Source organism: Lolium perenne, chromosome 3, assembly GCF_019359855.2.
Source record: "Lolium perenne isolate Kyuss_39 chromosome 3, Kyuss_2.0, whole genome shotgun sequence".
NCBI classification, from domain to species: domain Eukaryota; kingdom Viridiplantae; phylum Streptophyta; class Magnoliopsida; order Poales; family Poaceae; genus Lolium; species Lolium perenne.
In genome coordinates, this window is record NC_067246.2 from 68,241,299 (window position 1) to 68,313,188 (window position 71,890).

General features: G+C 44.7%; 3 protein-coding genes and 1 long non-coding RNA gene across 7 annotated transcripts; 1 reads left to right on the plus strand and 3 right to left on the minus strand.

The window, feature by feature from the left end:
• Positions 1-11,582: 11,582 nt before the first annotated feature.
• Positions 11,583-14,376, minus strand: LOC127341602 (uncharacterized). The gene is made up of 5 exons (XM_051367463.2): positions 14,114-14,376; positions 13,158-13,304; positions 12,635-12,767; positions 12,434-12,551; positions 11,583-11,881 (listed from the first exon to the last, which is right to left on the minus strand). The coding sequence occupies exons 2-5, from the start codon at positions 13,165-13,167 to the stop codon at positions 11,813-11,815; spliced, it is 330 nt and encodes a 109-aa protein (XP_051223423.1). The 5' UTR covers positions 13,168-13,304; positions 14,114-14,376; the 3' UTR covers positions 11,583-11,812.
• Positions 14,377-28,911: 14,535 nt separating this feature from the next.
• On the minus strand, positions 28,912-31,000 carry LOC127341600 (putative F-box protein At4g17565). The gene is made up of 2 exons (XM_051367462.2): positions 30,958-31,000; positions 28,912-30,059 (listed from the first exon to the last, which is right to left on the minus strand). The coding sequence occupies exons 1-2, from the start codon at positions 30,975-30,977 to the stop codon at positions 29,024-29,026; spliced, it is 1,056 nt and encodes a 351-aa protein (XP_051223422.1). The 5' UTR covers positions 30,978-31,000; the 3' UTR covers positions 28,912-29,023.
• A 2,093-nt stretch (positions 31,001-33,093) lies between these two features.
• Positions 33,094-40,508, plus strand: LOC127341601 (uncharacterized). 2 transcript variants are annotated; one of them, XR_007875666.2, is made up of 7 exons: positions 33,094-33,545; positions 33,627-33,925; positions 34,052-34,174; positions 34,779-34,909; positions 35,300-35,351; positions 36,357-39,186; positions 39,358-40,508. It is a non-coding gene; the product is annotated as an uncharacterized lncRNA (long non-coding RNA). The 2 variants fall into 2 exon arrangements; XR_007875667.1 differs by lacking the exon at positions 39,358-40,508 and having other exon boundaries at positions 33,094-33,536; positions 36,357-38,304.
• A 1,410-nt stretch (positions 40,509-41,918) lies between these two features.
• Positions 41,919-45,793, minus strand: LOC127341599 (uncharacterized). Of its 3 annotated transcripts, none has more exons than XM_051367460.2 (2): positions 45,465-45,793; positions 41,919-43,724 (listed from the first exon to the last, which is right to left on the minus strand). In XM_051367460.2, exons 1-2 carry the CDS (start codon positions 45,479-45,481, stop codon positions 42,341-42,343), a joined length of 1,401 nt encoding a protein of 466 aa, XP_051223420.1. In that variant the 5' UTR covers positions 45,482-45,793; the 3' UTR covers positions 41,919-42,340. The 3 variants fall into 3 exon arrangements, with proteins under 3 accessions (XP_051223420.1, XP_071684079.1, XP_071684078.1); XM_071827978.1 differs by lacking the exon at positions 45,465-45,793 and adding an exon at positions 45,328-45,380; XM_071827977.1 differs by lacking the exon at positions 45,465-45,793 and adding an exon at positions 44,643-44,756.
• Between the last annotated feature and the right edge of the window lie 26,097 nt (positions 45,794-71,890).

Consider the following 71,890-nt stretch of genomic DNA (forward strand, 5'->3'; position numbering starts at 1 on the left):
AGTTAGTAAGAAGCAATGAGACAAGCAAAATCACAAGCAAAAGACAGAAAGAAAGAAAAACTGGAAGCTTACCCGGTAGCGGCCGGAATCTTACTCCGGTACCGCTTTGTGGTGTAGGGCTTGCCGCCGTCACCCTTCTTGGAGCGCTTGGCGGGGGGATCTTCGCTGGGGCCGGCCTCAGAGGTCGGGGCTTTGTTCTTGTGGCCCCGGGAGGTTAGGTTGTCCAGGAACTCCTGGCCAACCTCGGCCTGCAAAGGTGCAGCGTGCTCCACGACCTCGGGGTTCGTGCCGACAGGGCACAGATCTACAGAAGAACAGTTTGTAAGGAGACCGGTAAACCAAATTCATCAGGTGTACCGGATAAGAAGTTGGGAAGTTACCGCGGCGCATGGTATGCGTCGGGCCCATCTTATGTTTCTCCTTCACGTAGGGGTCTGGATCGCAATCGTCCTGGAAGCACCGGTTGGGGGCGTAGGTGGTTCGCTCCTCCTGGCGGATCCGGCGGAAGTTCTGCAACACAGAAAAAACAAATCAGTATGAGAAAGATAAACCACAAGTATTCTGGCGCAAGATCTTCCGGAGATCCCGAGATCTTACTTGGCGCGGAGGAGAATTGTTGCGGCTATAAGGAGCTAGCCCATATTTTCCGTTGGGCCTCAAAGCGTTTTTGCAGATCTGCTTGGCCTTAAGGACCAAGTCAGAGGCGCTCAGCTGATGGGTGGTAATCCGGGTTGGATCCATCCGGCCTGACATCTCGCAGATCTTATGAGCGCGGCGCTGAAGGGGCAGCACCCGGTGAGAAAGGAAGGCCATGACCAGATCGTCCGCGGAGAGGTTGGTCTCCTCCTTGTTCTTCTCGACGAAAAGGCCAATCCGTATGGACTCCTTATCATCCCTAGGATTATGGAGCCAATTCCTCATACTAGGTGGCCCGGGAACATATTCCGGAAGGTTGATGAAGTCTTCCGGTCCACCGTTCCGGACATAAAAGAAAGATTTTTGCCAGGTCCGGACAGACTCCAGACCGGAAAGTTTGTAGAAGGGGCTCCCTTGATGGGGCGAGAGAATGCACCCGCCGCACCGGACAAACGGTTTGGGGGCGGAAGATTCTTATCTTGGATAGAATTCTTCCAGAGATAATAGAAAAAAGAGAAATTATCCACCAAGGAGTCATGTCGACATACCCCTCCATGAAAGTAGCAAAGGAAGAAAGATAAAAGATGGAGTTGCCCGGAAGGTGATGGGGCTGAAGCTCATAGAAGTCGAGAAAGCTCCGGAAGAAATCTGACGCCGGAAGGCCTAATCCGCGCTCAAAATGAGCAGAAAAGACCACACGTTCACCCGGCTCAGGCTCAGGCTGGCGCTCCTCACCAGGAATGCGGCACCAGACTTCTTCCGTTATCCTCCAGGAGCGGTAGAGCTAGTCAATCTCCGCCTGGGTCACTTCGGAGCCCATCCAGGCCCCGCGTGTATAAGAATCGAGGTTGGAGGTAGAAGTTTGGGCGGCGGCACCACGGCTCGAGCTGCCGGCTTCCATCCCAGGGTCGCCGGTAGCCTGGGCGGAGCTACCGGCATCTTCTCCGGTCTGGGCGAGATCCGCCTCAAGCCCGTCGGAAGCGCGGTCGACTGAGATCTCCCCCCCCCCCCCCCCGAAGAAGCAGTGGGGGTCTTGCTATGGTGAGTGCTGGCACGAGAATCCGAGAGGTATTCTTCGGAAGACATGTTGGCCTAAAAATTCCAAGATTTCTACCTAGAAACAATTTTCCCCAAACCTAGCCTCTCGTGAAGATCTACGAGTAAGAGAAAAAGCAAAAGAAAAGATAAGGTAAATATGCTACCGGCCCGAAAGTAATGCAGTGAAGAGGGAGAGAACCAGTGAGTCCGCGAGGCTAACCTGAGGGCGGCGGTGAAGGTGAAGTTCGAGGTTCGCCGGAGTTGAGCGGGCTAGCAGGTGGTGGCGAAGAACGGTGAAGAGGGAGAGGAAGCCGTGGCAGCACTCTGGGCGGAAACTGCGAAGAGGTTGCGGTGAATCTCTGCGGGGCAGAGCCCTGCGGAGCTTCTTTGGAAGTTCGTCGGAGGGCGCAGCTTCGGCGGCGAGCGACGGCGAGGCGAGTGCAAAGGGTAGAGGCTCTATGTGCGCAGGGAGTTGTGAGTGCGGGGAAGAAGACGATGTGGAACCGCCGCGCCCTTAAATAGGGAGAGAGGTTTGTGGGCCGGCAACCGCTGGGCCACGGCGCTTCGCCTCGTGGGCCGCCACGTGGCGCGGAGATACACGCGTGAAAAATGAGATGCCACAGGGAGGCCACACGGATCCGGAACGGCCGCGAGGATCCGCTGCGGCGCATTAAATGTGAGCGCAGAAGCCGAAGGGAAGTGACCCCTAACGTTGTGGCATCAGAAACAGTGCGCATGTCTCTGAACGGCACTGTTTCCAAGATATTCTTGACTTCGCCGAGAAGAGTTTAATGACATAGCTACCGGAAAAGATCGGTACGATGAGGTGGGTTCGGCAGAGATGCCGGAAGATTTGAACTGGTTGCCGGAAGAGTTAAACCGGTACGTTAAGAAATGGGAACCTGGCATGGTCCGCCGGGTAGGATCCGCCGGACTATACCAGCATCGGGGACTAATGTTGGGGGGATGACCCCCGGTATGCCAAAGGCATGCCGAACTTGGCTAATTTAGGCTGTTGAGGTACCGGTTTAAAGATTATTCCGGATAACAAAGATAGGTGCATTGCTAAGTGAAATCATACCGGTATCCCAGGAGGGGTATGCCGGAAAAGGCTAAGAAGGTACCGGAGTACCGGTACAGGCTACACTGTAGCACGTCGGCAAGTTGGTCAAAGATTCTCTCAAGAGCTAGAGGACAAGGATGAGCGAAGCACTTCAGCTTTAATCGAAGCTCTGAGGCCAAAGCAGAAGATGACGTAAAAGGTACCGGAGGATGTCACCGTTCCTGATTAAAGGTCTACCGGCGTCACCTGCTGCCAAAGAGGCTTTGTAAAGTAGTTTGTCTAGTTAAAGATGCCATTAGGATTTCCTAGGGTTTCTTCACCTGTAAGCCACCCTCTCCCCTATATAAGGAGAGGGAGCACCCCCTTGCCCGGGTAAGCAAGTAAGGACTCAACAGCTGATAGCTTGTAACCTAGTTCGATCATGAATAGAGAGATCCAAAGTTGAGCTAGTACTTGTGTTCTTCTTCTTCTTCAACCTCTGGCCAAGGCCAAGTTCATCAAGAAAGCATCCGGTAATCCATCCGGAATCCATCCCAACCTTACCAAAACCCTCCCCCGAATTCTCTACGCACATTCGGCCCCAACTTAAGTCATCTCATGGCATCTGTCTGTTCACCACGACAACACCTCCTGTCTCTCTCTCCTCGGGCTGTTCGTGCAGCCATTCCAGTGAGCAAAAAAAAAACGATTGGACCGTCTCCACTGTCTTGCCAACCGCGAGGGGTCATGTAGTTTAGCCTTTTTTTTTCTTGCTTTTCCTTCTTTTTGGCGGATGGTTACAAGACCTTTGGTCCTGTGGTGTGGTGAACCAAGTCTTGTAAACCAACTTCCATCTCTTGCGTGTTCATGTGGGAAAAAAGTGAGATCCGAGAGGGGCACGGGACGAGAGGGTGATACTTTCTAATGTGTGAACCATATGTTGGTTAGTCATGTGTGAAGTGTGCACCTTGTCCTAATAATAGGACTGTACAGTAGACAGGAACTAAAACTACTGTGGCCGGACTCGTTGCCTGTTGATGTATGTGTGTTGGTGGACAGCATTTCTGCTGAGCCAAGTATCTAATGGAATCTTGTGTTCCATTTCAAAAGAAAAAATTACGATACAGAATATCATGATTCCACCTAGCGCTTCAGTTCACATGTGTAGAAAGGGATGCAACTCACAATATATTGATTGGATGCATATGGCGTTACATATATAGGCCACATCCTCGACTATACAAGGAAAGAGGCGGGCCCAATAATAAATACAAAAATATGTATCGTTAGACATAACTACAGAAGATACACAGGTATCTCAACACCCCTCCGCAGTCGAAGCGTCGCCTGGTCGAACGCATAGACTGGACCGGAACTCCTCAAATGATGCCGTAGAGAGACCCTTGGTCATGATATCCACAAATTGTCGGGAGGTGGGCACATGAAGTACTCGAATGTGTCCAAGGGCCACTTGTTCCCGAATAAAGTGGATGTCCAGCTCAATATGCTTGGTGCGGCGATGGTGGACCGGGTTGGCGGAGAGGTAGACGGCGGATACGTTGTCGCAATAGACCACAGTGGCTTTGGCAACAGGACATGAGAGCTCAACGAGGAGTTGCCGCAGCCAAGAGACCTCGGCAACCGCGTTAGTAACAGCCCGGTACTCCGCTTCGGCGCTGGAGCGAGAGACTGTGGGTTGTCTCTTAGACGACCAGGAGATGAGCGAAGGTCCGAAGTAGACTCAGTAGCCAGACGTGGAGCGACGCGTGTCGGGGCAGCCTGCCCAATCGGCGTCCGAGTAGGCGACGATGTCCGTGGCGGTGGAGGCGTGGAGGGAGAGGCCGAAGTCCATGGTGCCACGAATGTAGCGGAGGATCCGCTTGACCGCAGCCCAATGAGGATCTCGCGGACCATGCATGTGAAGGCACACCTGCTGGACAGCATACTGCAGCTCGGGCGGGTCAAGGTGAGGTACTGCAGGGCACCAACGATGGAGCGATAAAATGATGCGTCCGTGGCCAACGAACCATCCGTGGCGGAGAGCTTGGACTTCGTGTCGACAGGCGTGGCCACGGGTTTGCAATTAAGCATACCGGCGCGGTCCAGGAGCTCGTGGGCGTACTTGCGCTGATGAAGGAAGAAGCCGTCGGTGCGACGTACGACCTCGATGCCGAGGAAGTAGTGCAGAGGCCCCAAGTCCTTGAGGGCAAACTCAGCGCGAAGACGCACGGTGATCTGTCGCAGGAGGTCCGTCGAGCTGGCCGTCAAGATGATGCCATCGACGTAGAGCAGCAGGTACGCGGTGGTGGCGCCATTGTTGTACACAAACAGCGAGGCATCGGAGCGGGTGGAGCGGAAGCCGAGTTGGTGAAGAAACGCTGTGATGCGCTGGTACCAGGCGCGTGGGGCATGTTTGAGCCCGTATAACGAGCGCGAGAGCAGGCACACATGGTCGTGGTGGGCGCTGTCGATGAAACCCGTGGGCTGCTGGCAGAAGACCTGCTCCTCGAGATGGCCGTGAAGGAAGGCGTTGGAGACGTCCATCTGGTGCACGGGCCACGCACAGGAGACCGCGAGCTGAAGGACGGTACAGATCGTCCCGGGCTTGACAACCGGGGCGAATGTGTCGGTGAAGTCGACGCCGGCACGCTGGCGAAAGCCATGAACCATGCACCGCGCCTAGTGACGGTCGAGAGTACCGTCCGGATGGAACTTGTGCTTGAAGACCCACTTCCCGGTGATGATGTTGGCGTGAGGGGGGTCGGGGAACAAGCGTCCATGTCTGGTTCCGCTGCAGGGCGTCGAACTCGTCCTGCATGGCCGCAAGCCACTGCGGGTCGCGGAGAGCAGCCCGGGCAGAGGCGGGCAGGGGCGATGGCGTGGATGGTGAAGGCGCGGAAGTCGACGCGGTGCAGACGTACTCGTCCGAGGGTTACCGCGTGCTCGGGACGCGAATCCCTGCACGGGCGCGCGTGAGGGGCCCCGTGGCCGACGGCGAAGGAGGCGGAGGCGGAGCCGGAGGCGAGGCGGAGCCCGGTGAAGACGGCACTGCGCCCGAGCTGAGGCTCGAGGGCGACACAAGCGGCGTCGAGGCGGATGAACCCGGCGAAGGGGCGTCGCCCGGCGAAGACGGCACGGCGCCCGAGCTGAGGCTCGAGGGCGACGCAGGCGCAGATGTCGGCGCGGGTGTCGGCGTGAGGTCACCCGAGACATGGCTCGAGGGTGACCAGAGGGTGGCGAGGCAGCGCCCGAGCCAGAGCTCAAGGGCGCGGCGGAGAACGACGAGGCAGTTGAAAGTGCATGGAGCCCCCATGTGTGGTTTTGGTAATTAATGACAATCCCTATGGACTAATGTTTGCATTGAGTTATATCTGTAGGAGTTGTCCATAGGTAATTCTTGAACCATATGTTGGCTTCAAGGTTGCAATAAGAAGAATTTGATGAAGGATATCAAGTGTCAAGTATGTCTTGAAGATGAAGATGAAGTGAGCCCTCAAGTTACTTCAAGACATCAACATGTTTGTATTGGGTTGCAATAAGAAGAAATTGATGAAGGATATCAATTGTCAAGTATGTCTTGAAGATGAAGATGAAGTGAGCCCTCAAGTTACTTCAAGACATCAACATGATGAAGAATGAATAAATGAAGTGCAAGTTCAAGATGAGCCATCTCGAAGAGATCCTTTGCTTGAGTCTTGCCATCCATATGAAGAAGATCAAGTCTCAAGTATGTCTTGAAGATGAAGATGAAGTGAGCTCTCAAGGTTAACTTCAAGACATCAACGAAATGAAGTGCAAGTTCAAGATGAGCCATCTCGAAGAGATCCTTTGCTTGAGTCTTGCCATCCTTATGGTGATCATGGATATGTGAAGATGCGCCGAAGAAGAAGCTCTCCCATGGTGGATTATGGGGGAGCAATCCACAAGACTTCGTCAAGCAAGCACAATCAAGAAAGGCGTTCCATCTTGTTGAGGTCAAGATCGTCGTCATCGAGCTCAAGTGGAATGCGCAAGTATAATGTTTGCTCTTGATAGGGTTTCTTTCTCACCGGTCTCATAGTGTAGTTGGAAACCGGTTTATAGTTTAGTTGTCGTACTATCAAGAGGGCTCTCGAGTGAGTAACTCGATCGTATCGTTCGGAGAGAGCTCAAACCTTTGCATCCTTGCATCATCTTTTTTGGTTGTTATTTGGACCTTATCCATGTGATGTTTTAGAGCTTGTGCTTATTCTCATGACAAGCTCTAGTTCATCGAAAACGGATTTCGCATAGATCACTTGTTGCGTTTTCGAGTTTGGTTCATCATCTTTCTTGGTTTTATTTGGATCTTATCCATGTGATGTTTTAGAGCTTGTGCTTATTCTCATGACAAGCTCTAGTTCATTGAGAATGGTTTTTGCATGGGCAACTTGTTGCATTTTCGAGATTGGAGGTTTTACCGGTATGTCTTTTTTAGATAGGTCAAACCTTTCATCATGTGTTTCTATCATCCCTTGTTGGACTATGATGGTTTCCTGCATGATCTTGTAGAGCTTGTTCCTAGCTTCAAAACAAGCCCAATATCATCAAAATCGGAGTCCGGATGCTAAAGTTATGCCCGTTTTAGTTTTGGTGTTTCTGCAGTTTTCTGGGGGGCGGATAATCCGGCCCGAATGCCAATTCCGGGCAAATATCCAGCCAAATATCCGGCCCGAGTCCAGGGGCGATTTTCGGGGGGCGGATAATCCGGCCCGGGGGCGGATTTTCCGGCCTGGGATGTCCCAAACGGTCATATTTCATTGGGAGGGGGTATACCCCCTTCTTCCTCCTTGGGCTGGTTGGTTCACTCTCTCTCTCTCCCCTCCATTGTTGTCCTTCAAAGCTTTCCCTAGTTCCTGATTCCTCCCATGATTCTTGCATATTCTTGAGGGAAAAGAGAGAGGAGATCTACATCTACATCTTCACCAATCAAATCCCTCTCTTTGTGAGGGGAACCCACTAGATCTTGATCTTGGAGAATTTTGTGTTCTCCTCTTTGTTCTTCCTCTCTTATTCCCCCAATAGCTTTTGTAGCTTTGTTGGAATTTGAGAGAAAAGTATTTGAGCATCTTTGTGGTGTTCTTGCCATTGCATTTGGTGCATCGGTTTGAGTTCTCCACGGTGATTCGTGGTGGTGAAAACAAGAAGGTTGTTACTCTTGGGTTATTGGAACCCTAGACGGATTCTAGGCCTTTGTGGCGATTTGTTGGGAGCCTCCAATTAAGTTGTGGATGTGTGCCCCAATCTTTGTGTAAGGCCCGGTTTCCGCCTCGAAGGAAATCCCTTAGTGGAACCGTGACCTAGGCCTTTGTGGCGAGGGTCACCGGAGATTTAGGTGAGGCGCCTTCATGGCGTTCGGTGTGTGGTGTGAGTACCGCATCTTGGGGTGAGGCCTTTGTGGTGTTGGTGTGCATCGAGCAACCACACCTCAAGGTGAGCCTCTTGTGGCGTTCGGGAGCACTAAGCCACCGCACCTCTCCACCGGAGATTAGCACTCGCAAGAGTGTGAACTCCGGGATAAATCATCGTCTCCCGCGTGCCTCGGTTATCTCTATACCCGAGCTCTTTAATTATGCACTTTACCTTGTGATAGCCATCGTGCTTGAAGTTATATATATCTTTCTATCACATACTTGCTTGTATTGCTTAGCATAAGTTGTTGGTGCACATAGATGAACCATTGCTTAGAATAAGTTGTTGGTGCACATAGGTGAACCATAGTATATAGGCTTTGGGCTTGACAAAGTAAACGCTAGTTTTATTCCGCATTTGTTAAGCCCATCTCGTAAAAGTTTTAAATCGCCTATTCACCCCCCCCCCCCTCTAGGCGACATCCGTGTCCTTTCAGCAGTGCCCGAGTCCGAGCTCGAGGGCACTGCAGCCGGCGGACCTGCAAGGGGTCGACGCCGGGGACCATCAGTAGTCGAAGGAGGAGTGGCGACCACCTGTCTCTGTGCAAAAGGAAAGCAATGCTCATCAAAGTACACGTGCCGGGAGGTGATGACGCGGTGAGAAACCGGATCATAGCAGCGGTAGCCTTTGGTGTTAGCCGGTTAACCGAGGAAAACACACGGAACGGAACGAGGGGCGAGTTTATGAGGAGTGGTGGCGGCGATAATAGGATAACAACGACAACCGAAAATCCGAAGACCGTCGTAGGATGGAGGGGAACCGTAAAGGAGGTGATGAGGTGCATAGTTCCAGCGGGGACGACACGGACGAAGGTTGACAATGAGGGTGTCGGTGGCTAAGGCGTCAGGCCAAAACGTGGGGGGAACATGGTTGTGGAATAGGAGTGTGCGGACGCAGTCGTTGAGGGTGCGGAGGATACGCTCGGTGCGGCCGTTTTGTTGGGACGTGTATGGATAGGTTAGACGGAAAATAGTGACGTGGGAGCAGAGTAGGGTGCGGACGGCGACATTGTCAAACTCTTTTCCGTTGTCAGTTTGTAGGGCGTGGATGGGGCAACCGAACTGGGTGGAAACATAGGCGTAGAAGGCTGTGAGAGTGGTGGCGACATCGGACTTTTTACGGAGGGGAAACGTCCACACAAAATGAGAAAAATCATCAAGAATGATTAGGTAATAAAGAAGACCAGAATTACTCGGGATTGGAGAGGTCCATACATCACTATGAATTAACTCAAAAGGAAAATACGCAACGGTGGAAGACTGACTAAAAAGAAGACGAACGTGTTTACCAAGACGACACGCTTCGCAACTATGTGAAGACTGTTTAGTAGATGAAAACGAAAAACCCCTCATTATTTGGTGAAGCGTGTTGGCACTGGGATTTCCAAGACGAGCATGCCAAAGATCAACACCTGCGGAGAGAGCACGAGGTGCGGTGCCGGGGGTGGAAGGCGACATCACCGGATACAAATCGTCGGGGCTCTCACATCGATGGAGAACCATCCGGGTGCAGGCGTCCTTAATAGAAAAACCAAAAGCGTCAAATTCAACAGTCACAGAGTTGTCACGAGAAAGAGTTTTAACAGAGACTATATTCTGAATAAGCTGGGGAGACACAAGGACATTATTAAGAGACAGTGGTTTAGAAGTAGAAGGAAAATTAGCATAACCAATGTGAGAAATAGGAAGACCGGCGCCGTTACCGACAATGATGCGAGACTCGGTGGAAGTGGGAAAGGTTACCCGGGTGAGCGGCCATGTGAGACGAGGCGTCCGTGTCCATAAACCAGTTGCCGCCACCGGCGTAAGAGCCAGTGCGGGCGCGGCGTGGTAGGCCGGGGCATAGGACGGCGGCGTGGCGGTGAAGGCCGGGGCGTAGGGCGGGGTCGCGATGAAGTGCGCCTGGTGAGTCGGCGGGCGCGACACTGGCATGTTGTAGGTGTGGATGACCCCCGTCCATGGGTTGTAGGCGAAGGGGTTGCTGCCGTTGGAGACCGACGACATGACGACGCGCGCGCGGGGGACGACGACGGCGCGGGGTTGGGGAGGAAGGCGTGGCGGCGGCACGGCGTGAGGAGGAGCACACGCGGCGGCGGCACAAGGGCGGCGGCGCTAGGGTTGGAGGGTGCGGCGGCGCGCGCGGGGAGAGTGGGGCGCGGCGGCTAGGTTAGGAACGGTAGGTGTTTGATATCATGTAGAAAGGGATGCAACTCACAATATATTGATTGGGCGCATATGGCGTTACATATATAGGCCACGTCCTCAACTATACAAGGAAGGAGGCGGGCCCAATAATAAATACAAAGATATGTATCGCTATACATAACTAGAGAAGATACACATCCGGATATACAAGGATATGTATCTCAACAACATGGTATTGCAACGAAAAATACTGCCACACGCCACACCTGGCGAGTAGAATTGACGCGCAGATTTTACTTCCACTTGGCTCGGTTGAGGAGAAGTTATCTGTGATTGAGAAAGAATATATATCTATAGCTGTTTATCTCCTCGTGGCAGCCCCTGTCAGTCGCCGCAACTTGTTGTGTGTCGACTGCCTCTAAGAGTGAGGGCATAGAGGAGACCTTGGCTCCGGTGCTGCAGATCACGCCAGAGCGACATGAGTTGCGTGGTGATTCTCCTGCGGTGCTTTCACTGGTGTTATGCTTTTTTGAGACCTTGGAGGCGGCCAGTCGGAGTCTTGCCAGTCCCTCGCCTCTTTGGACCTTAGAGGTAGTGTTGATTCCTAGCTTAGATGCTCTTTTTGCAAAGAAGATTTGTGGTTTGCCCGCTAGTTTGGAGGCCGCTAGCCTTGGTTAAGGCAAGGAAATTGCATGCGTCTTGGTAGGTAAAGCCTCAGAGGATATTATCAAGAAGGTGGAGAAGTCTCTTAAGAAGGTATCAATCAGCAGGATAAGGAGGAGAGCCATAACAAGAGAAGTTTGAGAAGCTGCTTAAGTGATGGACTCATTTTGGGTGACTCATTTTGGATTGTCATGTCTTAGGTTGTCGGTTCTAGTTGTTTAGAGGTTGTTTTCTTTTGATATTGTTCTCTTGTGGGTGTGCTCTTGATGTGGGCTTGGCCAAATTATTGTAAGTTTTCGCTCGATTTTCTCCTAAAAACTGACGACCTTCTTTTTAATTATTGTAAGTTTTCGCTCGATTTTTTCCTAAAAACTGAAGACCTTCTTTTTAATTAATAGATGAGGCATTTTGCCTCTGTTTCAAAGATAAATACAACAAGTTCAGAGGGTACTGCTACAACGGAAGAACAACCAGGGAATGCAGAGTCTAGCGTATCTGCGTATCATTCTGTTTCCCTTGATGATGCCGACCGTAATTTCAGTCCCAGCGACCACCAACTGAATGGGCAATTTCTCTGTAATTTGTGGTATTTGACCAGTCACCAGTGGCCTCTTGATTTGCATGCTAGATGATGAAATAGTCATTTGTTCCCACCCTCTGAATAAGATTGTACAACGACACTGGTAGACAACAATCGGCAGATGAAGCCCGACGATGGATAACTTGTACATGCACGATTACAAATGGACTAAAACGATCTGCTATGCTATGTATCTCCAGCATTACAAGTCGCCTCCTGAACACCTCGTCCTCCGATAAACAACAAGGGTCCTCAGCTATGTTCTCCATGCCATAGAAATCACTCGGATGCCCGGATTATCAGAACGATGGAGATGGTAATAACAGACACAGTTGTGAAGAAGCCCGCCTGCAGGTACACAAAAAATAAAGATTTAAGAGAACTCGCTGTAACCATAGTATTTCAGCAACCTCATCAGGGCAGGAAACAAAAACTGTAAATTACTGCTGGGTCGCCAGCATGAGAAGTGTAGTAATTGAAGCATTAGGAAGAACACTCGCTATGACAAACCTATCTGAGCAAGTTTGTTAGCGGAAAAAACTGTTAATGACTGCGCAGAGTTGCAGGTTTGCAATCTAGCATTGAAGTTTCCTCAAGGAAACAATGGCAGAATAAAAACTAAAAGTGAGGCTCCTTTTCAAGTATGTGCAGTTTGATAGAGTAGGGTATCAATCTGGTTCCGCAACTGTCAACACATCTGCTATCAGGTTGCATGATGGTTCACATGCATGAACAATGGCTTTCTACAGGAAAACTCTTTTGACTCATGTAACTAGATTTTTTCAAAATGGATTCATGTAACTAGATATAAATCATCTTTACACTACTTAATACATATGAATTGTCTCTTTTCAAAAAAACATTAATTACTGTAGGGTTTACTGTGGAAGGAAAACCAACCGCAATAGCAGAGGCAGCAAGACCCGGGCGCTCTCGAGGATCCCTCTTATAGTAATTGCAGAAGTACAGAGTCGTTGCATAGTACCAAAGCAATGGACACAGGAAACCTAAAAGAAACCTGCACCCAGAAATTTTTGATACTGCCAGATCCAGGATTTAAAAATTTCAACTGAAGTCTCGTAAATGGTAAAGGATTCTTACGAGGACCATCCTATTCCACAACCAAAGCAAGGAAGCCGTCTCTCAAACTTTGCCAAGTGCGGGTTCTCTTCATCTCTGAGTAGGCTGTACTTGCCAAGGCAATCCTGACAATGGCAAATTTCATCCGAGCTTGCTGCATAATGCCAAGTGTGAATTAGATTAAGAAGTAATCTTATAAACAAAATTAAGATAACGCGCATAGGATCATGCTAAAGTCCTAAAAGACGGAGTCGGACAATAAATTCTGAATTCTAACTACGTTATATATTGCTGATGTTTATACACTAAAATGCTACCCTGCATGAGAACATCGTGTAAAAAGGAGTTGCTGGAAAATAGTTCTCTATTTTTTTTTTTTGCAATGGCATAACATAGTTTGGTACTATGCAACAATTCTGAGACTAAGGGTTTTGCGTATTTTGAGCTGCAGTTGTATATTTCCTGCATAACTTAAGCGACCTAGCGGCAGACAGAAACTTAAGTTCAACTCAGAAGATATATACAGATTTGGATAAGTATTTACCTTCTCCCATTTATCCTAGAGCTGGTCAGGAAAGATGGGACCAGCAAGCTTAACACCAAACTGCTCTAGGTTCCTCCTAGCTGGAATCAGCTCAACAAATTTGGTCCCAAGAATAGAACATAAAAGTATGCAGCTTCGCACAACAACCTGCAAGTTTGTCAGAATGGTCACCTTGCTGCATCGAGCAGAAAAATTATAACTTTTGTTCAAAGTTCAAACACACATACGAGCGTAGCGGTAGGAACAAATGTTGTGAGCAATTGAAATTATATTCTTCCGTGGCAATCAGAAAAGCTTTAATTAGCAGGTAGCACGTCTAAAATTCCAAACACCAGCTTAAAAAGTCAGGGGTGCTTCCCAGGTTCTAAACCCAGGTGGGTAGCTGGAGCACTGCGGCTTCCAGCAACAACATATCATTTCGAGCTACTTCTTGCCGTTCTGAACTCTTAATACTAGGTCTTTGAAGTTTAAAATGTACTCGTAAAAGAGTAATTGAAAGAAAAAACAGTAGTATTGGGCTATTCACAACCCTTGCATAAACACACTGAGAGGGCTTGGATCTAAACGCAGATATCTCTGCCGTGTTTCAGCTCGCACTTCTTCCCTGTTCAGAAGCGCATTGGACCCCATAAAAACCCTGCCTAACATGGGGAAACGAGATTCAGGCAGTCAAACCCCTAGAAATTCATCGAAAACCAGCTGCGGTCGCGCTTCTGGTCAGCAAAGATCGGTCTCCGCACTGAAGAAGCAGCATAGCAGCTAACCAAGACATGGACGGACTGATTAGCAGGGTACCTACCTACCTACCACGCAGCGAACAGACAAGCAAATCGGCAGCTGCCTCAACGGGGATTACTCAGCCACCGCCACACGGCAACGGAACAAGGGAATCGCGAGACGAACCCCCGCACCAACCCATCCAAATGATCCAATCAGGCTGGGATAGGGTACCTTACCGGCAAAGAAAGGAAACTGATCCGCGCCGGCAGTTCCCCGTCGCCGTAGGCGCGACGAATCGCGACGGATGGAGGGAGGGAGGGGGAGCAGAGGACGGCGACGAGACCGGCAGCGAAGGGAAGAGATTTGGGGAGGAAACCACTGGAAGAGGAAGAGAAGAAGAGTGGAGACGAGGAGGAGTCGAGGAAGGGAAACGGGAAATGGTGAGACAGACAACTAATCGTGGACACGCTACGCTACAGGCGGTGCCGGTCCCGTGCACCTGCCGCTACGGCTGCTGCTGCAAGAAAATTATGTATACTGCTTTGCTTTAGTGGACCAGAGGATTACCAAGGGGCGGGTTATGACTTAGTCTTTTCTACGTATAAAAACACATTTTATATTTTTTTAACTCTGCTTATTTTTCTTTTTAAACATGAGCTGTGTCAAACTTACGGTAGAAATTTATTGAAACTTAGGGCGAGTATTTAGGACATGTGTATCTATTCGCGAATTAATTTGACGATTTTTAAAACAGAAAAATGTTATTTTAAAATATTTTAAAAATCGGGTACTCTGTTGCACCAAATCTGCACTCCTAGGGCTAGGTAATATATGCCAAAACCGGTACGGTGTGCGTCTCCTGAACACAATGGAAAATAACTTGTATGATATTTCCAAACAGAACCATAATTGTGAAGTCCACTACCATCATAGTGAGTCTGATTCACCGACCATTGAGCTTGTGAGAAATTTACCTACTCTCTCATATTGTTAATTTGAATATATCTATACACATTTTATGTACAGATATATTCGAATTTACGACAATTAATAAATAACACATAAGGTTGGGGATACGAGAAATGAGTGAATCTACTCAGTGAACGTATCTAGATTTTTTTCAGAAAAAATCTTGAGACATTCCACAATACGAAGGGAGTATTGCATCCATTCACATGTTTGTATGCTCACCTCCATTCGATCCAATAATCCAACAATATATACATGCATGTTTCATAGGATATTTGACACTGCGTAAAAAGAATTTTAGATAATTACACCATCTGTGCTAAAATGTAAGGCATCTAAGGATTAATTAAAAGTCAAATCTTGAAATAGGCTTTCACCCTGTTATACTAATATAGCAACCACCGATACAAGATAGAGACCACCTCTGGAGCAAACAGCACAACAAGGCCCAAAAGGAAACATAAGAAGAAGAAAAAAGGAAAACAATGTCGACAACGTCGAATTGACGAAAGCGGTGATGATCCGCAACCGCTGCGCCCTCCGGAGGATTCCCACCACGATCTTAGCCTTCTGAAACGCCGCATACCAAACCAGCACCTTCAAGAAGGGATGCGACGATGACGACGTTGCTGCCCTGACAAATCCTAGGTACGGTGCGCATCTCCTGAACACAATGAAAAATAACTTGTATGATATTTCCAAACAGAACTATAATTGTGAAGTCCACTACCATCATAGTGAGTCTGATTCACCGACCATTGAGCTCGTGAGAAAAATCATATCGTTAATTTAAATATATGTAGACACATTTTATGTATAGATATATTTTAATTTACAACAATTAATATAGAACTAATCTACTGTTGCTTGAGACTTGAGAGAGAACGCGCCCAAAAAAATTAACACATAGGCTTGGGGCTCCCCTTTTAGGCTTTTAGTCGTCGGAAAATGACCGGTCCATAATTGCCAATAAGAACAACACCTTGGGTCAAAATACCACTTGTACATTTGACTTAGTCTCACACGTATATTACTTAGTGGGAGGTAACTTTTGATTACACGGATTGCACAAAATATCTGGCCATCTCCAAAAGCAAAGTGTGTGACGAGGGAAAAATAGTACACCCTACGTCCCATAAATATAATACATCTTAATTTAGATAAATTTAAGGCATTTTTTATAGAACAGAGGAAGCGGTAGGACGCACCATGTACATGGGCTCCTAAGCTAGGTTTCCATGTTTCCTAAAATTCCACAATGATTTGTCGATATACATTAACGGTGAGTCGAGAACCTGCACATTCATGCCTAATACTCCCTCTATTTACTATTATAAGATGTCTTAGATATCTTAGTGTAAATTAGATACGAGAAATGAGTGAATCTACGCAGTGAACGTATCTAGATAATTTTCAGAAAAAATCATAAGACATTCCGCAATAGGGAGGGAGTAATGCATCTATTCACTTGTTTGTATGCTCACCTCCATTCGGTCCAATAATCCAAGAATATACATGTATGTTTCTTAAAATATTTCACACTGCGTAAAAAGAATTTCAGATAATTATTCCCTTGTTCTAAAATGCAAGGCGTATAACGATTAAGTAAAGAATCAAATCTTACTAATTTTGATCAGATATTTAGGAAATAAATGTCTACATCTACAATATTAAATGAACATATTAAGAAATATAGTTTATGGTGAATCTGTTAGTATTGATTCAATATTGTAATTTTTCATATTTTTTTGGTAACTAGCTATATTATCATAACATCACACACCTAAAACAAGACGAGTCTACAAGACAACAAATGACACAATGCATTAAAGCACATACGAGTTATTACCCACTATGAAGGTATTACTCGTATAACATAAAATAGTAACATGTGTCTAGTACTACCATACGGTTTCTCCTACTATGACTAGCCTTAACAATGAATGGTTTATCTGTAATGAGTAGTGCTAAAAGTGTTGTACCTATAGCAACGTTTATTTAGTCGAATTGGAGGCAGTCGGTGCACAAAAATCCAACTTCATCCAATTCAGCTGCTGCATGAATGCTGCTCACCTCCCACCCACCTCGGCGAAGGGGTCGTCGTCTCGTTTTCTCATCTTCTACACTTCTGGCATCTATGATCGATACACTTGGTGTCCTCCTTTCCTTTTCGTCATATATTGCCTGATTGAGACACCCTGATCGTATCTGCCATTCATCATCGAGACCAGCTGATCAACGCAAAATTATGATGGATCAACGAGTGTCACGCAGTGCCAAGAAAGACCAATTTTGCTGAGTACAAGTACAAGACATGGCAGGCAGCACACGGAGTTGGGGCGGCATTTTGTATTGGAGCGTGGTTTGCGCAGGTATTGACCGCCCAAGTTTGCACGTTGAGAGCGACAGATAACAGATTATACTACTAAGCAGAAGCATACTCTCTAGGTAACAATTCAACGTTGTGCTTGGCGAACTACATACTCTCTCCGTCTCAAGAACGTTGGTTGGATTTGTCGAAATTTGAATGTATTTAGATGTTATTTAGTTTCTAGGTACAACTAAGTCTTGGAGTACAAATTTTAGACAACCTTCATGAGATGGAGAAAGTACAATAAATGGATAGTCTGCCGAAGGCAACTAACTGACTTCTTCAGAATTCAGGTATTCCTGTACTTGCCGATTCAGATTTCAGGCTCCATTTCAACGTTTTTCAAAAGAAAGAAAGAAATAAAAGGGTGTTTCTTAAGCCGAAAAAAGCACATGTACTGGACAGAATTGAGAGTGGAAAAGGCGTGCGATTGCCAGGAATCAGAAGATGAATTAGTTTGATTCTTTAAGTCGGGTCAACTAACAAAGATCCTCGTTGTCTTGACTATTTCCGATCGAGGCAATCGCTCGGGATTATATACGGTTGATAGATTCGTGATCTGATAAACACTGAAGCAAACAATGTCGTTTCAGCGTCAGGAAGAGGCTTTTTACGGACTGAGATCCAGTACCCCGTCTATTGCAAGTCACAGCGTGCCCCGAGACCTCTAATCCACCGTTCAAATCAATCCAATGGACAGCAGCAGCAAGGCACGGGTCAAAGCAGTCAATCCCTAGGCAGCAGCCAGAAATGAGCGCAGAGAAAAATCGAGGGACACGCGGGAAAAGAAGGAGACTGCGCGGGCGTTCCCGGGCAGAGCTGTGCCGCCGCTGTACGACGCTGCCGGCGCAAGGGCAGGGGAGCACGCTCCTGCCGCCGGCTCCCTCCGCCCGTCCCGGCGGGATCCTCCGCCCATCCCGGAGGGATCCTCCTCCTCGCCCGCTCCGACGGGATCTTCCTCCGCGGCGGCCTCCTCCGCTCTGGGCCGGCGACTCTCTCCGCCCTGCGACGTCCGCCCGGCGCCGACGACTTCCCTCTGCGACAAATCTTGCAGGTAATCATGGGTAATCATGGTTGCTCAATTCATAAAATGGACTGTTTTCAGTAGGTTTTTGTGTCCTGCATATGGACTATTTCCAGTAGGTTCATCAATGATATGCGTAAATAGTTTAGGCCAGATCTTGTGTTGTAATACTGCAGGTAGCCTCGTGAGGATTTGTATGATATTTGTATTGTTGTATTTGACAGGTTATTTTGCTTATTGGGGTGATGTGCGATGCAATTTGAGAAAAAATTGTTATTTTGTGCATTTGCAAGTCTTCTGTAATGGGAGAAATTGAGAAGTGGATACCTCGGGTTGGTATGAGGTTCAGAAATCCAGATGAAGCTTGGATGTTTTGGCTTGCATATGGAGGTCGTGCAGGGTTTGATGTGAGGAAGATAAACAAGCATGTAAGCAAGTTAGATGGTCAAATATCATCATGCAGATTCGTTTGTTCGAATGAAGGTATTCGAAAAAAAGGCTTAACATTGGATCATGTGCCAAAGCGTAGTAGAGCTGAAACAAGAACAAACCTGCCACTTGATGGCATCGCAAAGGAGGATTTCCGAAGTACAAGCTTTTGAAATAGAAGCCGCTGAGGATTCTGGGATCATGCCCAAAGCTGCACATGAGTTAGTTTGTCGTCGAGTTGGTGGACCATTTATGAGTTACACAGAACTCTTGACAGCTCCTCCTTATGGTGTTTATGGTGAACATGGTGAAGATATATTCTAGCATGTACAAGTTTGTTAGATAGTATTAGTAACATGGCGAAGTATCCAATGAAAACCATGATTCGGTGAAAACCTGGAAACTAACATCCTCAGTCGTCTGATCGTTGATGGTTGGCACAGATCAGTAGTGGACTCCCCCACCGGCCACTTAACCCACTTTTCAATTTAACCCCCTATGAATTACTCACGATCTGGGAGATCTTAACACCTCCTCCGTGATCATCTACTTTGATCTCACGTACGTGAACATGGTGCCGCCGGCCGTCGTCCTTGGCGATCCGGACGCGACGGAGACTCTCTGTTCAGACCTGGAAACCCGGATTGACTGGAGGAGGATGTATTTCCACATTATGGCGATCTCCATCACTACAAACACGGGTTTGAAAATCCAAATCACAGTGCTGAGGCTCCATCTGTAATGCAAACAACACAAATATGTGTTACGATGTATGATAATCAAGCAAGCACACCCAAAAAAACTCGAACTCACCCAAACTGAACTTTTTTTAATGAACCTGAATCTATTTGGACTAGTACACACAAGCAAAACTGAACTCAGCCAGCCTGAACTTTTTTTAATGAACCGCCAAACAAGAACTCATCTAACCGAATCAATTGACTAGCTAGCTAGCTAGTAGCTTAGTACTAATCTCTTCTGACACAAAATCTTATCATGACAAGGAAGTACAAGGCTAGGGCGCTAGGCAACCAAACTCGGGACTGAATATTCACACAAAGACTAGTTTACGACTGCATCTGGATAAAACGACAGTTACACGAGACTAACATATGCAAGTACAGATTGTATCAATGGACAAAGAAAAGCAAGAAAAACAAAGAGGGAAGGAATTTGTGCTCACCGGGGCAGTGCTACAATGAGGCATGGGCACTGGAGGGGATGCAGCAGCAAGCGCGTTGAGCACGACGGCTGGTGGTGACGCATGGTTTGAAGTGTGAGACGTGAGCATTGGAGGGGATGGCTCGCCACCGGCATCAAGTCTGAGGGCCGACGGCGACGGGTCTGAACAGAGAGTCTCCCTCGCGTCCGGATCGCCAGGGACGACGGCCGGCGGAACCATGTTCACGTACGCGAGATCAAAGGAGATGATCAGGGAGGACAGGTCGAGGTGTTAAGATCTTTCTGATCGTGGATAATTCATAGGGGGTTAAGTTGAAAAGTGGGTTAAGTGGCCGGTGGGGGAGTCCACTACTGATCTGTGCCAACCATGAACGATCAGACGACTGAGGACGGTAGTTTCCAGGTTTTCACCGAATCATGGTTTTTACTAGATACTTCGCCTACATACAAAAGTGTGCAAGTGCCACCAAAGATACAAACGAGTGCAAGTGCCACCATATACAAAAGAGAAAAAGCTTTTAAGCAAAGAGAGATAAGAGAAGAGAGGCCGCGTGTGAATCTTGTTGTCTCTTCCTTTGCAACCGAAGCTTTGGCTCTCCTTGTGTTAGTGTGATACCGAGCACTTATACATACACTTTTCCGCTCACTTTTGGTTGCACTAACCCCGCTTATCCCGTGTGTGTGTTCCACAACTTTCTGTGTTTATAGTGATCTTCACATTGACATTTGGATTTTTGGACCTTACCCACTTTTAACAACATACTCGATCTTGGATTTGTCTTTTGGCTTTCCACAACACTCGCCTAACACCATATTTGCTAGCTTTTGCGTGTGGTTTTGCGTGTGTCCCGATACACTTGATCTTGCTTTTAGCTTGGTGGATTGCCTCAATACTATCTTACCTTGGTAAGAGTGCGAGGTAGTCTCCTTCCACTAACATACACAACATAGTTCTTGTCTTTCCATCATGGATAGGAACGGAGATACCACAAGGGATGAAGAAATCCTCCGCAACACCGAGAGGTTGGCTACTCAACACAACCTATGGACGCAACGACAAGAGTTCAAGGAGCAACTCACTCTCTTCGAGACGCGCATCGATGAACAATACGAGGAAGTGGCTCACAACTTCTCTACCGTGAACCAAGACTTGGCTCTCCTTCGTGAAGCTACGGACAACTTGAATGGCCAAATGGCGGCCAATGATGCGAACATGGAGCGGCGCATGGATAGCCTCGAGCGCGCCATCACCAACTTGGGTCGCCATCGCCGACACCGCTCTACTTCCTCGTCATCAAGCTCGCCACAAGATTACTACTCTCATGGTGGCCTTTCGTCCTCAAGCTCTTCCTCAAGGCATGAAGACCATCATCGACCTCATCGCCCCCATGCTCGTCATGAAGACTCTCGCTCCAACTCTAGGCGTGGATAAATACATCGCCATGCTCGTCCACATGAGCGTCCTCCACAAGACCAAGGCCTACAACAAGATCGTCACCAAGCGGATCGCCATGCCCACCATGGGCGTGACGACCAACCCCAAGACCAAGGTCCTCAAGATCAACCTCGACGAGATCTCCGCCGCCACCCTCGCCATGACCAACGTGGACGAGGAGAACCACAGCATGATCAAGATGAGAGGGCCAACATTGAGCATCGTCAACAACCGCGACAAGATCTTCAACCACATCCTCACCGTGAACCAAGTGAAGCAAGTGTTCACCTTCAACGCCAACCCAATGCTATGGTTGGCCGTAGAAGACCTCCTTTTCCTCCTCAAGCCGCAAGAGATGAAGTCGCCCCTCCTCGTAGAAGAAACTTGGAGGATGAAGAAAACATGTTTGGAAGGCTCAAGTTCACCATGCCGAAGTTCAAGGGTGAAGAAGATGCCGAGGCCTACCTCTCATGGGCACTCAAGGTTGACAAGATATTTCGCATCCACAACTACTCCGGTGCCAAGAAAGTGGCTATGGCATCGCTTGAGTTTGAGGATTACGCCAACACTTGGTGGGAGCAAGTCCTCACTCTTAGGGAAGAAAAGGGTGAACCTCCAATTGACACTTGGGAAGAAATGAAGAAAGAGATGCATGCTCGCTTTGTCCCAACGCACTACATGACCGACCTCTTCAACAAGCTCCAAAAGTTGAAGCAAGGCACCAAGACCGTTGAGGAGTTCTACAAGGAGATGGAGCTCACTATGATGCGAGCCAACATCCAAGAGTCCGAGGAACAAACCATTGCTCGTTTCTTCAATGGCCTCAACTACCCCATCAAGAGAATTGTGGAGTTCCAACCATACTCCAACATGGTTGAGTTGGTCCACCAAGCATCGAAGGCCGAGCGCCAAGTGATGGAAGACATCAAGTACTCCAAGGTCAAGACCTACTTCTCCTCCAAGCTCGCTTCATCAACTCCTCCGACTACATCAACTCCTCCTACTACAAGTGCCAAGCCCGACGTGTCATCTACGACATCCAAGAAACCGACTATCCAAAGTCGCATGAAGCAAACGGTCTCCTCCACCGCCTCCTCTAAGGCATCCACGGGACCCTCTAATGTCACTTGCTTCAAGTGTGGCACCCAAGGTCACAAATCGTTTGAGTGCAAGAACACCAAGGTTATGATCACTATGGAGAATGGTGACATTGAGACGCTAGATGAAGATGAATACGAGGCCCTTGTGCAAGCCGCCGTGGAAAGTGAAGAAGCTTATGAGCAAGAAAGTGGAGAAGATTCTCTCTTATGTGAGCATGACCCAAGCCCCTCACTTGTGGTCACTAGGGTGCTAACAACACAACCTCACGCTATGGAAGAACAACGGTGCAACATCTTCCAAACCCGTGCCGGAATTGGTGGCAAGTCGATCAAGGTCATCATAGATGGTGGAAGTTGCCATAACCTTGCTAGCACCGAGTTGTGTGAGAAGCTCAACCTCACTCTCCGCAAGCATCCTCACCCTTACCATATCCAATGGTTGAGTGACAAGGGCAACGTCAAGATACAACATACCGTCACCGTCACTTTCAAGATTGGACCGTATGAGGACACTATCGAGTGTGACGTGGTACCCATGACGGTGTGCCACATGTTGCTTGGCCGCCCTTGGCAATTTGACAAGAAGGCTATACATGATGGACTCTCCAACACATACACCTTCAAGGTCAACGACAAGAAGTTCGAGTTGCGCCCGATGACTTCTAGCCAAATCATCGCGGATAATGCGAAGGCTTTAGCGAGGGCACGACTCCGCACCCATCATAGTGAGATGAGAGGAGAGGGAGCGACCCACCACAAAGATAGTGAGCGCCACAAGCCATATATGAGTGAGACCAAGAATGTTCTCCTAGCCACCAAGAGTGAGTGGAGAGAGGTCCAAGAGAACCCATCCACCATATTGCACTACGTGCTCATATGCAAGGGACCATCGTCGGCGACTAACGACTTAACCAACATTCCTCCGTCTTTGTTGTCTCTTTTGCAGGAGTTTCAAGACGTCTTCCCCGATGAGCTCCCTCATGGACTACCACCACTTCGAGGCATAGAACACCGCATCGACCTCATACCCGGCGCTCCGCTTCCAAACCGTGCCGCCTACCGCACCAACCCCGAAGATACAAAGGAGATCCAACGCCAAATTCAAGATCTCCTCGCCAAAGGGTATGTCCGCGAAAGCCTTAGCCCTTGTGCGGTTCCCGTGATTCTTGTGCCTAAACCGGATGAGACGCAACGGATGTGTATGGATTGTCGCCCCATCAATGCCATTACCGTCCGTTACCGCCATCCCATTCCGCGTTTAGATGACATGCTTGATGAGTTAAGTGGTGCCACGATTTTCTCTAAAGTCGATTTGCGTAGTGGCTACCACCAAATCCGCATGGCCATTGGTGATGAATGGAAAACGGCATTCAAGACCAAGCTCGGTCTCTATGAATGGCTCTTTATGCCTTTCGGTCTTTCCAATGCTCCATCTACTTTCATGCGCCTCATGAATCACATCTTGCGTCCTCTCATTGGCAAGAGTGTGGTTGTCTATTTCGATGATATTCTCATTTATAGCAAAAACCTCGAGGACCATGTGCAACATGTGAGAGAGGTCTTGTTCATCTTGCGTCATGAAAAGCTTTATGCTAACCTCCCCAAGTGCACCTTTGCTCAAAACAAATTGGTTTTTCTTGGCTTTGTGGTTTCCGCTAATGGGATTGAAGTTGATTCTTTCAAGGTGGAGGCCATCCACAATTGGCCTACTCCTACAAATGTTGGTCAAGTCCGAAGTTTTCATGGACTTGCCGGTTTCTACCGCTGCTTTGTGAAAGATTTTAGCACCATTGCTTGCCCTTTGAATGAGCTTACCAAGAAGAATGTTCCGTTTGTTTGGGGCAAGGCCCAACAAAATGCTTTTGATGAGTTGAAGAAACGCCTTACCGAAGCTCCCCTTCTTGTTCTTCCAAATTTTGCAAAAACTTTTGAGATTGAGTGTGATGCAAGTGGGCTTGGTATTGGTGGTGTTCTTATGGCAAGAGGGCAAACCCGTGGCATACTATAGTGAGAAGTTAGATGGCGCACGCCTCAACTATCCTATATATGACAAGGAGCTCTACGCTTTGGTTCGTGTTCTTGAAGTTTGGCAACACTATCTTTGGCCAAAAGAGTTTATCATTCATTCCGATCATGAGTCCTTGAAATATTTGAAAAGCCAACACAACTTGAACAAACGCCATGCAAAATGGGTCGAGTTCATTGAGTCCTTCCCATATGTAATCAAATACAAGAAGGGCAAGGACAATGTTGTGGCGGATGCTCTTTCCCGCAAAAACACCCTTTTGCTTACTCGTTTGGATTTTCATGTCTTGGGACTTGAAGAGATCAAAGAACTCTATCCTTCCGATCCTTTCTTTGCTCCCATATTTGAGAAGTGCTCCGTTGAACGAGGAGTTGATGATTTCTATTTGCATGATGGCTACTTGTTTAAAGCTAACAAGATTTGCATTCCCGAGTCTTCGCTTCGAAAATTGCTTTTGCAAGAGTCACATGGAGGTGGTCTTATGGGTCACTTTGGACGTGACAAGACACTAGCGATGCTATCCACTCATTACTATTGGCCAAAGATGAAGCGAGATGTGGAGCGCTTATGCAACCGTTGCACTACATGCCTTCAAGCTAAGTCCACTTCCAACCCTTATGGTCTTTACACCCCATTGCCTATTCCTTATGCACCATGGACCGATATTAGCATGGATTTCGTTCTAGGATTGCCTCGCACTAAGCATGGTCATGATTCCATATTTGTGGTAGTGGATAGATTCTCTAAGATGGCTCATTTCATACCTTGCCATAAGAGCGACGATGCTTCACACATTGCTTCATTGTTTTTCAGGGAAATTGTTCGCCTACACGGAATACCGGCAAGCATCGGGTCGGATCGAGATGTCAAGTTCATGAGTTATCTATGGAAGTCGCTCATGGCTAAGTTTGGAGTGAAGTTCTTGTTCTCATCATCCTCGCACCCGCAAACGGACGGCCAAACGGAAGTGGTCAATCGAAGCCTCTCCACTCTCCTACGCATCCTCGTCAAGAAGAACTTGAAGTCATGGGAGGAGTGCCTTCCTCACGCGGAGTTCGCCTACAACCGCGCCAAGCACAAGACAACATCAAGGAGCCCCTTCATGGTCGTCTACGGCTTCGAACCTTACACGGCACTCGACATACTTCCACTCCCACTTCATGAGCGGACCAACATGGACCTCAACAAGCGCACCGCCGCCGTCAAGAAGCTACATGAAGAAACAAGAGCGACCATACAAGAACATGTGCTTCGTCAAGCAAACCGCATCAACGCCAAGAAGAAGGAAAGAATATTCCAAGAAGGAGACCTCGTTTGGATCCACCTCCGGAAGGAAAGGTTCCCTCATGAGCGCAACTCCAAGCTCAAGCCAAGAGGCGGTGGCCCCTTCAAGGTCCTCAAACGCATCAACAACAACGCTTACGTCATCGACATCCCGACATCCAAGTACTTGGTGAGCAACACGTTCAACGTCTCGGACTTGTCACCCTATCATGGAGATGAGGAGGTGCAAGAGTCGAGGTCGACTCTTTCCCAAGGGGGGGAGATGATGTAGCCCCGCTCACCGACGTCGCTACACCAAACCAACAAGTCCCCCAAGTGGACCGATGACACGAGCCCGAGTTAAAGCTCTACATGATGAGGTGAACTCGCTCCTCACCACCCTTGATCTTGGTACCCCTTTGGACGGAATGCTACCTCATGCCGATGTGTTATGTGTCATTAGGTACAAGGCGCATCAAGACCCCGGAGAGGAGGACATGCCATGGCCAAGGGAAGGAGAGGAGCAGCTGGACATGGAGATGATCACGAAGCCGAACCCGACGTCGCTCGAAGCGCTCCACGGAAGAGAAGGACGCTGGCCGGCCCAGGACCCGGTCAGACCGGCCCCACAACCGGACGCCCCGGTCCCAGGTCCGGTCAACCGGGCGCCCAACCGGGCGCATCTCCATCGTACCGGACGAAGACCGGAAACCTCGCAGATTCCCGGTTGGCGCCCGGTCGACCGGACCCAGGACCGGACCACCCGGTCATAGGCCCGGTCAGACCGGATCCAAACCGGGTCTGACGGGAATGACCCACCAAACTGCCTAAATTATCCATCCGCGTACCTGTTCGCCCTTGCTGGCCATGTATGCCTATATAAGTAGCCTGGACCCCTCCTTTACCCTTCAGACTTGTTTTGAACTCAAACCTACCTTTGAGCTTAGTCTCCCTAGGGTTACCATCCCTCTGTAATCAAGGCATCCTGGTTGTTGATTTGGATATTGTTGAGTGAGATTCTAGTACAAGTTACTCTCTCTCCCTCATCAATCTCTTCTTCTCCAACCCCAATCTCTCTCCGGGAATTCTGCCGCGTGTCTCTTCCTCGGAGATTCTATTGGCGTGGTCCATCGAGCCACGGGGGTAAGCATCGGGTGTATCGGGTTGGTGTGTGTGCGTGAGTATCGACGTTCTTCGTGTTCTTCGTGTTCCTCGCGTTCTCCCACCTCTTCCCTTGGTCTTCGGGGTCAAATCGCGAGATCGGGCCACTCCCGGGATCTTAGATCTCATCAGTGACGAGGCGGGGAGGGATCGAGCTCGCCGTGGCGGTGTTGGGCGGGGCGGAGCCAGGGCAGGGCGAAGCGGCGCAGGGCGGGGCGTGCCTGGGCGCGAGGCCGGCGAAGCGGGGCGCGCAGTGCCGGGCGGCGCGGGGGTCGGTCGGGGCGGCGCGCGGGGCCAGGGCGGCGAAGCGCGCAGTGCCGGGGCGGCGCGAGGTCAGGTCGGGCGGCGCGGCGCAGCGGGCCAGGTGGCGGGGCGGCGCAGCGGAGCCAGGGCCGCGCGAGGCCTGGCGAGGCGTGCGGCGCGGCGGTGTTGGGCGGGGCAGGTGGGGCGTGGCGGCGCAGCGGTGTTGGGCGAGGCGTGGAGGCGCGGCCGGGGTAGGCGGGGCGCGGCAGGGGCGACCGTGGAGGTGTTGGTCATGGAGCTGTCGGTCGCGGCCGGGCGGGATTGCGGGAGCCTCCACAGGAAGAAGCAGGAAGAAGAAGATGTGAGGAACTTTTTTTTTTTTTGACAAGTGAGTCAAGTGGTATATTTAGGAAAAGATGCTTTTTTTACAGTTTTGTTTCAGGTTCTAATCTGCGCCACCATTTTTTCGACCCGTAAACACGAGTTCAGTGGCCTGAACTCGTGTTTTACGGTTTACACGTTTACATGCTCTGTTAGATATGCTCTAACCACACTTGCTGTGATGCTGAGAAGAGTTCAAGGCAGATGGGCAAGCGCGTCCGGCTATTACTGCTTCATGCTAACTCATAATGTGTGGTCAACAGCTACACTTAGAGCATCTCCAGCCGCGTCCCCCAAAGACTCATTTTGTTCGGCGCGGTCCGTTATGGTGTTCGGTGCCCCGAGCCCCGTCCCCGCTACACAGGGGACGCTCTAGAGACGCCGGACACACCGAAAAGTGAGGCGAAGCGACACGGGTCCCACGCGTTAGCGGCACAGAGAAAATTCGTCCATCATGACTTAGAGACTAGAGGCGACGCGCCGACGTCGCCCAACTGGTACGCTTCTTTCTTACATAATTTATAGCGCCTACAATGTGTTTGATGAAATGATTGTGCTTCCTTTAGTTAGTTTAACAAGGCCATGGATTTGTAGCGGAAGAACTCGGATGGGCATAAGTCGTTCGCGCTGATGCATTGCTATAGCAAGTTCAAGATAAACCATAAATGGAGGTTGACGCGCGTTTCGTTGTCGAAGATGGAGGTGAAGAAATGCAGGGACGACATGTCCCTGCTGAGAGCGTCGACAGAAGGAATGTCTCCCCGAATGACAGGCGGCGCACAACTTCTTCAAAGGCCAGATCCTCGACGACATCGAAGCCAAAATGGCGGCGGCTGAGACGGAGTCCGAGGCGGCAGCCCAGGCAGCTGCAGAGGTAGCGGCCCCAACCCCGGAGCAAGAGCCGGCAGACGCATCTGCTACTACACATGCGTCGGCCTCTGCCTCGACGTCGTGACAAAGCATGCACACCGGGTAGATCACGACGAGTTCATCGTGATCGACGGGCCTATGTCGACTCAGGATGCGCCGTCGGCGTCGTCCTACCCCAACCCCTTCTTTTAATGCATCCGTCGGCGTGTAATATGATCGCGCGCCATCGCCGCTACTCTGGTGACTTTGGCGGGAATGATCTCTTTTGAATGCAAACTATTTGAATTCCTCATTGGGGACGGGACTGGGGACTATTTGAATTCCTCATTGGGGACGGGACTGGGGAGCGATGTCCCCCAAATGCGGCACGAACAAAACTCGTCCCCCAGACGCTCGATCCGGCGCCGTTTGGGGGACGCGACTGAAGATGCTCTTACACTTCTGAATTCTGAGCAAAGTCTCAGCCTAGCCTGAGAGAGATTTGTCGCCAAACAATGTACTGTTCACGTGGAAGATAGAATGGTTCCAACTTTGTCTGAAAACACAAGCAACCAGCACGCAATGAACGAGATGTTCAAACTCCAGGCAGCTGATTCTGCCACAAAAGTGCCACGAATACGTTCATTACTTATTTAGGGAAATTCAGGTTTTAGCGATCAACTATACGATATAGGCACACGGCTGCTTTTACATCATTTCAGTGAAGGTATGAACCATAAGAATGCGTCCTGTCGTGGGAGCGCCGGAGTTTCGAGGCCTTGTATGAGCTCCTTGGTCCCATGCTCGAGGTTGAACGCACACAGGTTCTTGTAGTTGTCGATGAAGTAGACGCAGTTCGCCTTGAGGTTCAGATGGTCCTTGGTCGGGAAACAGAACGAGTTGTGGTGGCTGACAAACAAAGCAAAATCCCCAATGTCTTCGGTGCTCTCGAATGAAGATGTCTCTCTGCTCAGGATCCACACCGCAAACTTGTTCTGAGATTGGCGCTTAACCTTCATGAGATCACCAGCTGGGGTCTCCACCAGACAGTTAAATTTCCGCTGGGCGAGGCTAGGATGCATATATGGATCAACAAGCGGGCCGTCTGCATCCGGCCATGAACGGGGTGGCTCTGCCCACACCTCGACAGTGCCATATATGTCGATGGTGTAAAGTTGCCTTCTGTGCTTGAAAATATCAATTAGGATATGTTTGGAATCAACAAATGACCAGCTTCTGCTTCCTTTGCGTGTCACCTTATATCCTTTTCGATTGCCATAGACGATAGCAACACTGAAGTTGCTCTCACTCATGTCAAGCAACACCGCCTTGGAGAAGTGCTCGCGTCCGAGTGGGGGTAGTTCAAACTGACCGCCGCTGATGGGATTAACCAACTGGATAGTTCCCTGGTTCAGGTTGAAGAAGACAAGCCAGCCATGGGAAGAACCAACAGGAGTCCACAAGGAGCCAAAGATCGTGGCAGTACTCAGGATACGGATGGTTTCATTCTTTCTTTCAGGTATACTGAAAAATTTAGCATCCTCAAGCGTCTTTGTGGGGAGCATCAGCCATGGGTCTACCCTTGGATCATTGGATACATCCCTGCAGACGCAGACACGGTTCCACGAGGTGCATACGGCGCGGAATCTGATATAGTCAGGGATGGCAAGCTTCCTTACAATTGAACCAACAATATCAGTCTGAAGATTAGACCAATCAGCCATCCTAGCAGAATTAACTTCCAGAAGCCTGAAAAAATAGCTGTGTATCAGCAGACATCATGCATCTATGAAACCAAATAGCAAAGACATCAAATTCTACAATAATTTTTTTAAAAATAAAGAGGCCAAATATGTCTACAAAAATGCATCTAGGGCTCCAGGCCACCTAGGAGTTGAGAAACACCTTCTGACATGTACACCAAAAGGTTAGGTGTATCTAGTGGAAATCAAACTAAACACCACGCTTTTTTATTCTGGGTTGCGATCAAAGAAAAAATAAGAAAAAAGACAGCTAAGTTCAATAATGAAAACTGAAAACCTTAATATTGGTGAAACAAGTTGTAATGCCACATAGGCTTTAGCAAAACATCAAGTAACTTTGATAACTATTCACATGGAATGCTCTTTCACCAGACTAGCTAACACGTAGTAGCATCTGGAACAGTATCAAGAAGGATGACTGATAAGGATCTCAATTTTGCTTGATACAGCTGATTAAATATCATCCAGTAAACTGATCTTACAAAACTAAAATTTAAGGACCAAAATGATCCAAGTTAAAAATACTGAACAAAAATAGAAAAATAATACATACACCATTTTCAGACAATCATTCTCATCAAGCAGATTAAACAGCATAGAGCAACAAAAGCTTGGGCGAAAACATGACTAGCCCACAGCTATGTTGGTGACAAGCTTCATACATAACTTAACTATGTGAATACACCCATTGACAGTGCCGAAGCATATGGTTAAAGACCATTTTCAGACCGTCATTCTTATGAAGAATATTAAACGCATAGAGCTCAAGTCTGTATGAAACATGACTAACCCATAATTATGTTGGTGGCAAGTTTAATACATAGCTAAACTATGTGAACACACCCATCGGCAGCTCCGAAGCATATGGTAAGGGATCATAGTACCTTGACACCTTTGCGGACATGCTACTTATTACCAATTCAGCATCATAGATTGAAACTTAAACAGATTGAAGAGGGGGAACATGCCCTGGTGCCTAGTAGCATAATTCAAGACAAGACACCAACACGTATTAAACAGGATTAAGTAATTCGCCCCTGAACCTCCAAACTCCAAAAAAAAGGAGAACCTTCGTTCTACGTGTTGCAAGGTTCGATAACAATTTAGGCTGCAGTGCGCTGGTAAGGAAAGGCAGCCTATATGTAAAACATTTCCATACAAAGTTGAAGTGAGTGTGCATGTACATATGTAATTGCAACCCTGCGGCACTAGGAGAAATAATCTGAATAACCAAATTGTCGACCTTGTTTCTAATATTTTGCATCACTAGTGTGCAAGACTGTCTACAACGCCAAAGTGGTAGCCCATGCATAAAACTCGAATGTCAAATAGCTACAGTCTAACTGTTGGACCTGCATCTCGCAGCCCCATCTTCTTCTACCTCTCTACCTCTCATGTGTCTCTCACACAGAATGGAGAAACTCAGAAACACACACACACACACACACTCACCACGGAGGGAAAACAATGGCTTTGCCACATGCATTTGTCTCCTTGGTATCACATAAAGAATACATTGTTGCTCTGCCCACTTGCCTCTTCATTAACACAATGCAAACTATATATACAAGTGCAAACACCTGACAGTATGCAGCCACTAGTGCCACAACTAACACACGACGAGAACAACTCGTGTGGCCACCTAGAATCACGCCACGATCCACACATGACTCGGCCCTCCACCATGCATGCTCTAAGACCTATTCTTCTGCTAGTAACAACTCAAACATGCAGCAGCTCACAAACTGAACTAACCTCCTTACTCACTCGACTAACTGAACATGGACAGCTCGTGCATCTGGTTCGCCTTGCAACTCGCCTGCAACCGCTTCACATCTCACCTGCACTATTTCCATCCCAAACCTGTAGTGCATACGCATCACACGTACAGCCACATGTCTTCCTTAGACAGCTTACTAGCTTAGCCTAACAATCAACCTACATGCAAACCAGAACGCATGTGCAAATACATGAATCCAGATTAATCCTAACACTAACTGATGAAAGAATACACACAGGAAGAATGAACAAGCAGCTAGAGATGGAATATTTACTACACGTCCAGTACATAACTAGGCTGCTCCTTCTTGGCTCTCAGGTAAGAAAAGAAAAGATGCCACGGAATCTATAACCCCCAAACCCTACCAAAACCCCCGAATCAACGCGCCACGCCAACCGCCAATGAAAAATCACCTATCAGAACCGCACGACCTCGGATCGATCCTTGAATCGACAGATGAACCCCAAATCAAACGCTCGAGTCCCCAACAAGAAATTGAGATCGAGTGGTCAAACCAATAAACACGGCACGCGTATAGGAGCTAGGGCTCACCTCTTCTCCGTGAGAACCTTGAAATTCGGCCTACAGAGCGCGGGCCTGGATCTCTCCTCCGGGCCGCTGTCGGTGATGTCGGAGAGGAATCGAGCGGCGGCGGGTAGGGTTTGACGGCGGCTTCGATCCGAACTGCGGCGGCGCGATTCAGTGCAGGGATCGTGCGCAGAGGGTGTAGAAGAAGCACGTATGTCGCAAGCGCCGCCGTCACCGGTGCGGGTGCGCCGTGGGGGCGAGCAGAGAAATTGGGGAGCCGGGGTGGGAGGAAGAGGGAGGTCGGACGGAGCTGCCGATATGGGAGGGATGACGTGGCACGTGCTTCCGTGGGATGTCTATCATAGTTTGCATCGAACGCAATTTTTAAGGATGTTTCTTTGAGAATGATTTTTTTTTTTAGCTCGGGCTGAGTGGAGGACGTTTTTTAACCTCTGCAAATTCGAGTTCAAAATTTTCAAAAAAATGTAAAAAAACAATTCGTTCATAATATTATAAATCATCAGAATAATAAATCTTGGTTTCGGCGCAACTGAATCTAAAGGTATAATTGATGCCCCCCATAGGGGGCCTCACAGCGATTAGCGCTTGTGAGCCGTCGGATCATCCCATCGACGGATCTCGGCCGTTCGTTTTTTCACCGCGTCCGTATAAAAGGAGCCCCCACGGTGAGAAATCCTAGCCACCACAGCTCGCTCGTCCCCAATCCCCACTCGCTCGTCTCCCCCAATCCCCTCCTTGCTCATCTCTGCCCCGCTGTGCGCCTCTCCTCCTTCTCGCCGCCGTCGTGCCTCCTCTCCTCCGGCTTGTCTCCTCCCTGAGCTCAGCAGGAGGAGGAGGACGTGATGCGTGTCTCTCCTCTTCGCCGCCGCCGCGCACCTCTCCTCCCGCCTCTGTCGCTCCTCTCTCCTCCGGCCTGCTTCTTCCTTGGCCTCAGCCGGTGGAGCACGACGTGCCGCATGCTCAGCAGGAGACGCCACCAGGGGCGCTTCCTTAGAGGAGTGGAGCGCGGATCTTCCAGAGGCCGGCGAGGCGGATGCTGCGGCGCCGTCGTCTTCAGCGGAGAGGAGCTCGAGCCACCGCCAGGCTGCCGCCAAGCCGCACCAGAGGAAGGGCCGCCGCTGCACCGCGGGAGAGGTCAAGGCCGTGAGTTTTTTCTTCCCCCAACTGAATTTTCTTGGCACGGTTTTTCCTAAATTTTGAGGCTATTTTCTTTTGTGCAACCAGCTGTTGTGTGTGGGTGATTCGCTGTTCCTACTGAGGAAGATGGGAAGGGTAGAAAGAAGGGATGAAGGAAGTAGAAGAGGAGACAATGGATGGGCGGGATGGAGCAGCACTGCACGTTGTTTGAATCGCCGCTACGTTCTCTCGTCGCCGGCAGGAGCGCGACAGTACTCAACGGGAGTTGAACGGGGTGCTGCTCTCCATCCTTGACCAAGAAGGAGGACATCAAAGCGCATCCTAACAAATGGTTCCGACTGACATAGCATATACATGCCCTTCTACACATATTCTTCATCTGGCAGGTTCATCTCCTCTCTTTCTCCCAGTTTGTATGTTTTGATGTAGAAAAATTATGCAGGCAAACTGTATGATGATATGTGTGTGTGGCCTGTAGTTGTTCATTTGGGCTTTTTTTTGCACGTTATCAGTGGTGAGTTGGTGCTAGTGATGGAGATGGGCACAAATACGAGTACTCGGTGATGTGTAGTCGGAGATCAGGCCTACTCCGTCAACAACTTCTCAATGATTATCATGGAAAAGCAGATCGAGAGGTAACAACAGATCATCCTTCCTCTAATGGATGAATCCATGCTTTGCTTGTGTGGCTATTGCACATATATATATTATTGACTGTTAAAGATTTGTTCTATGAATACTCAATTCCTCAATTTTCTGAGTGCTTGTGGTGCAAATATGGCCAAATGTAGCCTTCCATTGATGTATATGTACATATTGGTACTGAGCATGTATAGATTGGCACTCAGCAACAGCTAGATGACCTGCTACTACAACATGACTAATTATACATGGTTAATGATGTGCGTGTGAGAGAGGTGATAAAATTTTGATATTATGCAAATCACTTATCTCAATTATGTGATCCTAATTATACATGTTCAAATTATGCAAGTTTAATGATGAACCTACAAGAATCGCCATATACTTAATAGTTTTTTTTCTTAAAGCTACAGCCAGTACATTATGTTAACTCTCTCAACTATGTGACGTGCATATATGCAATCTATCACCATATATCAGCCTTTATGTATGGTGTCAAATCTGAAATTTTGAGACACGCATTGGTCCAATTGTACAGATTCTGATTATTATTAGTTGATGTCTGCATTTATGATTTAAGCCTGTTGTTCTTTTCAGGAGGCGGTCATTTCAGTATAGAGAGGTGATGGCTTGAGATTCATCACTGGCCACCTATGGCAAGTCCAAACTAGATACATCAACTGTTAAACCTACGTGGAAAAAGTAACGCTACACAAGATCTTTGCGAGGTGATAGCCAGTTCATATTCAGATGTTATTGTCGTGATTCTGATGCATGGCAAGACCTTTTCTTTTCTAAAGAATCATATCTGGTTTACTACTTCTTGGTTTCAGTCTTACCTCACCTGAATATTTCTCCTTTCCTATGCACAAATTATTTAGTTGGTTGAGCTACCCGTATTTGCTATAATCTCCAGTATTTTTTTCCTTGCTGCAACACGAAAGTAAGACGGTGATCAATATCAGATTGTTTATTTTTGTATTTGCTGCATAAATGGATATAGGAAAAATAGAAGTTGAAAATAACTAATGTAATGATGTGCTTCTTCATGGTTATTTCTACAATTTATAGTACAATGGTTAATTGCCTGATTTTCTATTAATGCACCAAATTTGCAGCTCGGGACAAGCAGGAGATGATGGGAGTGAAGGCACTCCCGTGTTTCACATGGTATGTTCTGAACTTAATTTCCATGGTTTATGGAACAGCTGAATATGTTATATATCAATACTACTATATTAGTATCTCTTTTCTTCAGAAAATTTTCTGTTCGGAGTGGCTTCATATGTTTTTTGAGGAATCCTTAAATTGCTCTAGAAGTTCCAAAAAAAAGTGGGTCTAATTCGTATCTACGTTTTCTAAGTTCACAAAAAAATTTGAATCTCATTTTGTTTTTGGAAGTGTTGTCTGAAAATATATGTAGGGACAGAGCAATTAGAAAGTCATGGAAATTTCAAATCAGATTTTTCGAACCAATGATCACTGCATTCACTTCCGTTCATCCCATGGTTGCATCTCAACATCTGTTATACTACTATGATAGCACTAAACACGAGCTGGTACTTGCTTGCATAGTAAAGCAGTCTGTTTATGAAATTTAGTTCATTTTTCAATGGTCATATATATTCAGATATATAAAACTTGAGCAGCAAATTATGAGAGCTGGTTTCCTAACAACAGTTTCCTAACAACTTCTATTTTATTTACTAAAGGCTGAAACACATGTTATAATAGATGGTTCACTAATTTCTATCTTATTCGAAATTTCTTAGAGAACCTGTACAGCGTATACAAACAAACAAAACATATTAATTTGAAGCTAATTCAGATTCTTAGAGGGCTAACTCACAAATGAGGATTTCGGTGTTGTTTGAGATTCTTAGATTCACTTTTTGCAGGTCGAACCACAAATATGGAAACTAATCCAAGTTATTTTTAAAATCTCATATTCGGTTTCCGTATCGCCGTATCCGTCTTGCTGTATTGGTGCTTCATAGCTCTTTGTCCAGTCTGCGGTACACTGAAGAGAGTATTCACTGTTTTCAGTTTTGTTAATTATGTTTCCAATGCCTTTGCAGATTACTATATCTTCTTGTAGTTTTCCTTCTGATATTCTTCAACTTTGATCCCGGTTTATTCTCACTTTACGTTGTGTCCCTTCTGTGTCTTACCCAGGATGTTTTGCGATCTGGTCGTACTGTGATTATTGGTCCTATGGCATGCCTCTGTCGTGGTTGCGAGGGAATGGAAAAGCAATTATAGGGAAATTATCAATTTTCGCTTGGTGATCATAGGCCATTCTTTGGTGTTTAGTAGTTTATGTCAAGATTGTAGGATACTTTTTTATACACCGGAGGAAGAGCTCGCTAATTTGGTTCACATCGTCATATATTTTGTTAGCATTTCATTTCAGAATATCTGATTTTCGGCATATTTTTCTGTAAAGATTACAAAAAAATCAGTCATTTGTTAAATATTGTCTTCTATAGTGCCAAAGGCAAGTTGAGCCAGAAGGCAAGCTTGCTTCTTTACATGTGTTTTTGTGGTAAAGCTTACAAGCAACTTCTGTCATGTGTCATCTAAAGAATGTTGCCTTCTATAGTTCAGTGAGGTGAAGCAACATACCAAAGTTGGTTGCTTCTGATATTTAAGTGTGTCATTGTACTCTGGTATTAGTGTGTTATTAGTAATTGCCAATCTGGAGTATATATTTGTTGGACAAGGTTGTATAATATATGGGCCAGAATATTCACTGGTTTGCAAAGCCTACTTATACAGAACTCATATTCATATTGCAGAATTATAATGTAGTTTCTTCACATGGATGTAGTTCTTCTGCTAGCATTCAGATACAGTAGTCAATTCTTTTGGCGACGTTGTAGAATATTGTAGCTGAACAGGTTTGCATATGTTCCCTGCATATATTTTTTCACATGCATGATCTGCAAAGTTCCATTTTGGTAAATAGCACCAAATTTACAGTCGAGTAGTTCAATCAGTGCGGTTCATGGCAGTTTTTTCGAGACCCCTCTTGAAAATTGTTTCTCCTCTTTATAACTTTGATAGACTCTTTTAGGATTTGTTGTTGTTTACTAGCACATTCGAGGGTGTGCGAAGATGCTCCATTTGAAGATATTGGATTGAAATGCTCTTTATTTCTTCTCTGTTATGCTCTTTATTGGATCGGAGTAATTTGAATTGGTGTTTTGGAAAATTTCACCTGATGGGTGCTAGGGAAGACCCATGTTCCAGATTCAGGGAATGACTTTGCATTGCTACTTCAGATGGGAGCTTCACCAGAGAAATCTGGTTGCTTTTGACACCACCATGTTTTCTCGCCCCCAATCTCTAATAGATTGGACTAATATGTGTGAATTTCATACTGGTTCAAGTTATTATTTTTAAGACAATCTCAGTGTACAAGTTGCACCTTATATATGTATTATCTCGCTTTACTTTGCTGCTGAATTCTTCTGTAGCCTATTCTCTGAGCTTAATTAATACATCATTTTACAAAAAAGCTTATCAATCCGAAAGAACTTTTGTCTTTTGAACTTCCTTTTGGAATGACTAGGTCCTGTGTGTTTTCACTTACTGGCTGAGACCAATTAGAAGGTAGAATATGTGTTCCTAAATGACGATATTGATTTCATTTCCTAGACGTTGAAACTTCAAACCTCTTAAACTCGGAGCTGCCTTTGGTTTAAACCTGAATATTTTGTGTGTTGTGTTTCCGGCCTATTTTGTTTACACTCGGATTCGGTAACACCCCATGAATATCAGATGGAGTTGAGATATAAAATGGATCAAGGTTTTTATTTTTCCCTTTATGCTACGAATGTTTGAGTGGACATACAATCAGATATTTATTGCTTGTTATTTTACGTAACTGGTTGTCTACTTATTTTGTACTACCTAGCTTGCGCTAATTTACTGCGTGATTGTCATTTTTTGTTTCTTGCTTCAGAGCACACTTTCTACTTATCGTGGTTTTTTCGTTTGTGAATAAGAAAGTTCCCATTATAGATACTACAAGGCTTTAGGTGTATGCTTTGATATATTCTGTCTTACACCTATACACAGGAAAGAAAGCAATGTGGTAAGTTTTAGATTTAGAAAATGGGTACAAAAGGATACATGAGTAATATGGGGATATAATCAGTATGGCTGCATGTATTACATTTTATTTAATATTGGATCTTTCGATTTTCATGCCATAATTTCTGACTTCCGCCTTAATATAGACACAAGGCAATAACGCAGTGGTTAATTATTTCCAAGTTTTAATTTCCTGTATGAGTAAGACCATCTACCTAATTTATTTTGGCCATCACAAATATTGTATTTTGCTTAGGAGATTACTGTTGGTATCAATATAGTGCTCTGAAACAATCTTATGCTACCATGAAATTGAATAGATGGCCGTATCGTAATTTAGTTAGCTTGAAACTGTTTTTTTTTTTGTTGTAAATGGGGCTCTTCAAATTTTCTCCACAACTCCTATTTAATAATTATCACTTTTAACAATTTGTTGCTCTGTTTGTCCTAATTTAGTTCTAGCAGCAACTTTTGTAAAAAATGTATTATCATATTGGTAGTAAATTTTATCGTTACATCGGCATGAGCTCCACGGGATCATGCGCCAAGGCGCACATTTAAATCTCTTCAATATCTTTCTCTCCCGGCGTCCCCCTGCAGCGCCTCTCACCCCGCTGGCGCGATGCGGGCATCCGCCTTCGTCAATTTCCCCGCTGCCGCGGCGAGTCAGGGTTCTTGCGTGGGTGGCTGCTGCGGCGCCGGATTTGGTGATGTCTCCATCCCCTCCCCTGGCTGCGTTTGCTCCACCTCGATGTGCCGGCGGCGGAGCATCATGGCTTTTCGAACAAACAGGTTCTTCGCCAGATTCGTCTACGAGGTACGCCATGCGGGCGCAAAGAACCCTACTGTGAGGCCTTGGGGCACCTATAGAAGGAGGACGGAGACGTTGTTCGTCGGCGAGAACACGGTAAAATATTCTATTGATCTGTGGTTGACCTTCCGTACATACTATTTTCAAAGTGCCAATCACATACCCGCACTTTTTCGTGCTGCATCCGTGGTTTTTTGATTGGATTGGATTCATGAATATTGATTCTAGCTTCCATGGTTTGTTGATTAACTCATATTGCTATGTCAGCCATCTGCCACAGAGTCATTTTGCCTTAAAAGTGGAAGATGGTACATTTCCTTGCAGCAAATACAGTTATCGCACAAGGGTATGATCCTCTACTACTCAGCAACCAGAGCTCACACATGTGCTGGATATGGTCAATGCCATAGATGTTCATGTTGGTTACCTCTTCAAGTTTGTTCTTTGATTCTAAAATTGGTTCTATGTATTCTACTATTTCTTCATGTTGTTATATAGGTAAGAATTATATACAGTGTAAATCCCTGATTTGTGCTCTAACATTGTCCATTGTAGTTGTTATCTTGAGAACGAGCCAATTATTGTGATGACTTTTTTTTTGGATTGCTGGTTGTTGCTCTGCTCTTAATTGGCAACAGTAAGTATGCATTTTGTATTCTATGGCTGGAATATGAGGTGGTGCGCATTTAGTTTTTCATTCTTTCCATTGTGTAAGAGTGGTTGCAGCCTTTTCATTTTGTCCAGAAGATTTATGAAGGATGTACCACAAGATTTATATGCAGAAATTTAACCTGATTTTTCCTTATTTTCAGTTGTAGTTTTACAACAGTTAGTGAGCACATTATGGGTTCATGAGTGGGCAGAGATTATAAAGTAAGATTGAGGCACTTTTTTTACCTGATTTAAGCAGGTGACATGGTGGTTTGATTATAAACATGGAAGGAAGGTAAAATGCTTTCTCCAATGGCACTAGATTATTATAGTGAGTACCTTACCAATTTCGTTGCTCATCATCATAATGCCCTTGACACAGATTTCTCTGTTAATTGTGTTAACAGAGCTTCTCTTTAATCTTCTATGCTTGCTAAAACTGATGGAACTTCGATTAGTAATTTTCTCAAATGATGCATTGGATCTGAGGTACTTGATTTCTCCATGTGCACTCAAGTATCATCTCAAGCCCATCGACAGTTTAGCTCATATAAGCATTGTGAAGTATTACTAAGTTGTTAGAAGCAGTAGGATCACTCCCTTTTCAGTAAAATATTTCAAACATCCTTAAAATAAAGGGAAACAAACCACATGCTCATTTATTTATTCATTCATTCATCAATCTAAACATATACACACTGGTATTTTCATAGAGTTACATACAATTTCACAATACTTGTGCTACACAAACTCTCTACTGGTAAAATGAGTGACGCTCTCTTCCTCCACTGCTTAATGAGTGACCCCATGTGTCGCCCCGGAGTATTGTTGGAGTATTGCTCTCTGATCATGGAGTCATTGTGTTTGAACAACTTTGCTTTAAACCTGAATGGTACCCCCTCCATGTGTTTAGCTAATGTAATCTCTGAACAATGTGTTCATGTCCCTATTGTAATATATTTTCCTATTTTCTCACTTGTGTTTGGCACATTTCTCTACTTAACTATCTGTAATTACCTCTCTGATGGTCAATGGAATGTTAACCAATCATGTTTCCTCTATATTATGGTGGTTCTCAAACACGTTTGGTAGAAAAGGAATGCTTTGAATATTTGTTATTGTTTACAGTCTCTCTGTATGTTCATTCAGATTCTCCCAAAGTGCTGAGGTACCATTTAAGATTATTTGAGTCATTCTATATATCATATACATTTGCCCTTATCTTCTTTGGTTATTTTTATTTGTTCTCATTTTCTATGGTGGCTTGAAACACGTTTTTACAATCTAAATATTATTTGTTTATAAGATAAAAAAAATGTTAAGTCAGATATAGATATTTGCTTTTGTACTTCGTTCTGGAACGCGATGCCTTATTCATATGTCTATTCTTTTGCACTCCACATTTTCTTATATGTTTCAACTTCACGAGATAATGACTTTGAACTGGGTAATTTAAATTTACAGATATTATCATTTTTTCACCTGATTTTTACTGTTGTTATACAAGATGTGAAATCCACGGGATCGTGCGCCAAGGCGCACATCTAAATCTAGTAGTAATGAACGGTACACTAGTATCTCTATTTTGTCATTTTATGAGATTTTATTGTTTTTACTGAGAGCTAAATATAATGTATTTCGTTCTTAAAATTTATACTAACAAAATACAATATTGCCTCCGGGATTTTAAAAAAAAAACTTTAAAAACAAAAGTTTTGAAAATTGATTACATGTAACCTGGACTACACTTGGGGTTTCCCTGTTTATTTGTATTTCAAAGACATTTTGTTATCTCTCCATTCCTGATGCAGTTTCGATCAAATTTAATCTCGATACATGTATATTTATACACTTTTTAGTGTGTATGTTTGCTCATTTTAAAATAAAGCTATGTCAACTAATTTAAAACGGAAGGGTCCTATTTCTCAGTTGCCTGAAAATATGGTAATTTTCAGTCACCTAAAAATGATTAATCAATTAGCTAGACAAATAAAGACATGTCCATTCGTGCCTGTACAAACGAGTGGCATTCGCTATCCAGCGACGTGCTGTCACTTTATGGCCGCACTTACAAACCACATCTTCGTCGAGTCTGATGTTGACCAAGACTTGAGTGGCTTTGGACAGCGTCGTCATCGATTTATAGGATATTCTCTGTTACACGACGATGTGGAAGATGACCCGAAATCATGACGCGAGCGAGCATCATGGATGTACATGGGCACAAATGTATGTGGCTCGAAGCTTTTCCGAGTTACCAGGCACGGACCGACGGACCTATAAGTTCTATGAGCAATACATATCAGTGACTCAAAGTCAAGTCTGAACAAGATCTCAAAAACTACAGATTATAGTCACCCTGATGAACTGTTGATAAAACGGCAAATCTGGATATGCCAACTTGTCTAAAATTTGACAAAATTTAGAGATACATCCAAATTTTGTCAAAACTAAGATAACTATTTTAGGACGGAGGGGGTATAACAGCACAGGCAAGCTGCATATACCATACAATGCAACCGATGAGCTGTTCAAGTTCAGGCAGCTGGTTTCGCCACAAAAGTTCCAAGGGGCTATATGTACCTTTGCACGCGTTCCCTCATTTCAGTGAAGGGGTGAACCATAAGAATGAATGTACTCCTGGGCGCCCCTGCAAGTACATGTCTTGCTGATTCTGCGCACCGAGTGTTTCGAGGGCTTCCACGAGTTCCTTGGTCCCATGCTCGAGGTTGAACGCGCACAGGTTCATGTAGCTGTCGATGAAGTAGACGTGGTTCGACTTCACGTTCGGATGGTCCTTAGCGAGGAGACAGAACGAGCTGTAGCGGCTGACAAACAGCCCGAATTCCCCAATGTCATTAGTCCTCTCGAAGGAAGATGTCCCCTTGTTCAGGATCCACACCACAAACTTGCTCTCAGATTGACGCTTAACCTTCATGAGATCACCAGCTGGGGTCTCCACCAGACAGTTTAATTGATTTGGATCCACCAGCGGATCCACCAGCTCCAAGTCGTCATACAGATATGGAATACCCATCGGGTCATCCTCATCCGGGCCGAAGTTGTGATGCAGATTTGGATACACCAGCGGGCCCTCCTCGTCCAGCTCGAAGTTGTCATGCAGATATGGGCCCCCCATCAGGTCATCCTCATCCGGCGCGAAGTTGTGATGCAGATTTGGACCCAACAGCAAGCCATCCTCATCCGGGCCGTCCTCATCCGGGCCATCCTCATCCGGCTGGTCCTCCATCCAGTTGTCATACACATATTGATCCCATATCGGGTCGTCCTCATCCAGCGCAAAGTTGTGATGCAGATTTGGATCCACCAGCAAGCCATCCTCATCCGGCCATGCACTGGGTGGCTCTGCCCACAGCTCGACCGTACCATATATGTCAATGGTGTAAAGTTGACTTCTGTGCTTGAAGACATCTATCAGGACGTGTTTTGAATCAACAGATGACCAGCCTTTGCTTCCTTTGCATGTCACTTTGTATCCTTTTTGGTCGCCATAGATGACAGCAACGCTGAAGTTACTCTCACTCATGTCAAGCAACACGGCTTTGGAGAACAGCTTGCATCCAACTGGGGGGAGTTGGAACTGAGCGCTGCTGATTGGATTAACCAGCTGGATGGTTCCCAGAGTCGGGTTGAAGAAGACAAGCCAACCATTGGAGGAACCAACAGGAGTCCACGCGGAGCCACAGATCGTGGCAATACTCAGGATGCGTATGGTTTCATTCTTTCTTTCAGGTATGCTGAAAAATTTAGCATCCTCGAGCATCTTTGTGGGGAGCATCAGCCATGGGTCTACCCTTGGATTGTTGGATACATCCCTGCAGGCACAGACACGGTTCCACGAGGTGCATACGGCACGGAATCTGATATAGTCAGGGATGGCAAGCTTCCTTATGATTGTACCAACAATATCAGTCTGAAGATTAGCCCAATCAGCCATCCTAGCAGAATTAACTTCCGGAAGCCTGAAAAAAATTTAGCTGTCACTGGACATCATGCATCTATGATAACAAATACGAAGTAGTAAAGACAACCACTTCTACCAGCAAGTTTTTGAAATAATTTAAATGGCCAAATATGTCCATAAAAGGTGCTTCTGGGCAACCTGGGAGTTGAAAAACTTTCTGATATGTACAGCTAAAGGTCAAACTACACATGTACATTTGTGGAAATAAAACAAAATATGGCTCTCATCTATTTGGGTTCTGATTAAAGAAAAAAAGTTGAAAACCTTAGTACTGGTGAAGCAAGTTATGCTGTCTTACAGGGTTCAGCAAAACATCGAGCAACTTTGATAACGAATCACAACAAATGCTTTTTCACCATCCCCCCAAAAAAAGTTCTTTCACCAGACTAGCTAACACGGAGTAGCAACAAGAACAATATCAACGGTTGATAACAATCAAAATGATGCTTCATGAGATAATATTACAGTTCGATATAATTGATTAAATATCATACGGTCAATTAACCTTACAAAACTAATCTCAAGGACAAAAATGAGCCAATTTAAAATTTGTCAACAAAGTAAAAAAAAAAAATGTACACCAATTTCAGGCTATCACTCTCATCAAGCAGATTAAACGCCATAGAGCTAAAGATAGGACGAAAACATGACAAGCCCATTAACTATGCTGGTGACATGCTTCATACATAATTTAACTAATATGTGAATACACCCATCGGCAGTGCCAAAGGATACAGCAAGTGACCATTTTCAGACCATTCTTATGAAGAAGATTAAACGCATAGAGCTCAAAACTGTATGAAACATGACTAACCCATAATTATGTTGGTGGCAGGTTTCATACGTAACTTAACTATGTGAATACACCCATCGTCCCATCGACAGTGCCAAAGCATATGGTAAGTGATCATAGTACCTTGACACCTTTGCAGACATCCTACTTATTACAAATTCAGCAGTTGCAGGGATCAGAACTCAACTACAGTAGCATGACGGCCTCATAAATCAAAACTTGAACAAATTGAAGAGGGGATGACATGCCCTGGTGCCTTGTAGCTAACTGAAGACAAGATACCAAAACGTATTAAACGGGATCGAGTAATTCATCAGTGAACCTCCAAATTCAAAATCAAGGAGAACCTGTGTTGCGAGGTTTAATAATAATTTAGGCTGCACTGCTAGGAAAAGGTAGCCTGAAGCGAGTGTGCATGTGCATAGGTAATTGCAACCCTGCAGCACTAGCAGAAAAAATCTAAATTTACCAAATTGTCTACCTCGTTTCTAATATCTTGCATCATTAGAGTACGCAAGACTGTCTGCAAGGCCAAAGTGGTAGCCCATGCGTACAGCTCGAGTTACAGCCTAACTGATGAAAGAGTACACACAGGAAGAATGAACCAGGAAGTCAGAGATGGACAACCATAGTCGCCAGCACTAATCCCTTCGAAAGAGTGCACGTGAATTCTCGCTAGTACGCCATACCAAAAGATGCGCGGAATCGAACAGCAAAATCTATCGAAGGACAGAGAAAATACTATAACCCTCAAACCCTATCAAAACCCCGCAATCAAGGGCGTACTGATTTGGCAAGTGAAAATTACCTACAAGAACCATACGACCACGGGACGGTCCTTCACCCAAATCAAACGCACAGCTTCCACCCAGAAATTGAGATCGACCGGTCAAACCGTGAACGGCGCGCCTTAAGGAGGATGTCAGGATCGAACAAGGGCCTCACCTCTTCTCCGTGATCATTTGGAAATCCGGCCTACGCAACGCGGCCCTAGATCTCTCCTCCGGGCCGCCCTCGCCGATGTCGATGTCGATGTCGATGTCGGAGAGGAATCGAGCGGCGACGGCTAGGGTTTGCGGCGGCGGCTTCGATCCAGACTGCGGCGACGCGATTCAGTGCAGGGATCGCGCCGGGAGGGTGTTAGAGGACCACGTATGTCGCAATCGCTGGCGGTGAAGGGCGCCGCCGGCACCGGTGTGGGTGCTCTGTGCGCGGCCGAGGTGAGGAGAGAAATTGGGGAGCCGGGGGTTGGGAGAAGGAGGACGGACGGGGCTATGGGAGGTCTATCGCATGGAACTCATTTTATATTTCAAAACATTTTTTACCGATGGATTATGCATCAAACTGATTCTATATGTGCCAAAAAAAACATTTTATATTTTAAAAAAAATTGTTTACCGATGGATTATATGGGCCACTAGCTAGAGGATCATTGACTAGAGCGTGTGATTGCATGCACTATCCAGTTTAATCACAAGACCGATTTCTTGGGACAAATTATATAAATTTATTTAACACCTCACCTCACTTCTACATTGGTGGGACAAATTATATATATTTATTTAACACCACACCTCACTTCTACATCGGTGGGTCTTTTATGCACGGGTTTTAGGCGTGTATCTTTGGATTTTTTTAGGAAGATCGTAAATATTTATTTTCAATACTATGTTGGCTGGATCTGATATCATGTGGAATTGTGTGCACTAGACAGCTCAACAACAAAAATGTTGGAAGAGACTAAGCAATTATATTCAATATAGAGGGCATTAGAACATGGTTTGCTGGTGCATTTTGCAAATAGACCTTGTAGAGTAATTAAATTGGGCAACTAATCCTTCTCAAAACCTTGGTCTCTTTCCCTTGCCTTCTCATCTCTTGTACATATGTACCAACCCATTGAGCTACAAGTTAGGGTTAGAGAAATTTGCTCCATGCCCACATGTACCACTTAGATATCCCACCTCTCCCTCTCTCGTGTACCTAGTTGGAGCGTTATTGAACAACAACACCCATCCTCTGAAATTGTCGTGCCTAGCAAAATCATCAATGCTAAGGAGTTTTGTTTTGTTGAGCCTCTCTTTTGTTTAAATTGAGATCATATTGAATGATGTTAGTGCTTGTGAAGTTGCAGAGATTTCGATTAAGAGATGCACTCTCTGTTGAAGCATTCATACGATAATATCTCTTGGCTTTATGTCATCTGTCCCAAAATCTAACCACTAATTCTCTTCGAAAGAGAAATAGATGGTTGATACGTTGCAAACGTATCTATCATTTTTATGTTCCATGCTTGTTTTATACCAATTTCTATATGTTTTGTTTCCACTTCGTTGCATTTTTATGCATTTTCTGGAACTAACCTATAAACAAAATGTCATAGTGTTAGTTCCTGTTTTCTATTGTTTTTATATTTCAGAAAAATTGTACATGAAATATTCTCAGAATTGGACGAAGTCAAAGTTCCTATTTTACTGTCACGAAGACGGAGTCCAAAGGGGAGACGGAGAAGAGTCGGGGGTAGCCACACCACCCCTAGGTGTGACCCACCCCCTGGTCGCGCCTACGTATGGTATGGGCCCCTCGGGCGTCCAGCAACCTCGCCCTTTCGCCTATAAATTCACATCCTCGGAAAAAACCTAAACACCTGAGCCTCCATCCATGAAAAGTTTCGTAGCCGCCGCCATCATCGATCCTAGTTCGGGAGGGTTCTGAACCTCTTCATGGCACCCTGCCGGAGAGGGAGATCATTACCGGAGGCCTCTTCATCACCATGCCCGCCTCCGAAAATGTCTCCTCTTTATGCTTCATGTTTAGATCTTGTGAGCTGCCTATCATGATCAAGATCATCTTTATGTAATGCTACATGTTGTGTTTGCTGGGGTCCAATGAATATTGAATACTATGGTTGAGTTGATTATAGACATGTTTATATGTTATTTGTGATCTTGCATTCTCTCCGTTGCTAGTAGATGCTCTGGTCAAGTATGTGCTTGTGACTCCAAGAGGGAGTATTTATGCTCGATAGTGGGTTCATGCCTCTAGTAATATGGGAGAGTGACAGTAACTCCTAAGGTTGTAGATATGTAGCTGCTACTAGGGAGAAAATAGCAATGCTTTATCCAAATATAATTCTATTGTTTACTTTACATACTTTACTTAATGCAATAATTTGTTGCTTGCAACTTAATACCCAAAGTTGTTCGGATGATATCCTGAGGGTGCATTATTAGTCATAGATGCAGTTGGATTACGGTATATGAATCTTGTTTGTATTGCCCAAATGAATCTTATAGTAATCATCTTGTCATATATGGTCTTTATTCAGTCAATTGCCCGGCTGTAATTTGTTTACCCATCATGTTATTTATCTTTATGGAGAAACACCACTAGTGAACTGTGGACCCCAGTCCTTTCTTTTACACCGATAAAACCATCTATTGTGAATACTTGTTTTGTTTCTTTACTGCAAATTCATGTTCTCTTTATTTCACTGCAAACAAACATCTCTTTCCATACTATACGTCTAGTCCTTTGTTTTCAGCAAAACCAGTGAGATTGACAACCTCACTGTAAGTTGGGACAAAGTATTTTGGTTGTGTTGTGTGCATATTCCACATTGTTGCTGACACCGGTAGTGCGCCCTGCCAAAGTCAGCCAGCGACACCTTCAGAAGTGATTTATTTCTCCTACTGGCCGATTAAACCTTGGTTTCTTACTGAGGGAAAACTTGTTGCCGTGCCCATCATACCTTCCTCTTGGGGTTCTCCAACTGCGTGCTCTGCACAACATCAAGCTCTTTTCTAGCACCATTGCCGGGGAACTGAAGAAAAAGTTACACCATAGATATCGCCAACTCCCACGGCAACTGCAAACTCTTTTCTATCGCCGTTGCCGGGGAGAAAGAGGATTTCTGCAAAGGGAGTCTCTCATCTCCAATCTCTTTACTTTGTTTTTGTTTTGCTTAGTTTATTTTACTTTGTCTTGTTAGCTTCTTTTTATCAAAAACATAATTTTTTTTAGTTTCTATTATAGTTTTATTTTTGTTGCTCTGTTTTAATCTTGCTAAAATGAGTAATCCTGAGAACACTAAGTTGTGTGACTTTACTAGCACAAAAAACAATGATTTCATGTGTACACCTATTGCTCCACCTGCTCCTGAAGCAGCTTTCTATGAAATTAAACCTGCTCTGTTAAATCTTGTTATGAGAGAGCAATTTTCTGGTGTTAGTATTGATGATGATGCTACTCACCTTAATAATTTTGTTGAACTTTGTGAGATGCAAAAGTACAAGGATGTAGATGGAGACATTATTAAACTGAAATTGTTTCCTTTCTCTTTGAGAGGGATAGCTAAAAATTCGTTGTTATCTTTGCCTAGAAATAGTATTGATTCCTGGGTTAAATGCAAAGAAGCTTTCATTCAAAAATATTATCCTCCTGCTAAGATCTTATCCTTGAGAAGTGACATAATGAAATTTAATTTTTTTTATAATGAACATGTTGCTCAAGCTTGTGAACGAATGAAAACTTTGGTAAAGAAATGTCCCACTCATGGACTGGCTACTTGGATGATCATCCAAAAAAATTATGCAAGACTGAATTTTTCTTCAAAAAACTTTCTGGATTCAGTTGCTGGAGGTACCTTTATGTCCACCACTTTGGGGGCTAAAAGAAAACTCCTTGATGATATGATGATAAATAATTCTGAATGGCACACTGAGAGGGCTCCACAAGGTAAGAAGGTAAATTGCGTTGAAGAAATATCTTCCTTGAGTGATAAGATTGATACCATTATGTCTATGCTTGTTAATAGTAAGCTCATGTTGATCCAAATAATATTCCTTTAGCCTCTTTGGTTGCTCAAGAAGAGCATGTTGATGTGAACTTCATTAAAAGCAATAATTTTGACAACAATGCTTATAGGAATAATTTTGGTACTAACAATTATCGGTCATATCCTTCTAATAATGGTAATAGTTATGCCAATTATTATGGTAATTCCTACAACAATAATAGAAGTGCACCCTTTGATCTTGAAGTCATGCTTAAGGACTTTATTAGTAAACAAACTGCTTTTAATAAATCTATTGAGGAAAAGTTTGGTAAAATTGATGTTTTGCTTCTAAAGTTGATAGCCTTGCTCTTTATGTTGAACTTCTTAAACTAAAGGTTATGGATCGTGATGTTAAAGAAAGCAAGACTTTGAATGTCATTCAAGTTAGAATTGATGACAATGTTAGTGTAAGGGTACATTGCCCCTATGTGTGGTTTTGGTAATTAATGACAACCCCTATGGACTAATGTTTTCATTGAGTTTATATGAAGGAATATTCCATAGGTACTACTTGCTCTCCATGTGTTGGATTCAAGTATGGATGCCATGAAGATAAAGGTATATCTTGTGTATTGGCATCAAGATCATCGGTATGAAGATATATATATGTGATATGATCAATAAGAAGAAATGAAGATGGAGTTCTTATGTGGAACTCAATATTAGCCATGCTCTATCTTATGTGAGTATGTGAAGATACAAGGTTGAGTTGGGCAAGTTCAAGATAAGCGTCTCAAGTGAATCACATACTTGAAGCTTGCCGTCCATTTGATGATAATGGACTTGTGAAGATGTGCATCAATGGAGCTTTCCCATCATAGTGTATGGGGGAGCATTTGTGAGTCTTCACGAAGCAACATTGGTCAAGAGAGGCATTCCGGCTTGAGTGAATCTTGAATAATTATCATCAAGATCAAGCGGGATGCGCAAGGCAAAGGTATGGCCTTGCTAGGTTTTCCTTTTACCGGTCTCAAGGTGGATGTTGGGAGACCGGATTATAGGATAGATAGCCGCACTATTAAGAGGGGCTTTCGGTTGGGTAACTTGATCACATCGTCTTAGGGAGCTCAACCCCTTGCATACTTTGCATATCCTTATTGCTTCTTGGTGTTTCTCTATGTGAGGTTCTTGAGCTTATTGCTAGCTTTACAACAAGCCCAAGTTCATCGAAAACGGAGTTCGCATCCATCTTCTATTGCGTTTTCGAGGTTGGGTGATTTTACCGGTTATTCATGATATAAGGTTCTACCCTTTTATATTCATGATAAAATCCCCTCCTACAGTTTCTTGAGTTTGCACTTTCTATTGGATAGCATTTGTTATTATCTTTCCAACGAAATTAGTTTCATGTCAATCGGAGTTCGGGAGCAATAGTTATTAAAGAAAAGGTAAAAGAAGAAAAAGAAAAAGAAAAGAAAAAAAGGGGGAAGGCAGCCGGTTGCCGCCCGGCCTGCCGGGCCGCACGCCGGCCCACCCGGTCCGCACCGGGTGCCAACCGGACCGGGCGGCCACCGGCCCACGCGCCGGGCAGCCCAGCTACCCCTCCGGTCCGACCGGATTTTGACCGGGCCGCCACTCAGTCCGGAGGCCCACGCGGCCTGCACCCCCGTCGCGCCTCGCGCGGCCTACACTCCGCGCCGCCCGGCGCTGCTGGGCCGCCGCCGCCCACGCGGCCTGGGCCGCTCCCGCGCGGCCTGAGGCCTTCCCGCCGCCGGCGCGCCACCGGCCGCACCCGGTTGCTGGGCCGGTCGGACCAGGCTGCCGACCGGGCTCCTCAGCGCCCAGGCCGGTCGGCCGGCCTGGCAACCGGCTGGGCTGTTTTTCTGCCCGAATTTTATGCGTTTTTCACCCCGTTTCTTCCCCAACGGTTATTTTTCTCCTTAGACTATAAATAGCCCTTCTTCCACCTCGAGCAAGAACTTCTTCCTCTCTCTCTCACCTCCATTGTTGCATTTGAAGAAGTTGCTCTCTCCCTTGATTCCTCCAACCATTCTTGCTCATATTTGAGGATTTGAGAGAGGAGATCTAGATCTACACTTCCACCAAACCATTTCTTCTCTAAGTGAGGGAATCTCTTGGGATCTAGATCTTGGAGTCTTTAGTTGACTTTCCCCCTTGTTCTTCCTCTCCAATCTCATCCTAGCATTCGTTGCTTTGGTGGGATTTGAGTGTGAAGGACTTGAACACCTCCGGTGTTCTTGCTTTGCATCATTGCATAGTGTTGAGCTCTCCACCACGATTTGTTCGAGTGAGAGACCGTGAGCTTGTTACTCTTGGAGGGTGACCTCCTAGTTGGCTTGGTTGGTGTCCCAGTGATCTCTTCGTGGAAGATTGTGAAGGGGCCCGGGCTTCTCCTTCGTGGAGCTTGTGAAGTGGTTGTGGAGCTTGCCATCTCCGGAGCGGAGGAAAAGCTAACCATAAGGAAAGGGCCATTATCCTTCGTGGGTGTGGTTCGGAGAATAGGGTGAGCCTTCGTGGCGCGGGGAATCCTTCGTGGGACCTCCACTCCTCCAAACGTGACGTACCTTGTTGCAAAGCAAGGGAACACGGGAATACATCCTCGTCTCCGCGTGCCTCAGTTATTTCTATACCCGAGCTCTCTTTCCTTGTGATAGCCATCGTGCTTGAAGTATATATATCTTGCTATCACTTGTGCTACATATATCTTGAGCCTATCTTGCTTAGCTCTAGTTGCTATTGTTACACTTAGTTGAGCTTAGCATATTTAGGGTTTGTGCTTGTAAACTAAATGATAGTTTAATTCCGCATTCTTACAAGACAAATCCGCAAGAGTTTGTAATTGCCTATTCACCCCCCCCCCCTCCCCTCTAGGCGATGATGACGCGTAAAGCACACGCTCGTTGGGAACCCCAAGTGGAAGGTGTGATGCGTACAGCAGCAAGTTTCCCTCAGTAAGAAACCAAGGTTTATCGAACCAGTAGGAGTCAAGAAGCACGTTGAAGGTTGATGGCGGCGGGATGTAGTGCGGCGCAACACCAGGGATTCCGGCGCCAACGTGGAACCTGCACAACACAACCAAAGTACTTTGCCCCAACGAAACAGTGAGGTTGTCAATCTCACCGGCTTGCTGTAACAAAGGATTAACCGTATTGTGTGGAAGATGATTGTTTGCGAAAACAAGAGAACAAGTATTGCAGTAGATTGTATTTCAGTAAAGAGAATTGGACCGGGGTCCACAGTTCACTAGAGGTGTCTCTCCCATAAGACAAACAGCATGTTGGGTGAACAAATTACAGTTGGGCAATTGACAAATAAAGAGAGCATGACCATGCACATACATATCATGATGATTATAGTGAGATTTAATTGGGCATTACGACAAAGTACATAGACCGCCATCCAACTGCATCTATGCCTAAAAAGTCCACCTTCAGGTTATCATCCGAACCCCCTCCAGTATTAAGTTGCAAAGCAACATACAATTGCATTAAGTATGGTACGTAATGTAATCAACAACTACATCCTTAGACATAGCATCAATGTTTTATCCCTAGTGGCAACAGCACAACACAACCTTAGAACTTTACATCACTTGTCCCGGTGTCAATGCAGGCATGAACCCACTATCGAGCATAAGTACTCCCTCTTGGAGTTACAAGCATCTACTTGGCCAGAGCATCTACTAGTAACGGAAAGCATGCAAGATCATAAACAACACGTAGATATAACTTTGATAATCAACATAACAAGTATTCTCTATTCATCGGATCCCAACAAACGCAACATATAGAATTACAGATAGATGATCTTGATCATGTTAGGCAGCTCACAAGATCCGACAATGATAGCACAATGGGGAGAAGACAACCATCTAGCTACTGCTATGGACCCATAGTCCAGGGGTAGACTACTCACTCATCACACCGGAGGCGACCATGGCGGCGTAGAGTCCTCCGGGAGATGATTCCCCTCTCCGGCAGGGTGCGGGAGGCGATCTCCTGGATCCCCGAGATGGGATCGGCGTTGGCGGCGTCTCTGGAAGGTTTTCCGTATCGTGGCTCTCGGTGCGGGGTTTCGTCACGGAGGCTTTAAGTAGGCGGAAGGGCAAGTCGGAGGGGGCACGGGGCCCCACACCATAGGCCGGCGCGGCCAGGGGGGCCGCGCCGCCTAGGGTTTGGGCACTCCTGTGGCCCCACTTCGTTTCGTCTTCGGACTTACGGAAGCTTCGTGGAAAAATAGGCCCCTGGGCGTTGATTTCGTCCAATTCCGAGAATATTTCCTTACTAGGATTTCTGAAACCAAAAACAGCAGAACAAAGAAGCGGCACTTCGGCATCTTGTTAATAGGTTAGTTCCGAGAAAATGCACGAATATGACATAAAGTGTGCATAAAACATGTAGATAACATCAATAATGTGGCATGGAACATAAGAAATTATCGATACGTCGGAGACGTATCAGCATCCCCAAGCTTAGTTCTGCTCGTCCCGAGCAGGTAAAACGATAACACGAGATAATTTACGGAGTGACATGCCATCATAATCTTGATCATACTATTTGTAAAGCATATGTAGTGAATGCAGCGATCAAAACAATGTATATGACATGAGTAAACAAGTGAATCATAAAGCAAAGACTTTTCATGAATAGCACTTCAAGACAAGCATCAATTAAGTCTTGCATAAGAGTTAACTCATAAAGCAATAATTCAAAGTAAAGGCATTGAAGCAACACAAAAGAAGATTAAGTTTCAGCGGTTGCTTTCAACTTGTAACATGTATATCTCATGGATATTGTCAACATAGAGTAATATAATAAGTGCAATAAGCAAGTATGTAGGAATCAATGCACAGTTCACACAAGTGTTTGCTTCTTTGAGGTGGAGAGAAATAGGTGAACTGACTCAACATTGAAAGTAAAAGAATGGTCCTCCATAGAGGAAAAGCATCGATTGCTATATTTGTGCTAGAGCTTTGATTTTGAAAACATGAAACAATTTTGTCAACGGTAGTAATAAAGCATATGTATCATGTAAATTATATCTTACAAGTTGCAAGCCTCATGCATAGTGTACTAATAGTGCCCGCACCTTGTCCTAATTAGCTTGGACTACCGGATCATCACAATGCACATGTTTTTACCAAGTGTCACAAAGGGGTACCTCTATGCCGCCTGTACAAAGGTCTAAGGAGAAAGCTCGCATTGGATTTCTCGCTATTGATTATTCTTCAACTTAGACATCCATACCGGGACAACATAGACAACAGATAATGGACTCCTCTTTTATGCATAAGCATGTAACAACAATTAATAATTTTCTCATTTGAGATTGAGGATATATGTCCAAAACTGAAACTTCCACCATGGATCATGGCTTTAGTTAGCGGCCCAATGTTCTTCTCTAACATTATGCATGCTTAACCATAAGGTGGTAGATCTCTCTTACTTCAGACAAGACGGACATGCATAGAAACTCACATGAAATTCAACAATGAATAGTTGATGGCGTCCCCAGTGAACATGGTTATCGCACAACAAGCAACTTAATAAGAGATAAAGTGCATAATTACATATTCAATACCACAATAGTTTTTAAGCTATTTGTCCCATGAGCTATATATTGCAAAGGTGAATGATGGAATTTTAAAGGTAGCACTCAAGCAATTTACTTTGGAATGGCGGAAAATACCATGTAGTAGGTAGGTATGGTGGACACAAATGGCATAGTAGTTGGCTCAAGTATTTTGGATGCATGAGAAGTAATCCCTCTCGGTACAAGGTTTAGGCTAGCAAGGCTTATTTGAAACAAACACAAGGATAAACCGGTGCAGCAAAACTCACACAAAAGACATATTGAAAACATTATAAGACTCTACACCGTCTTCCTTGTTGTTCAAACTCAATACTAGAAATTATCTAGACCTTAGAGAAACCAAATATGCAAACCAAATTTAAGCATGCTCTATGTATTTCTTCATTAATAGGTGCAAAGCATATGATGCAAGAGCTTAATCATGAGCACAACAATTGCCAAGTATCACATTACCCAAGACATTAATAGCAATTACTACATGTATCATTTTCCAATTCCAACCATATAACAATTTAACGAAGGAGAAACTTCGCCATGAATACTATGAGTAGAAACCAAGGACATACTTGTCCATATGCTACAGCGGAGCGTGTCTCTCTCCCATAAAGTGAATGCTAGGATCCATTTTATTCAAACAAAACAAAAAACAAAAACAAACCGACGCTCCAAGAAAAAGCACATAAGATGTGATGGAATAAAAATATAGTTTAAGGGGAGGAACCTGATAATGTTGTCGATGAAGAAGGGGATGCCTTGGGCATCCCCAAGCTTAGACGCTTGAGTCTTCTTAATATATGCAGGGGTGAACCACCGGGGCATCCCCAAGCTTAGAGCTTTCACTCTCCTTGATCATGTTGCATCATACTCCTCTCTTGATCCTTGAAAACTTCCTCCACACCAAACTCGAAACAACTCATTAGAGGGTTAGTGCACAATAAAAATTAACATATTCAGAGGTGACACAATCATTCTTAATACTTCTGGATATTGCATAATGCTACTGGACATTAGTGGATCAAAAAAATTCATCCAACATAGCAAAAGAGGCAATGCGAAATAAAAGGCAGAATCTGTCAAAACAGAACAGTTCGTATTGACGAATTTTAAAATGGCACCAGACTTGCTCAAATGAAAATGCTCAAATTGAATGAAAGTTGCGTACATATCTGAGGATCATGCACGTAAATTGGCTTAATTTTCTTAGCTACCTACAGGGAGGTAGACCCAGATTCGTGACAGCAAAAAAATCTGGAACTGTGCAGTAATCCAAATCTAGTACTTACTTTTCTATCAACGGCTTAACTTGGTACAACAAAACACTAAACTAAGATAAGGAGAGGTTGCTACAGTAGTAAACAACTTCCAAGACACAAAATAAAAACAAAGTACTGTAGGTAAAAACATGGGTTGTCTCCCATAAGCGCTTTTCTTTAACGCCTTTCAGCTAGGCGCAGAAAGTATGTATCAAGTATTATCAAGAGACGAAGTGTCAACATCATAATTTGTTCTCATAATAGAATCAAAAGGTACCTTCATTCTCTTTCTAGGGAAGTGTTCCATACCTTTCTTAAGAGGAAATTGATATTTTATATTACCTTCCTTCATATCAATAATAGCACCAACAGTTCGAAGAAAAGGTCTTCCCAATATAATGGGACAAGATGCATTGCATTCAATATCCAAGACAACAAAATCAATGGGAACAAGGTTATTGTTAACGGTAATGCGAACATTATCAACTTTACCCAAAGATTTCTTTGTAGAATGATCAGCAAGATTAACATCCAAATAACAATTTTTCAGCGGTGGCAAGTCAAGCATATTATAAATTTTCTTAGGCATAACAGAAATACTTGCACCAAGATCACATAAAGCATTACAATCAAAATCTTTAACCTTCATCTTAATGATGGGCTCCCAACCATCCTCTAGCTTTTTAGGAATAGAGGCTTCACGCTCTAGTTTCTCTTCTCTAGCTTTTATGAGAGCATTTGTAATATGATGTGTGAAAGCCAAATTTATAGCACTAGCATTAGGACTTTTAGCAAGTTTTTGCAAGAACTTTATAACTTCAGAGATGTGGCAATCATCAAAATTCAAACCATTATAATCTAAAACAATGGGATCATCATCCCCAATGTTGGAAAAAATTTCAGCAGCTTTATCACAAGCAGTTTCAGCAATTTTAGCAGTTTCAGGCAGTTTTTCGCGCTTTGCATTAGAAGTGGAAACATTGCTAACACCAATTCTTTTATTATTAATAGTAGGAGGTGCAGCAACATGTGTAGCATTAGCATTACTAGTGGTGGTAATAGTCCAAACTTTAGCTACATTCTTCTCTTTAGCTAGTTTTTCATTTTCTTCTCTATCCCACCTAGCACGTAGTTCAGCCATTAATCTTATATTCTCATTAATTCTAACTTGAATGGCATTTGCTGTAGTAACAATTTTATTATGATGATTTTCATTAGGCAAAACTTTCAATTTCAAAAGATCAACATCAGCAGCAAGACTATCGACTTTAGAAGCAAGCATATCAATTTTCCCAAGCTTTTCTTCAACAGATTTGTTAAAAGCAGTTTGTGTACTAATAAATTCTTTAAGCATGGCTTCAAGTCCAGGGGGTGAACTCCTATTATTGTTGTAAGAATTCCCATAAGAATTACCATAGCCATTGCCATTATTATAAGGATATGGCCTATAGTTGTTACTAGAATTGTTCCGGTAAGCATTGTTGTTGAAATTATTATTTTTAATGAAGTTCACATCAACATGTTCTTCTTGTGCAACCAATGAAGCTAATGGAACATTATTAGGATCAATATTAGTCCTATCATTCACAAGCATAGACATAATAGCATCAATCTTATCACTCAAGGAAGAGGTTTCTTCGACAGAATTTACCTTCTTACCTTGTGGAGCTCTTTCCGTGTGCCATTCAGAGTAGTTGATCATCATATTATCAAGAAGCTTTGTTGTTTCACCAAGAGTGATGGACATAAAGGTACCTCCAGCAGCTGAATCCAATAAATTCCGTGAAGAAAAATTTAGTCCTGCATAGAAGGTTTGGATGATCATCCAAGTAGTCAGTCCATGGGTTGGGCAATTTTTAACCAGAGATTTCATTCTTTCCCAAGCTTGAGCAACATGTTCAGTATCTAATTGTTTAAAATTCATTATGCTACTCCTCAAAGATATAATTTTAGCAGGGGGATAATATCTACCAATAAAAGCATCCTTGCATTTAGTCCATGAATCAATACTATTCTTAGGCAGAGATAGCAACCAATCTTTAGCTCTTCCTCTTAATGAGAAAGGGAACAATTTTAGTTTAATAATATCACCATCTACATCTTTATATTTTTGCATTTCACATAGTTCAACAAAATTATTAAGATGGGCAGCAGCATCATCAGAACTAACAACAGAAAATTGCTCTCGCATAACAAGATTCAGTAAAGCAGGTTTAATTTCAAAGAATTCTGCTGTAGTAGCAGGTGGAGCAATAGGTGTGCATAAGAAATCATTATTATTTGTGGTTGTGAAGTCACACAACTTAGTATTTTCAGGATTGGCCATTTTAGCAACAGTAAATAAAACAAGCTAGATAAAGTAAATGCAAGTAACTAATTTTTTTGTGTTTTTGATATAGCAAACAAGATAGCAAGTAAAGTAAAACTAGCAACTAATTTTTTTGTATTTTGATTTAGTGCAGCAAACAAAGTAGTAAATAAAACTAAGCAAGACAAAAACAAAGTAAAGAGATTGAGAAGTGGAGACTCCCCTTGCAGCGTGTCTTGATCTCCCCGAGCAACGGCGCCGAGAAATTTAGCTTGATGACGCGTAAAGCACACGCTCGTTGGGAACCCCAAGTGGAAGGTGTGATGCGTACAGCAGCAAGTTTCCCTCAGTAAGAAACCAAGGTTTATCGAACCAGTAGGAGTCAAGAAGCACGTTGAAGGTTGATGGCGGCGGGATGTAGTGCGGCGCAACACCAGGGGATTCGGCGCCAACGTGGAACCTGCACAACACAACCAAAGTACTTTGCCCCAACGAAACAGTGAGGTTGTCAATCTCACCGGCTTGCTGTAACAAAGGATTAACCGTATTGTGTGGAAGATGATTGTTTGCAGAAAACAGTAGAACAAGTATTGCAGTAGATTGTATTTCAGTAAAGAGAATTGGACCGGGGTCCACAGTTCACTAGAGGTGTCTCTCCCATAAGACAAACAGCATGTTGGGTGAACAAATTACAGTTGGGCAATTGACAAATAAAGAGAGCATGACCATGCACATACATATCATGATAATTATAGTGAGATTTAATTGGGCATTACGACAAAGTACATAGACCGCCATCCAACTGCATCTATGCCTAAAAAGTCCACCTTCGAGTTATCATCCGAACCCCTCCGGTATTAAGTTGCAAAGCAACAGACAATTGCATTAAGTATGGTGCGTAATGTAATCAACAACTACATCCTTAGACATAGCATCAATGTTTTATCCCTAGTGGCAACAGCACAACACAACCTTAGAACTTTCATCCTTTGTCCCAGGTGTCAATGCAGGCATGAACCCACTATCGAGCATAAGTACTCCCTCTTGGAGTTACAAGCATCTACTTGGCCAGAGCATCTACTAGTAACGGAAAGCATGCAAGATCATAAACAACACGTAGATATAACTTTGATAATCAACATAACAAGTATTCTCTATTCATCGGATCCCAACAAACGCAACATATAGAATTACAGATAGATGATCTTGATCATGTTAGGCAGCTCACAAGATCCGACAATGATAGCACAATGGGGAGAAGACAACCATCTAGCTACTGCTATGGACCCATAGTCCAGGGGTAGACTACTCACTCATCACACCGGAGGCGACCATGGCGGCGTAGAGTCCTCCGGGAGATGATTCCCCTCTCCGGCAGGGTGCCGGAGGCGATCTCCTGGATCCCCCGAGATGGGATCGGCGTTGGCGGCGTCTCTGGAAGGTTTTCCGTCTCGTGGCTCTCGGTACTGGGGTTTCGTCACGGAGGCTTTAAGTAGGCGGAAGGGCAAGTCAGGAGGGGGCACAGGGGCCCCACACCATAGGCCGGCGCGGCCAGGGGGGGGCCGCGCCGCCCTAGGGTTTGGGCACCCTGTGGCCCCACTTCGTTTCGTCTTCGGACTTCTGGAAGCTTCGTGGAAAAATAGGCCCCTGGGCGTTGATTTCGTCCAATTCCGAGAATATTTCCTTACTAGGATTTCTGAAACCAAAAACAGCAGAAAACAGCAACTGGCACTTCGGCATCTTGTTAATAGGTTAGTTCCAGAAAATGCACGAATATGACATAAAGTGTGCATAAAACATGTAGATAACATCAATAATGTGGCATGGAGCATAAGAAATTATTGATACGTCGGAGACGTATCAGGCGACATCTCGATCTTTCAATTGGTATCAGAGCAAGGTCTCTCCTTGTTTAAGGCTTCACCGCCTTGAGAGTAAAGATGTCGGCTAGTATAGTGCACAATGACACAATTGTCTTTAATGGCACAAATTATCTTTTGTGGCGAAATTGCTTGCTTTGTAATCTTCGGACCTTGTGTCCACATATAGAGCAATTTCTAGATGTCGGTTTTTCTCCTCCGATGGATTCTCAAAATCTATCTTTAGAGGATGAGAAAAACTTACATCTTGAAGCTCAAGTATCTAATGAGCTTTTATTCTCTTTGAGACCCGATTTTCGTAGGTTCTTGATATATATAAAGCGAAAATCGTCTCATGAGATGTGGATCAAGCTTAAGGAAATGTTTGGTGGATCCACTTCTCAATTGGTCGGTGGTGACTCCGAGGAGCTCTCTTCCCCTTCGCATCATGAAGAGCTCCAAGTTGCTTCCACCTCCGGTCGTGATGAGTTATCATCTTCTTCCACTTCACCAACGTGTAGCAAGACACGAGGTAATGATATGGTGAGTGGTGAGGAAAATTGCAATGTTGATATTGTGCTCAATAGTGATGATTCTTCATCTCTATCTCATTGTAATGCTTCCTCTTTGGACTTAAACACATCTAGCATTGAAAATAACCTACATGCTTGTGTTGATGGTCCTTGCATATCATGTGTAAATTGCTTACGTAGATCTCATGAAGATATGCTTACCTTGTCTTGCTTCCATAATCAAAATGCTTATATTTCCTCTAGTTGTTTGTTGACTAACAATGTAGAGGAAACCGAACACTCTATGGATCAAGACATGTTTTCAAATGAGGATTCAAGAATATCTTCATCTTCATCCTCCGGTATGCACATGTGCCTTATGGCAAATGGATCAAAGGTATCTCCTACTTTGACTCCTAACACTTCATCTAATGATGAGAGTGATGATGATGATAATGATGAAGAATATAATACCTTGGTGCATAATATGGCAACGATATATGTTTCTCTTCATGGTAATAAAGAAGCTCGTGCTAATCTCGAACACTCTATGGATACCTTGAATAAATATAGGGAAACCATAGTGAAGTTGGAGTCCCATGTTGAAAATGAGGAAATGAGATTCACTCTCCTCAAGCATGAGCTAAAAGATGAGAAGCATACTAATTTTATGCTTACACAAAAAATTGAATCATATATGCATGAAAATGAGAAAACTATTGTTGATGCTTGTGCTACTAATTCTACTTCTTGTGAAGCATCTATCTTAAAGGAGAATGTTGAGTTAAGGGCTCAACTTGAGTTGCTAACTAGCAATTATAGGGAATTGGAAGAAAGTCATAAAAAGCTCTCGGGCTCTCATGATGACCTTCTAATTTCCTATGATGGGCTAAAGTTAGCTCATGAGGCTAGTATCACTAAGGTAACATCGTGTGAGCCTCATATGGACATTAGCACAATCTCTACTACAAATGCTATATTGCCATGTGCTAGTCCTTGTAATCCATCTAGTCAAACTAGTGATACACCTTGTGTTGGATTACTCACTTTGTCTTGTTGCTCTAATAATGAAGCTTCTACTTCCTCTAGTACTTGTATTTCTACTAACCATGTAGAGGAAATAAAAGAGCTCGAGGCCCAAGTCCTTTCTTTGAAGAAAGACTTGGAAAAGCGTCATGAAGGGAAATCCGCACTTGACAAGATGCTAAGTGTGCAACAATCCCCCAATGACAAGAGTGGACTTGGATTCAACTCCAATAACAAGAACAAGTCCAAGAGCAAGAGCAACAAGAAGAAGGGCCAAGATAAAGTCAAGGATCCGGCCAAGTTGGTTTGTTTCAAGTGCAAGATTGAAGGGCATCATGTTAGATCATGCCCATTGAAGAAGAAGAAGCACTTGAGTGAGAAACAACAAGGGAAACGGCCACAAGGCCAAGGTCAAGCTCATGCTCGACCTCAAGTTGAAGATAGGCCACCTCTCAAGAAGAATCAAGATATTGTTCCCCAAGAGAAGAAATCAATAAAGAAGAGAAAGGGGAACACTTGCTACTTATGTCGTGAGAAGGGGCATGATACGTCTCCGACGTATCGATAATTTCTTATGTTCCATGCCACATTATTGATGTTATCTACATGTTTTATGCACACTTTATGTCATATTCGTGCATTTTCTGGAACTAACCTATTAACAAGATGCCGAAGTGCCAGTTCCTGTTTTCTGCTGTTTTTGGTTTCAGAAATCCTAGTAACGAAATATTCTCGGAATCGGACGAAATCAACGCCCAGGTTCCTATTTTCACCGGAAGCATCCAGAACACACGGGAAGGACCAGAGGGGGCACCTTTGGGCCCCCAGGACCATAGGCCGGCGCGGCCCAGGCCCTGGCCGCGCCGCCCTATGGTGTCGTCGCCCCTTCGACCCTCCTGCGCCGCCTCTTCGCCTATATAAAGCCCCTGGATCGAAAACCCTGATACGTTCGACGAAAACCACAGAAACCTTCCAGAGCCGCCGCCATCGCGAGGCCAAGATCTGGGGGACAGGAGTCTCTGTTCCGGCACGCTGCCGGAACGGGGAAGTGCCCCCGGAAGGCTCCTCCATCGACACCGCTGCCATCTCCACCGCCATCTTCATCACCGCTGCTGCTCCCATGAGGAGGGAGTAGTTCTCCATCGAGGCTCGGGGCTGTACCGGTAGCTATGTGGTTCATCTCTCTCCTATGTACTTCAATACAATAATCTCATGAGCTGCCTTACATGATTGAGATTCATATGATGATGCTTGTAATCTAGATGTCATTATGCTAGTCAAGTGAGTTTTACTTATGTGATCTCCGGAGACTCCTTGTCCCACGTGTGTAAAGGTGACAGTGTGTGCACCGTGTGGGTCTCTTAGGCTATATTTCACAGAATACTTATTCACTGATGAATGGCATAGTGAGGTGCTTATTTATATCTCTTTATGACTGCAATGTGTTTGTATCACAATTTATCTATGTGCTACTCTAGCAATGTTATTAAAGTAGTTCTATTCCTCCTGCACGATGTAATGGTGACAGTGTGTGCATCCGTGTTAGTACTTGGTTTATGCTATGATCATGATCTCTTGTAGATTATGAAGTTAACTATTGCTATGATAGTATTGATGTGATCTATTCCTCCTACATATGCATGAAGGTGACAGTGTGCATGCTATGTTAGTACTTGGTTTAGTCTTTTGATCTATCTTACACTATAAGGTTACTTAAATATGAACATTTAATTGTGGAGCTTGTTAACTCCGGCATTGAGGGTTCGTGTAATCCTACGCAATGTGTTCATCATCCAACAAGAGTGTAGAGTATGCATTTATCTATTCTGTTATGTGATCAATGTTGAGAGTGTCCACTAGTGAAAGTATGATCCCTAGGCCTTGTTCCTAAATACTGCGTTACTACTGCTTGTTTACTGTTTTACTGTGTTACTACTGCTGCAATACTACCACCATCAACTACACGCCAGCAAGCTATTTTCTGGCACCGTTGCTACTGCTCATATATATTCATACCACCTGTATTTCACTATCTCTTCGCCGAACTAGTGCACCTATTAGGTGTGTTGGGGACACAAGAGACTTCTTGCTTTGTGGTTGCAGGGTTGCATGAGAGGGATATCTTTGACCTCTTCCTCCCTGAGTTCGATAAACCTTGGGTGATCCACTTAAGGGAAAACTTGCTGCTGTTCTACAAACCTCTGCTCTTGGAGGCCCAACACTGTCTACAGGAAAAGGAGGGGGAAGTAGACATCAAGCACTTTTCTGGCGCCGTTGCCGGGGAGGAAAGGTAAAAGGTACTCACACTCCGGACCTCGGCTACCAAGCTATTTTCCGGCGTCGTAAGTACTCAAAGCTATTTCCTTTAGATCCTGCAATTGCATCTTTTTGTTTCTTGTTTACACTAGTTTGGCATAATGGACAAGAATGAGCTTCTTATGCTATTTCCTGATTTAAAACATGGATTGTTTGATCCGAAAATTAAAAAACACATGGAACATGTTAGCATGAATACTTTGAACACCATTGTTGCTAATAATATGGAAAATTCTAAGCTTGGGGAAGCTGGTTTGCATGATATTTTTAGTCCCCCAAGCATTGAGGAGAAAATTTTCTTTGATGATACTTTGCCTCCTATTTATGATGATTATAATGATAGTGGTCTTTTGGTACCGCCTGTTATGGAGAGTGAATTTGATTATGATTACAATATGCCTCTTACACTTGATGAGAAGAATAATGATAGCTACTTTGTTGAATTTGCTCCCACTACAACTAATAAAATTGATTATGCTTATGTGGAGAGTAATAAGTTTATGCATGAGACTCATGATAAGAATGTTTCACTTGATAGTTATATTGTTGAGTTTGCTCATGATGCTACTGAAAGTTATTATGAGAGAGGAAAATATGGTTGTAGAAATTTTCATGTTACTAAAACACCTCTTTATGTGCTGAAATTTTTGAGGCTACACTTGTTTTATCTTCCTATGCTTGTTACTTTGCTCTTCATGAACTTGTTTACTTACAAGATTCCTATGCATAGGAAGCATGTTAGACTTAAATGTGTTTTGAATTTGCCTCTTGATGCTCTCTTTTGCTTCAAATACTATTTCTTGCGAGTGCATCATTAAAACTGCTGAGCCCATCTTAATGGCTATAAAGAAAAGAACTTCTTGGGAGATAACCCATGTGTTATTTTGCTACAGTACTTTGTTTTATATTTGTGTCTTGGAATTTGTTTACTACTGTAGCAACCTCTCTTTATCTTAGTTTTGTGTTTTGTTGTGCCAAGTGAAGCCTCTAATCGAAGGTTGATACTAGATTTGGATTTCTGCGCAGAAACAGATTTCTATCTGTCACGAATCTGGGCTGTTTTATCTGTAGAAAAATCAGAAAAATATGCCAATTTACGTGCGTGTTCCTCAGATACGTACGCAACTTTCATTAGTTTTGAGTTTTCTGATCTGAGCAACGGAAGTATTTATTAAAAATTCGTCTTTACGGACTGTTCTGTTTTGACAGATTCTGCCTTTTATTTCGCATTGCTTCTTTCGCTGTGTTGGGTGGATTTCTTTGTTCCATTACCTTCCAGTAGCTTTGAGCAATGTCCAGAAGTGTTAAGAATGATTGTGTCACCTCTGAACATGTGAGTTTTTGATTATGTACTAACCCCTCTAATGAAGTTTATGAGAAGTTTGGTGTGAAGGAAGTTTTCAAGGGTCAAGAGAGGAGGATGATATACTATGATCAAGAAGAGTGAAAGCTCTAAGCTTGGGGATGCCCCGGTGGTTCACCCCTGCATATTCTAAGAAGACTCAAGCGTCTAAGCTTGGGGATGCCCAAGGCATCCCCTTCTTCATCGACGAATTATCAGGTTCCTTCTCTTGAAACTATATTTTTATTCGGTCACATCTTATGTGCTTTGCTTGGAGCGTCTGTATGTTTCTTATTTTTGTTTGTGTTTGAATAAATTGGATTACATCATGCTTGTGTGGGAGAGAGACACGCTCCGCTGTTGCATATGAACACATGTGTTCTTAGCTTTTAATATTCATGGCGAAGTTTCTTCTTCGTTAAATTGTTATATGGTTGGAATTGGAAAATGATACATGTAGTAATTTGCTATAATGTCTTGGGTAATGTGATACTTGGCAATTGTTGTGCTCATGTTTAAGCTCTTGCATCATATGCTTTGCACCCATTAATGAAGAAATACATAGAGCATGCTAAAATTTGGTTTGCATAATTGGTCTCTCTAAGGTCTAGATAATTTCTAGTATTGAGTTTGAACAACAAGGAAGACGGTGTAGAGTCTTATAATGTTTACAATATGTCTTTTATGAGAGTTTTGCTGCACCGGTTCATCCTTGTGTTTGTTTCAAATAACCTTGCTAGCCTAAACCTTGTATCGAGAGGGAATACTTCTCATGCATCCAAATACTTGAGCCAACCACTATGCCATTTGTGTCCACCATACCTACCTACTACATGGTATTTTTCTGCCATTCCAAAGTAAATTGCTTGAGTGCTACCTTTAAAATTCCATCATTCACCTTTGCAATATATAGCTCATGGGACAAATAGCTTAAAAACTATTGTGGTATTGAATATGTAATTATGCACTTTATCTCTTATTAAGTTGCTTGTTGTGCGATAACCATGTTCACTGGGGACGCCATCAACTACTCTTTGTTGAATTTCATGTGAGTTGCTATGCATGTCCGTCTTGTCTGAAGTAAGAGAGATCTACCACCTTATGGTTAAGCATGCATATTGTTAGAGAAGAACATTGGGCCGCTAACTAAAGCCATGATCCATGGTGGAAGTTTCAGTTTTGGACAAATATCCTCAATCTCAAATGAGAAAATTATTAATTGTTGTTACATGCTTATGCATAAAAGAGGAGTCCATTATCTGTTGTCTATGTTGTCCCGGTATGGATGTCTAAGTTGAAGAATAATCAATAGCGAGAAATCCAATGCGAGCTTTCTCCTTAGACCTTTGTACAGGCGGCATAGAGGTACCCCTTTGTGACACTTGGTAAAAACATGTGCATTGTGATGATCCGGTAGTCCAAGCTAATTAGGACAAGGTGCGGGCACTATTAGTATACTATGCATGAGGCTTGTAACTTATAAGATATAATTTACATGATACATATGCTTTATTACTACCGTTGACAAAATTGTTTCATGTTTTCAAAATCAAAGCTCTAGCACAAATATAGCAATCGATGCTTTTCCTCTATGGAGGACCATTCTTTTACTTTCAATGTTGAGTCAGTTCACCTATTTCTCTCCACCTCAAGAAGCAAACACTTGTGTGAACTGTGCATTGATTCCTACATACTTGCTTATTGCACTTATTATATTACTCTATGTTGACAATATCCATGAGATATACATGTTACAAGTTGAAAGCAACCGCTGAAACTTAATCTTCTTTTGTGTTGCTTCAATGCCTTTACTTTGAATTATTGCTTTATGAGGTAACTCTTATGCAAGACTTATTGATGCTTGTCTTGAAGTGCTATTCATGAAAAGTCTTTGCTATATGATTCACTTGTTTACTCATGTCATATGCATTGTTTTGATCGCTGCATTCACTACATATGCTTTACAAATAGTATGATCAAGGTTATGATGGCATGTCACTCCAGAAATTATCTGTGTTATCGTTTTACCTGCTCGGGACGAGCAGAACTAAGCTTGGGGATGCTGATACGTCTCCGACGTATCGATAATTTCTTATGTTCCATGCCACATTATTGATGTTATCTACATGTTTTATGCACACTTTATGTCATATTCGTGCATTTTCTGGAACTAACCTATTAACAAGATGCCGAAGTGCCAGTTCCTGTTTTCTGCTGTTTTTGGTTTCAGAAATCCTAGTAACGAAATATTCTCGGAATCGGACGAAATCAACGCCCAGGTTCCTATTTTCACCGGAAGCATCCAGAACACACGGGAAGGACCAGAGGGGGCACTTTGGGCCCCAGGACCATAGGCCGGCGCGGCCCAGGCCCTGGCCGCGCCGCCCTATGGTGTCGTCGCCCCTTCGACCCTCCTGCGCCGCCTCTTCGCCTATATAAAGCCCCTGGATCGAAAACCCTGATACGTTCGACGAAAACCACAGAAACCTTCCAGAGCCGCCGCCATCGCGAGGCCAAGATCTGGGGGACAGGAGTCTCTGTTCCGGCTGAAGGAGATATGCCCTAGAGGCAATAATAAAGTGGTTATTATTTATATCTTTATGTTTATGATAAATGTTTATATATCATGCTAGAATTGTATTAACCGAAACATTAGTACATGTGTGATATGTAGACAAACAAGAAGTCCCTAGTATGCCTCTTAAACTAGCTTGTTGATTAATGGATGATTAGTTTCATAATCATGAACATTGGATGTTATTAATAACAAGGTTATGTCATTGTGTGAATGATATAATGGACACACCCAATTAAGCGTAGCATAAGATCTCGTCATTAAGTTATTTGCTATAAGCTTTCGATACATAGTTACCTAGTCCTTATGACCATGAGATCATGTAAATCACTTATACCGGAAAGGTACTTTGATTACACCAAACACCACTGCGTAAATGGGTGGCTATAAAGGTGGGATTAAGTATCCGGAAAGTATGAGTTGAGGCATATGGATCAACAGTGGGATTTGTCCATCCCGATGACGGATAGATATACTCTGGGCCCTCTCGGTGGAATGTCGTCTAATGTCTTGCAAGCATATGAATGAGTTCATAAGAGACCACATACCACGGTACGAGTAAAGAGTACTTGTCAGGAGACGAGGTTGAACAAGGTATAGAGTGATACAGAAGATCAAACCTCGGACAAGTAAAATATCGCGAGACAAAGGGAATTGGTAATATATGTGTATGGTTCATTCGATCACTAAAGTCATCGTTGAATATGTGGGAGCCATTATGGATCTCCAGATCCCGCTATTGGTTATTGGTCGGAGTGAGTACTCAACCATGTCCGCATAGTTCTCGAACCGTAGGGTGACACACTTAAAGTTGGATGTTGAAATGGTAGCACTTGAATTATGGAATGGAGTTCGAATATTTGTTCGGAGTCCCGGATGAGATCCGGACATCACGTGGATTTCGGGAATGGTGAGGAGAATAAGATTCATATATAGGATGTCATTTTATGTGAAATAAAATGTCGCGGAAGGTTCTATGGAAGGTTCTAGAAGGTTCTAGAAAAGTCCGGAAGAAACCACCAAGGAAGGTGGAGTCCACAAGGGACTCCACCTCCATGGCCGGCCAGCCCTAGTGGGGGTGGAGTCCCAAGTGGACTCCACCATAGGGGGCGACCACCCCCACATGGGAGGTGGGAATCCCACCTTTTGGTGGGATTACTTTTTGGGCTAGGTTTGCCCTCTGCTTTGGTAGGTTTTGGTTTCTGGTATTATTAGAAGAGTTGGTAACCAACACTTGGGATCCACCTATATAATGAGGGGCCAAGGGAGGGGGCCGGCCACCCCAAGACCACAAGCTGGCCGCCCCCCTTGAAGTGGCCGGCCACCCCCTCCCAAACCCTAGCCGCCCCCCTCTCCTCCATATCTCCCGCGTAGCTTTGCGAAGCTCCGCCGGACTTCTCCACCGCCACCGACACCATGCCGTCGTGCTGTCGGATTCAAGAGGAGCTACTACTTCCGCTGCCCGCTGGAACGGGGAGGTGGACGTCGTCTTCATCAACAACCGAACGTGTGACCGAGTACGGAGGTCTTTGCCCGTTCGTGGCGCCGGAACCGATCGTGATCAAGATCTTCTACGCGCTTTTGCAAGCGGCAAGTGATCGTCTACCGCAGCAACAAGAGCCTCATCTTGTAGGCTTTGGAATCTCTTCAAGGGTGAGACTCGATACCCCCTCGTTGCTACCGTCTTCTAGATTGCATCTTGGCTTGGATTGCGTGTTCGCCGTAGGAAAATTTTTGTTTTCTATGCAACGTTGTCCTACAGTGGTATCAGAGCCGTGTCTATGCATAGATGGTTGCACGAGTAGAACACAATGGTTTGTGGGCGTTGATGCTCTTGTTATCTTTAGTTTGAGTACTTTGCATCTTTATGGCATAGTGGGATGAAGCGGCTCGGACTAACTTTACATGACCGCGTTCATGAGACTTGTTCCTCGTTCGACATGCAACTTGTATTGCATAAGAGGCTTTGCGGGTGTCTGTCTCTCCTACTATAGTAAAGATTCAATTTACTCTTCTATTGAAAACATTAGTATCAACGTTGTGGTTCATGTTCGTAGGTAGATTAGATCTCTCTCGAAAACCCTAAACCACGTAAAATATGCAAACCAAATTAGAGACGTCTAACTTGTTTTTGCAGGGTTTGGTGATGTGATATGGCCATAATGTGATGATGAATATGTATGAGATGATCATTATTGTATTGTGGCAACCGGCAGGAGCCTTATGGTTGTCTTTAAATTTCATGTTGAGTAGTATTTCAAAGTAGTTGTAATAGTTGCTACATGGAGGACAATCATGAAGACGGCGCCATTGACCTTGGCGCTACGCCGACGATGATGGAGATCATGCCGAAGATGATGGAGATCATATCCGTGCTTTGGAGATGAAGATCAAAGGCGCAAGAACAAAAGGGCCATATCATATCACATATGAAGCGCATGTGATGTTAATCCTTTTTATGCATCTTATTTTGCTTAGATCGCGACGGTAGCATTATAAGATGATCCCTCACTAAAATCTCAAGATAATAAAGTGTTCATCCTTAGTAGCACCGTTGCCAAGTCTTGTCGTTTGAAGCACCTCGTGATGATCGGGTGTGATAGATTCAATAAGTACATATAACGGGTGCAAGACAGGTTTTGCACATGCGGATACTAAGGTGGCCTTGGCGAGCCTAGCATGTACGAGACATGGTCTCGGAACACGTGATACCGAAAGGTAGAGCATGAATCATATGGTTGATATGATGAACACTTTGAGTGTTCGCCATTGAAATCACACCTTTTCTCGTGATGATCGGGTTTAGGTGCGGTGGATTTGGTTCGTGTGATCACTAAGACAATGCGAGGGATATTGTTTTGAGTGGGAGTTCACTTAGGTTTTTAATTATGTTGAATTAAAATTTGAACTCAATTTGTCATAAACTTAGTCTAAACTATTGCAAATATATGTTGTAGAGATGGCGTCCCCAATCAATTTTAATCAGTTCCTAGAGAAAGAGAAACTTAAGAGCAACGGTAGCAACTTCACATTGGTTCCGTCATGTGAGGATCTTCCTCTCACGGCGGAAATCTGCAATTTGTGCTTGATGCACCGCTAGGTGACCCTCTGCAGAAGATGAATCCGATGAAGTAAAAGCTGTTTACGCGACTCGGAAAACTCGGTACTCTCAAGTTCGGTGTGCCATCCTGTGCGATGCGGAATCCGATCTTCAAAAACGTTTTGAGCACCATGATCCTCATGAGTTGATGAATGAGCTGAAAGCTATATTCGAGACTCATGCGGCGATGGAATGCTATGAAGCATCGAAACATTTCTTGGTGTATGATGGAAGAAGGCAGCTCCGTTAGTGAGCACATGCTCGCCATGACCGGGCATGCGAAGAAACTCGAGTGACTTGGGAATAGTGATTCCTAACAGTGGGGATTAATCGTGTCCTTCAATCAACGCCACCAAGTTACAAGAACTTTGTGATGAACTACAATATGCGAACATGAACAAGGAGTTACCTGAACTTTTTGGCATGCTAAAAGCTGCTGAGATTGAGATCAAGAAAGAGCACCAAGTGTTGATGGTCAACAAGACCACCAGTTTCAAGAAAGCAGGGCAAGTCTAAGGAAAATTCAAGAAGGGTGGCAAGAAAGCTGCCACGCCTCCTATGAAACCTAAGAACGGCCCTAAGCACGATCTTTGAGTGCTATTACGCAAGGAGAAGGGACAACTGGGCGTAATTGCTCCAAGTATCTGGCTGATCTGAAGAGCGGCCTTGTCAAGAAAAAGAAAGAAGGTA

What these genes read in the sequence shown, in the direction of transcription:
- LOC127341600 (XM_051367462.2), bottom strand. Translation starts at nt 30,977, where the DNA reads ATGTCCGCAAAGGTGTCAAG. An exon ending in ATGTCCGCAAAGGTGTCAAG is followed by an intron (nt 30,060 to 30,957) that starts GTACTATGATCC and finishes CTATTTTTTCAG; the next exon opens with GCTTCTGGAAGTTAATTCTG.
- LOC127341602 (XM_051367463.2), bottom strand. An exon ending in TGTGGAATAGGATGGTCCTC is followed by an intron (nt 12,552 to 12,634) that starts GTAAGAATCCTT and finishes TTCTGGGTGCAG; the next exon opens with GTTTCTTTTAGGTTTCCTGT. An exon ending in TTGCTGCCTCTGCTATTGCG is followed by an intron (nt 11,882 to 12,433) that starts GTTGGTTTTCCT and finishes GTGTACCTGCAG; the next exon opens with GCGGGCTTCTTCACAACTGT.
- LOC127341599 (XM_071827977.1), bottom strand. Translation starts at nt 44,662, where the DNA reads ATGTCTGCAAAGGTGTCAAG. An exon ending in ATGTCTGCAAAGGTGTCAAG is followed by an intron (nt 43,725 to 44,642) that starts GTACTATGATCA and finishes AATTTTTTTCAG; the next exon opens with GCTTCCGGAAGTTAATTCTG.